The sequence below is a fragment of the Lathyrus oleraceus genome, chromosome 1 (assembly GCF_024323335.1).
Source record: "Lathyrus oleraceus cultivar Zhongwan6 chromosome 1, CAAS_Psat_ZW6_1.0, whole genome shotgun sequence".
NCBI lineage: Eukaryota > Viridiplantae > Streptophyta > Magnoliopsida > Fabales > Fabaceae > Lathyrus > Lathyrus oleraceus.
The window spans coordinates 399277282-399349370 of NC_066579.1; the positions used below are offsets into that span (position 1 = coordinate 399277282).

Sequence of the window (72089 nt, forward strand, 5' to 3'; positions counted from 1 at the left end):
AGATCACAAGGATCATTCCACAAAAAATCTCACATTATTTGGACAAAAATTGAATGAGATATGGATTTTCTAATGTTGAGAAAAAATAAAAAAAAAACAATGAAATGGCAAGGTGAAATCATAAGGCATGGTTGAAATTAATTCTAAAGCAAAAAGTGGAATTGCACTAGGCAGGACTCGAAGGGAGGTCCAAATTTGAAAAAAAAAGGCGCTCAAACACGTTCCAGCATGAATAGTGGCGCGGCTATGGATCAAAACAACATTTTCTGGAAAAATTTTAAACCTTCATACATGTTCTTCATCAAATTTCCAGCATGAACAAATTTCCACCAAATTGGACAAACTTTATATCAATGGAAAGGTCTTTCCAAGCACATCATGAATCCATAATTATTTTGACCTAATTCTTGCTAATTTACAAGATTCGATAGCAAACATGTTTGAGCACAAAACTTCAAATCATCATAACTCTCTCATTTCTCAACCAAATTTAGTGGTTCAAATTGCAGAATTCTCTACTAAATAAGATCTATCCAAAGCATCAAACAATTTCAAGAATCATTGAAGTCGAAATCTGACCTTAATTTGAGGACAGTTGTTAAATCGCGCGTTTCAGGCTTCCAAAAGCAAAAACAGATGTTCTATGATGCTAGTAGAAGTGAATGGATGCAAGGCCTTGGCTCAATAACGCACGATCTTGATGAAATCTCCATTTGCCATTGTTGCACCTCACTTTAACAGTCCTTGATTTTGCTTGAATTCTTCAAGATTTTGCTTCCAAAAGCTTCTTCAATGATTGTAGATGATGAAGCAATGAAGAATTTGGCTAGGTTTGTGAAGAAATTGCAAGAAAAGTGAAGATGAAAAGTTGAGAGAATTGTGCAATTTTGGATCTAGATCTGAAATTCTGTTATGTTTAAGATGAAAACAGTTATGATTTAACTTATATATGTGATGTTAATGATGTTAGTAATCATGTTTAGTGCTAATGTGATGGATTAATGAAAATGCAAGTTTCATGCTAAATGGCAATTAGCCAATCCACCCTCACTTATGCAAAACCAATGTAACAGTGGATTTTTCTGGTTTGAGCAAGTTTCAAATGGCATTTGTGAGCTAGTGCAAAAGGAATCTTGTGAAAACAATGAATATTTCTCAAAAACACCTTTTCCCTCCACTTTTTAAAATTGGTTCACTTGAAAAATGGACTTTTTATGTGATGAGTTTTGATGAAATGTAATGATGGATTATGATAGCTCATGTAAAATGGAGTTTGCTCAAAAAAACCTCACTCAATTTGGCCTTGTGAATCAAAAGTTATGCCACTTTGAAATTCCACTTTTTTGGACAATGGTCAATCCATAACTTGCCAACCACAAATGAGAAATTCATGTTCTTGGACTTTTTGGAAAGGTGAGAGCAAGATCTACAACTTTCATGTTGGACAAAATTTCATTTGAAGCATTTTTGGACATGTAATTTTGAGGAGACAAACTTTCCATTTTTGGCAATTTTCAATTACAAGTCACTTTCTCTTTTTGGAAAGTTTCCATCTGACTTTATTTTCTTCATTCTTGATGTTTGAAATGTCAAATGAAACTTTTTTGGACATGAATGAAGTGTCTCTAACCCTCTCCCACCTCCAAATCCATCAATTCATGCACAGTTGACCACAGTTGACTTTTCTGACTGATAGATGAATTTCAGCTTGACTGATGAACTTGAGCTTCAAACTTCTGATGAAATGGCTCAATGATGAAACCCTAGCTTCCATAAGCTCAATATAATCACATGATGATCCCCATATCCATTGAAAACCTCATCTCCTTGCCAAGCCCTGATTGGCCCAATACAACTGATTAGGGTTGACTAGAGGTCAAAACCCTAATCTCAAAGTATCTGATCAAGCATAAGGAATCTCTTGGTGATGACAAGACCATGATGATGATGATGTACCATTGCAACCAAGATAATGATCAACCCCCTTTAGGAATCAAGAAACCCTCATTTGAATCACACATCCTCAGATGGTTAATGATCCATCCAATAAAACCCTAGCTCGCATCTTAACCTCTTTATCTTCTGATCAAGACTTAGGAGGATGACTTGCTCAATGTAGCCACATGATATGCAAATATGCAGTGCCTAATGACCTAAAAATGATATGCAATATGCTTAGCTAGTCCCAAGAGAGGAGGGCAAATTTTGAGGTGTTACAGCTGCCCCTATTCAATCCACTGTGAACCTGTCGATATGAATAGCCTCGGCTTTCAGATGATCAGGATGAAGAGTGATTGAATACCAAGAACAGACGAACAATTTGCACTCTGATGAGATAATAATTAACAATGCCTGTCAGCATCGGCAAAGAAACAACCTCTGAAAAAACCCGTCTGGTACGGATAAAGTCGGCCTGACCACCGAAACAACAACGTCGACCTGGATACCAAAATAAATGATAACGCAGGGATAACCATGGCCTGAACACCACATCTGCTGGGATTATTATTACTTCTCTTTTTTCTTTTTTTTCCTTGAACCCCGAAAATTTTCTTTTTCGTTTTCTTGAACCCCGAAATTTTCCTTTGCGCAAATGATCCCGGATCACTGCATTTGAACCCCGACATCTTATTTGCCAAAATAATGAACCCCATTCTCCATTTGAACCCCGGTCGCCCGACGATAACTTGTGATCGCCATTGTGAACCCCGTTCTCCAAAAAATGTCGCAACATTTCCCTTTCTCCATTTGAACCCCGTTCTCTGCTTTCTTGTGATAATTCTGCTGGCAACGCCGGAAGTAACACCAAAACGCCACTCCGATGGCGACATATCAGAAGACACTCGACCAGACATTGACTGATGACCGGGAGGAAACTCGACGTTTACTGGACATCGAACAATGATGTTTACTTGACACCAAAGAAAGCTCGACCAGAGATTAACCAATGACTGGGAGGAAACTCGACGTTTACTGGACATCGAACAATGATGTTTACTTGACACCAAAGAAAGCTCGACCAGACATTAACCAATGACTGGGAGGAAACTCGGCGTTTATTGGACATCGAACAATGATGTTTACTTGACACCAAAGAAAGCTCGACCAGACATTAACCAATGACTGGGAGGAAACTCGACGTTTACTAGACATCGAACAATGATGTTTACTGACACCAAAGAAAGCTCGACCAGACATTAACCAATGACTGGGAGGAAACTCGACGTTTACTGGACATCGAACAATGATGTTTACTGACACCAAAGAAAACTCGACCAGACGGGGATCGACACGACACTTACTGGTATCGCAAGGATGACATCCACACTTGTCCAAAACCAGGCAGACGCTTGCCGGGGATTAACTGGGAAATATTATTGCTCCAAAATCACGATGCTGAACTCCTCAGAGTAACACCTTCACCATCCGGCGAAACCAAATCTCAAGCGGTAACCACAGCTTGAATCGCGCTGATCGCGTAACATTTCCCATCTCTGTCCGACGGAAAAGTCTCCTCCAGTATCGCACTACCGGGGAACATTGCTTATCTGACGTCATGATGCTAAACTCCTCAGAGTAACATCTCCCAACTTCTGTCTCGCACGACAGAAATCTCCTCCAGTATCGCACTACTGGGGAATATTGTTGATCCATCACCACGATGTTAAACTCCTCAGAGTAACATCTTCACCATCCGGCGAAACCAAAACCTCAAGCGGTAACCACGGCCTGAGTCGCGCTGATCGCGATCTTCATTCCCATCTCAGTCCGACGGAAAAGTTTCCTCCAGTATCGCACTACTGGGGAAGTACCGTTGATAAAAACACGGTGCCACACTCCTCGGAGCAACACCTTCACCCTCAGGCAACCACCTCTCAAACGATGACCACAGTCTGAGACCAGCTCATGCTTGCAATAATGATGCATGATTGATTTTTTAGCGTAATGCTCCATAATTATGGAAATGCTACGCGATTTATTATGCATTATGCTATGCTTATTTTTCATGATGAATGTATACAAAGTATCCCCCTCAAGGGACTCTTCTGGGGAGCTCGAGACACTCTGCTGAGGAACTCGCCAATACTCCGATCTCCACCCTGCTGGGGAATAGCACTGCTGCTGGGAAAAGGCAACCCTTGTCGGGGAAAAACCTCCTTTGCCCCCGATCTGCTTGGGGAATTGCTGGGGAAAGAACCACCAATACACTCTGTGGGGAAACACCGGTCTTAGACTTGCTGGGGATGCAACACTCCAGACTCTGTTTGGGAAACCGCCGCACACAGATACTTCCGCTGGGGGAGCAGCAACCTCCAGGCCTGGCAACTGGGGAAGCATCAATCTAAAAGCTGTTGGGGATAACCATCATGACCCTGCTAGGGAATCCACAGACCTTGAATCTGTTGGGGAATTAGTCATTCCGACTCTGCTTAGGGAGATGAGGAAAGTCTGGTACCGAACACTCGTCGACTCGTCGACCCATGGCATTCATATCCAACTCCCATGTCAGCTTTCCAATTTTGAGAACTCCCAGACTTGTCTGGACTTTTCTGATTCATCACCTTGTATTCCCGACCGCTTCGTGCTCGACGAAGAGCAAACTCCTGGGACTGATACAGACTTTTCAATTTTCAGACTTTGAAGAGTCTTCTTGATTAATTCCAAGGATCGTCGTGTGTCTCATCGTTGTCTCTTCACCGTTTTTCTATTCATTCGTCCCTGATTGGACTCCATGGGAATTTGTTTTGGCAAAAGCTTCCACATCACAACCTGCAAGTGAGTGAAAATACCTAACAGCACCTGCAAAAGAGATCGTTAGATAAAACTGTGCCCCAGGCGTGTCATGATTTCAACACTTGGGTCACTCAACCTTCCGAATAAGATTTCAGACTTTCAATCTTACAAGCATGCACTGGAAGGGACCTGTATGTCTTAAAATGCAAGATTCTTTATCAAAGATAATTGGATGTTTTTGCAATCAAAGCGGTAATGAAAACAAAAACAAAATTATTTGACTGAATGTGCATTTTATTGATTTGAAAGGTGTGGCTCAAACTGAGCAATACAAAAGAAGCAATTCTTGAAAAGAGGTAATTGCGCACAAAAGGAAAAATCTATCCTAATGGCAATATGAAACCCGTGATCTCATCGAGTTCCAACTCGGTTACACCCCATATGTCCTCAGACTCTCCGCACTTTCTGCCTTCTGAACAAGACGTTTCCGACTGATCCCTACCGGGTATTATCCATGTGCCTTAACCAAAGCGTAAACGATCATGCCAGACGCAGTTGTTCGTTTCAATCCCTCTTTTGCCTGGACCGCCCTTTCGGGTTTTTAGTCCACCAGGATACCCTTTTTTGCCCAAGCCGCCTTTTCAGGTTTTCGACTTGCCGGGTGTACATTTTTTCTTTTTATCCCTAATTTTTGCCCGAACATTTTTCATTCTGTTTTTTGGTTCGCCAGGATGCCCATTTTTGCCTGGACTATTTTATTCTTTTCGTCCAGCGGGTCTCTTTATACGAAGTATTTTTTAACTGCGTCCGCATTCACAGGGGATGGAAAATCTTCACCATCCATGGTCGTTAGCAACAAGGCTCCGCCAGAGCAAACCTTCTTGACCACGAACGAACCTTCATAATTGGGTGTCCATTTGCCCCTACGATCGTTTCGAGGAGGAAGGATCCTTTTCAGCACCATATCACCTACGTGATATACCTGAGGTCGTACCTTTCTGTCAAAAGCACGCTTCATCCGCTGCTGATATAACTGCCCATGACAGATAGCCGCCAGCCTCTTTTCCTCAATCAGGCTCAACTCTTCGTACCGGGTTCTTACCCATTCCGCCTCTGGCAACTTTACGTCTATCAGGACTCTCAAAGAGGGAATCTGAACCTCGACTGGTAGCACCGCTTCCATTCCATATACCAACGAGAAAGGTGTTGCCCCAGTAGATGTGCGCACCGACGTTCGGTACCCAGGATACCAGCTTCCTACTAAATCACCCTTGCTGGTGCATTCAAACGTTATCCGGGCAACAAAAGTAATGTGGGATCCTTTCAGTGTAACCAAAGCAGTACTAACTCCTTCTTCACATTAACCCCGTCAGACATCAGAATCCGTTCAGATTTGGGGTCAGGCCCCTCCTCCAGGATCGGTTACTCTCAATCTTTCGATTAGAGCACCTCGAGATGTCCTCATCAGGGAACTCAAACTTCATCGGTTGATAATCCTCCACGGGTTGCTGGGCGATGTAATCAGATAATACACTCCCCTTGATTGCTTTCTGAGAGGTATATCGAATATCGTATTCAATCAAAATCATTGGCCCTTTCGCAACCCGCCCGGTCATTGCTGGCTCTTTCAGAAATCTACCTGATCAGATCCATCTCGAAATCCACAAAGTGGTATGAACTAGCATATACTGTCTCAGTCGGCGAGCAGCCTATGCCAAAGTACATCAAGTTTTCTCGAACAGTGAATGTATTGTTTCACAGTCGGTAAACTTTTTGCTAAGGTAAATTGCATGCTCTTTTCGACCAAACTCGTCATGCTGACCCACTTTACCTCGTAGACCCCTCGAAGGCTGTCAAGTACAGATTAACAGTCTCTTTCCATAGGGAGGCAACAGAATCGGAGGCTCCTGCAACTTATTCCTTTATTTCTCAATGCCCCTTGGCAATCATTTATTTCACCTGACCGTTTGATTTTTTTTTTCTTGAATGGGTTCCCACGTGGCTGTTAGGTGAGATGTGAACCATGACATGTAGTTCAATCTACCCAGGAGACCACGAACCTCTCTTTCCATTCTCGGTTCAGGCATTTCTTGTTTTGTTTTCTTTCTTTTTTTTTTCTTCTTTTTTTTAAGCAGGATCAACCTCGATTCCTCTCTTACTTACAATAAACCCCCAGCGGCTTACCGGCCCGCACTCTGATAGTGCACTTATTTGAATTCAACCTCAGTTTGAATTGTCTCAACTGGTCCACTCAGCTTGGCCAGATCTGCCAGATGCCCCTCTTCTGTGTGGGACTTTGCTATCATGTCATCAACATAGCATTTGATTCCACGATGAATCATATCATGAAACAAAGTCACTCTGATACGCGGCACTGGCATTCTGCCCCTATAGAGGACAGTCTTCTCTCCATGGTAGCTTGTGCATAATGACATCGGTATCCGACCCTGGCATATTCTGACACGACCAGGCGAAGGTATCCACATGCTCCTTCAACAGGACTACCATTCTGCTCTCGACTCGCCTCTGAAGCGGCTCCAATCTTCATTTCCTTTCTGACCTCGGCAGTATACGGGTTAACAAGCTCAGCTCGCCCTTCGTGCAGCTGAATCACCTTCTCCTCTTGTTTCAACAACCTGGCTAATCTTCCAGCAGATCACAATCTTCTTCGTCTTCTTCTTCGGCATGATAGATCGGATTGTCGAAGTCATACAGAGGTGTAACCAAATTGTTATCAATGAGATCCGGAGAATTATTTTTTTTCGCTGTCGGAACGAGACAAATCAAAAAGGGGGAAAAATGAAAACAAACATTGCCATTTCTATTTGTTTTAAAACTGCAAAAATAAAAGAAAAACAGGGAACACCGCTTTTAATTGAAAAACATCCATTTATTTATGATGCAAAATTTTGCAAATATGAACATGAGGTGACCCTTACAATGAACCATCACGTGTCGGGCAACACGCAAGGCTTTCATGCAGATAAAATCAAAAATAGAAAAATTACTCTTCCAGTAGAATGACAGTGATGATCTTTTTAGGCCTTCCAGTTCTGGACTTCCATCCCTGGTACGCACAGTTTTATCCAACCATCAAACTCGCAGTTACTGTCAGTCTCTTCACCTACCGCACAAGCGTGATCCGAATCTTCAGCAATTGCACCCACCATCGCCTGACCATGCGCCGACATGGGATTAGCATTAACATTCGGAGATGGCGCAAAATTGATGGCCTTGGAGTCTACCAAGTCTTGGACGACATGCTTAAAAGCTCTACAGCCCTCAATGTTATGCCCCGGTGTTCCAGAATGGAATTCACACTGGGCGTTCTCATCATAATTAGGAGGCCTCTGATCTGATCTTAACGGAACCATCGTCCTTGGCTGAACCAACCCCAGATCCATCAACTTTTTGAACAGAACAGCATATGTCACGGGCGGCTTATCGAACGGACGATCAATCCCCTTTCCCCTCACCTGGTACCCGACTCTCTGTGCTCTCTGTTGAGGCGACTGCTGTTGCTGTCGTACTGACTGATTACCAGCAGGGGTAGTTACTGCAGCAGTGTGCTGGTAGTAACGATCCCTACCGTGTCCTCTCTGGGCATACACAACACTCGATTCACCCTCATTCTTCCTTTGGCCATTTCCGAAGGGCTTCTTCGATCCTGATGACGAAGTATTACCACCCTGGATCTTCCCCATTCTCAGCCAACTTTCAATTCTCTCACCAGCCACCACAATATCTGCAAAGTTAGTAACTGGACAACCAACCATCCTCTCAGCGAATGCCCCCTGCAGGGTACCCATGAACAGATCTGACATCTCCCTGTCCACCAATGGAGGTTGAACTCTGGCAGCCAACTCCCTCCATCTTTGAGCATATTCTTTAAACCCCTCGTTATTCTTCTGAGACATACCCTGCAGCTGGGTACGACTAGGAGCCATGTCAGCGTTGAACTGGTAGTGTTTAAAGAAAGCATCACCAAGATCCTGCCAGCTTTTAACATCAGACGACTTAAGTTTGGTGTACCACTCCAAGGATCCTCCGGACAGACTGTCCTGGAAGAAGTACATCCACAGCTTCTGGTCCATGGTGTAAGCTGAGATCTTACGGACGAATGCTTGCAAATGAGTCTCGGGGCAGGAACTTCCATTATATCGATCAAACGTGGGCGCTTTGAATTTCTGTGGGATCACGATCCCCTCAACTAGCCCCATGTTTGACATGTTTACAACACCGGGAGTGGCATAACTCTCCAAAGCCCTGATCTTTTCAGCCAGCAGCTGAATCTCCTTATTCTGTGGTTGGGCACCGTACTGACCAAACGGTTCGTTGTGCATGGAAAACTGATCAGCCTCTCGGTCTTCCTCTCTGTCATCATCAGCCCCGAAGAATGGAGGGAATAGACTGTCTTTCAAGTTATGGCCCATCGGACCAGGTTGACCACCAGTGGCAGCACCAAAACCTCCAGCATTGTTATTCACTACCACAGTTGTTCTTTTTCCACCATCTCTAGAACCACCCAGCCCCTGGTTGGAGACACCATCCAGGTTAACACCACTATTAGCAGCAGAAGCCCGCTAGAGCTTCTCAACTTTGTCAGCCAAGGCTTTCTGACCAACTGCAAAACCTTGCATGATGTTGATCAGCTCGTTCATTTTATCTTTCAGCTCGAGAATATCCGTGTTTGGGAGATCCATCAGTCTGGGAGTATTGCGCCGAGTGAAGTATCTGTGAGGACGGGTTGAGTGCAAAGGTACAATTCTACGAGCACGAGCAATGATTCCTAAAACAATCAAGCACGTTAGAATTGATACCTGCAAAACAGCAAACAGGTTAATATGCATGAATGCAACGTCTATCCATACGAGGAAGATTCTGTCCTTTGATTCTGGCTTCATCGAGACAAATAATATTTTGACATCCTTATTCTGACATTTAAGATGTCTCTCAACCAGATTCTCAATCAATAATACTCCCCATATGGCTAGACATAGGTTCGATGCAGATGAATGCAAAATGAGAATGATGTGGATGCGCGAATGCAATGCACTGTGCCATCCTCCAAGTCATCTGAACATCTGTTGCACTGAGTTACAGCCCCTGAATTGATCACAACCATCTGAAGGAATATGTAACCACAAATCCACCTCAAGGGTTCCGAAATAAACGGAACTGAAAGATACACCATCATCATCATCAGACAAACTCTGAGCAGATAACCACAAGATCTGAATCGGCCCGGGGAATCCTGAAATAAACGGATCCCCACTGATAAATAACACGGACAGCACTCCGGCGTCTCAGAAATAAATGGCCATAAATCCGACTTATAAATAGGACTCTGATCGACGGAACCAAAAGTCACCATCAAAGTCACCATCTGAACATGCATCTGTAAGAATCACCCTCCCCTCACAGGTAAATTCTAATCAGGTCATCCTAAGGCGGATAATAGTCTCGACAATCGGGCAAAGATACTCAATGGGTTTGCCCTTTCGGGTGTGCCATTGTAGCTCTCCTGAGATCGTCTAAACCAAAGATCCGGGAAATGATCGGTCACCAGAGTCAATAGTTCAGATGAAGTCACTCAACCAAAGTGGATACTCCACAAAGGAAAAGCTCCCTCAAAAGAACCTCGTCCGGCTTGTGGTACATCATACTGCCAAACACATGTTGACCTAACATGAAAGAGGCAACATGAGACCACACTAATCCTAGGTGTATACTCGGGCCTGGATTTTAGCCCCACTCAGAACACCCACCCCAAAACAGTGGAACCACCTGCACAGAGGACGGCAACATGATAGTATGATGCATGCAAATATTTATGCAAATATATACACAATCAGAATAATAAATGCAATAAATAAAGCACAAGCAACCTAAACTATCCTAAAACGCTAGGAGAGATTCGCTTAGGGAAGATGGACCAGCACAGGTCAACATCTTATAGTCCCCGGCAGAGTCGCCAGCTGTCGCATCCGCGAAAAACAACCGGCGGGCTGAAACAAAACAACACAGAGCCGCCACCGTGCGTTATTTATCCCAAAAGAGGGAAAGGAAACGCTCGAAGTAAACCTGGAAAAAGCATGGTCTCGCGACCAAAGAGAATGGGATCGGGAGTCGGTTACGCAAGGGGAAGGTATTAGCACCCCTCACGTCCGTCGTACTCGACGGGATCCACGCTCAAAAGATAGAAAAAGGTTGCTAAAACAAACATCACACACACACACACACCAAAGACAACACAGGTGGGAAAAGAGGAGAGGGCTCGATAGGACGTCGCATCCTATGCCTACGTATCTCATCGGGAATGAGAATCAGAGCCACCGTAGTTCGGCTCACGCACGCCGAAACAAAGAACACGCAAAATAGGCAAACATGGAACCTGAACGCCAATAGCTGGACTTACATCAGCTTCCGAACCAAACAAACCCACACTGGAAACCAGATGCCACTTGATGGACTTATACCGGACTCCAAGCACACAACAAGAGGATACAGAATGCCAATGGCTGGGCTTACATCCGTCTCCTACACACACAAGAAGAAACAACCAACAAGTTACTAAGGAGTCGGGAACTTGAGCCTAGCAACTGTCAAGCAAACACACACAAAAAGAAAAAGGGTTTGCCCGGAGAGATCTCGTGCGACCTCCTGCCTACGTACCTCATCTGGTATGAGGATCAGGGCAACGTAGTTCCCCTTAACAGGGGAGATACTCTCTCCTAACCAGAGACTGGGAAATGACCAACTAAAAGGGAGACTGACTCGAGCCTAATAGTTATCATGTATTCCACAATTGTCCTAGGTTGAGTTTTCTATCTACTTGCACAGCAGCAAGCTAATCCTAACCAGGCAAAGCAAAGCCTGCAAGCACAATCAAAACAAAGCAAACATTCACAGTTAGCACACACTATATACAGACAGATGTGGCTCAATCAAGGGTTAGGCTGCAAAAGCAAGCCAACTGTATCAGGGTGAGGTTAGCTCTTAACCTTGACATTGAGAGTCAGGGTGAAGCTGATGAAAGGTGAGTGAGGGGTGTGCCTCCCAACTCTTATCCCTGGCCAGGGAGAGCTTCAGACAAAGAAGTGTGGGTCCAGAAAGTGGGAACCCTTCTACACTTATGACTCTGACTCAACTGTACAACTATACAAGGATCTTGGGTTACTATCCTCAAGGCATCAACATGTAATGTGAGCCAAGGGATGACTCAACAGAAGAGAAGGAGATGGATTGCACATCTCTTGTGTCTGCCAATTGCCTTATTCAAAGGACTTTTCCTGCTTGGGGACAAAGATAAACAAGCACAATCATTGCCTCTTAAGAAGGACTTCAGACAGGTGCCTGGCCAAGTAACAGGCCAGGTCTTCCAGACTACATGGAGAAAAGAAATTCTACCTCAATTGGTTAACACAACCAAGCAACAGCACAAGCAAGTTCAAAATGAACTAGAGCAACTAAGGTACCTGAAATCAATCTAGCATGATCAGTACTCAGCTCAAACAGTTAAACAGACAAGTTAAAAGTTAACTGTACACAAGCAATGCATCAAGCAAAGCACAAGCCAATGCTCAACACAAATGAATTAGACACCACCTATAAAACAAAATTAATGTTAATCAACATCATTCACATGAGCAACTCAAACCAAGTGCATTAATTCCTCCATTCCATTTGCCTTTTGTCCTGAAACACAATCCAAACATGAGAAGCAAAACCCTAGGACAAAGCCTAGGGTCCAAAGGGGAGGAAAAACCCAAAACAGAACATGAAAATTATCAAAAATCAAGTTCAATCAATTAAGAATCCAATCCAATTGGTCTCATATTCATATCATCAACCATTATCATTTCATGAAGCAAATAGTGCAAAACATGTCATTTCAAAGCTCATTGGACCAAACAGAATGCATCAATCCAAACTTCAAACCAAAACAATTCAATAAATCTCCAAAAAAATTCACAGCTAAACAGCATTCATTACATGTCAATCACACCAAATTTCAGGTCAATTGGACAATTGGAAGCAAGTCAATTAAATTCATCAAGTTAAAGCATGCTCATGCAAGTCCAAACAAGGCACAATTTCATGTATCAACTTCAAGCAAGCATAAAACAGTGTAGGAACATGATAAATGCACCAAACCAAAACCATGATACACTGAAAGATGTCTAGAATCACTCCACAAAATTTCATGTCCATCCAATACATATCAAGAATTTCACAAATCAATTAAAATCATGACTCACAAAAGGTCCACATTTGGTCAAACAGAAAGGAAATTCTCAATAAAATTGGAAACACATCCGAAAATTCTACAAAAATTCACATGTGAACCTAACATCCAGAAGTATCAACATGAAACATTTAAGCTCATTCCAAGTTCATATGGCATGGTAACAAAATTCATGAAGTTGGACATGAAATGGTGTGACACAAATTGTCACACCTCTAATGATCAGGTCATATCTCATAATCCAGGAATGAAAAAATCACAAATTATATACCAAAATGCTCCTCAAGATGTCTAGAATAAGCATGCAAAATTTCAAGAATTTCTAATTAAGAATCATCATTTCATGATCAAAACACCAAGCAATGTGCAACAAATGACACATCCAAACAAACCCTAGGCCATTCCAAATTTTACACGTGCACAATTTTATTAAAAATTATCAAAAAACAGTAGAGATCACAAGGATCATTCCACAAAAAATCTCACATTATTTGGACAAAAATTGAATGAGATATGGATTTTCTAATGTTGAGAAAAAATAAAAAAAAACAATGAAATGGCAAGGTGAAATCATAAGGCATGGTTGAAATTAATTCTAAAGCAAAAAGTGGAATTGCACTAGGCAGGACTCGAAGGGAGGTCCAAATTTGAAAAAAAAAAGGCGCTCAAACACGTTCCAGCATGAATAGTGGCGCGGCTATGGATCAAAACAGCATTTTCTGGAAAAATTTTAAACCTTCATACATGTTCTTCATCAAATTTCCAGCATGAACAAATTTCCACCAAATTGGACAAACTTTATATCAATGGAAAGGTCTTTCCAAGCACATCATGAATCCATAATTATTTTGACCTAATTCTTGCTAATTTAAAAGATTCGATAGCAAACATGTTTGAGCACAAAACTTCAAATCATCATAACTCTCTCATTTCTCAACCAAATTTAATGGTTCAAATTGCAGAATTCTCTACTAAACAAGATCTATCCAAAGCATCAAACAATTTCAAGAATCATTGAAGTCGAAATCTGACCTTAATTTGAGGACAGTTGTTAAATCGCGCGTTTCAGGCTTCCAAAAGCAAAAACAGATGTTCTATGATGCTAGTAGAAGTGAATGGATGCAAGGCCTTGGCTCAATAACGCACGATCTTGATGAAATCTCCATTTTCCATTGTTGCACCTCACTTTAACAGTCCTTGATTTTGCTTGAATTCTTCAAGATTTTGCTTCCAAAAGCTTCTTCAATGATTGTAGATGATGAAGCAATGAAGAATTTGGCTAGGTTTGTGAAGAAATTACAAGAAAAGTGAAGATGAAAAGTTGAGAGAATTGTGCAATTTTGGATCTAGATCTGAAATTCTGTTATGATTAAGATGAAAACAATTATGATTTAACTTATATATGTGATGTTAATGATGTTAGTAATCATGTTTAGTGCTAATGTGATGGATTAATGAAAATGCAAGTTTCATGCTAAATGGCAATTAGCCAATCCATCCTCACTTATGCAAAACCAATGTAACAGTGGAATTTTCTGGTTTGAGCAAGTTTCAAATGGCATTTGTGAGCTAGTGCAAAAGGAATCATGTGAAAACAATGAATATTTCTCAAAAACACCTTTTCCCTCCACTTTTTAAAATTGGTTCACTTGAAAAATGGACTTTTTATGTGATGAGTTTTGATGAAATGTAATGATGGATTATGATAGCTCATGTCAAATGGAGTTTGCTCAAAAAAACCTCACTCAATTTGGCCTTGTGAATCAAAAGTTATGCCACTTTGAAATTCCACTTTTTTGGACAATGATCAATCCATAACTTGCCAACCACAAATGAGAAATTCATGTTCTTGGACTTTTTGGAAAGGTGAGAGCAAGATCTACAACTTTCATGTTGGACAAAATTTCATTTGAAGCATATTTGGACATGTAATTTTGAGGAGACAAACTTTCCATTTTTGGCAATTTTCAATTACAAGTCACTTTCTATTTTTGGAAAGTTTCCACCTGACTTTATTTTCTTCATTCTTGATGTTTGAAATGTCAAATTAAAATTGTTTGGACATGAATGAAGTGTCTCTAACCCTCTCCCACCTCCAAATCCATCAATTCAGGCACAGTTGACCACAGTTGACTTTTCTGACTGATAGATGAATTTCAGCTTGACTGATGAACTTGAGCTTCAAACTTCTGATGAAATGGCTCAATGATGAAACCCTAGCTTTCAGAAGCTCAATATAATCACATGATGATCCCCATATCCATTGAAAACCTCATCTCCTTGCCAAGCCCTGATTGGCCCAATACAACTGATTAGGGTTGACTAGAGGTCAAAACCCTAATCTCAAAGTATCTGATCAAGCATAAGGAATCTCTTGGTGATGACAAGAACATGATGATGATGATGTACCATTGCAACCAAGATAATGATTAACCCCCTTGAGGAATCAAGAAACCCTCATTTGAATCACACATCCTCAGATGGTTAATGATCCATCCAATGAAACCCTAGCTCGCATCTTAACCTCTTTATCTTCTGATCAAGACTTAGGAGGATGACTTGCTCAATGTAGCCACATGATATGCAAATATGCAGTGCCTAATGACCTAAAAAATGATATGCAATATGCTCAGCTAGTCCCAAGAGAGGAGGGCAAATTTTGAGGTGTTACATTGTGCAAGTGAAAAACCTTGTGCCATGTTTTTTCATGGTGAGTGTCTACATGTCGGTTTAGTACCACAGAAGGAAAAAATATGCCTATGGTAAGCATGAACTCCAAGAGACCATATATGATTTTGAATGCCCACATGAATGTCTACTCGTTTGGGCGATATCTGAGAGGGGAAACATTCATGGTCGCCTGAGCATCAGACTTAAAAAGTGATATGGGAATCATCACCCCTAATACATGAATAATAAGGATATGAAAATAGAAGAATTTATCGAAGGTTATAGTTGGAGTGTCCCTGTTAACCCATTCATATTTAGAATAGGGCTCCAAAATCATATTCGCCTTGTCGTCCATTCTTGATAAGTTATTCCATTTGCGGAAGAAATCCGCCTTTTCCTGAGTGGTGAAGGAAGTCTCGTAGCCTTCAACTCTAAGATGTTTTGAGGAGGTAAGCGCCATCAATCTGGAAGTTATTGGGAAAACATAAGGGGGAAATGGGTCACTATCACTACTAAAATCTGAACTACTCTAATAACGGCCAAACATCTATATTTCATATATTTTATGGTCAATCGTGCCATCAAGTTTCCTAGCTTTCCCATTAGAATAATCCCACATCTCAATACGATCTCAAGAAATAGAGACTTTGATGACAGTCTCTTATTGCATAAATTTAGTCGAATAATAAGAGAAAAACAAGTGAAAGATGAGCCAAAATGAAGAAGAATGTCCAAAGAATAAGGAAAAAATAGCTAAGTGTGAAGATTGTGGACTTAGTGAAAATTTGAGCAAAAAATGATGCGACTTCAAAAATAATCGCATGCATCATCGTGCGCGCGATAAGGCCATAAAAGTTGCATCGCACGCACGATGCAAGTCATCACACACGCAATGTTCACTTTTTATGGGTGTTTTTGATGTGTTATGGTCCATTCTGAAGCCAATAAAATGGGATTTTCTACACTTTCACAGGGGTTACGATTTGGAGAGAGCAAAACATGATTTTTAGAGCACAATGATGGTTTTTAGAGCATTTTAAGCCATTTGAGGCCATTACTTCAAGGGAATTCATATGTTATTTTCATCTATCAATTATGGTATTGTTATTTGAATTATGAGTAGCCAATATCCTCTATGTTAGGTTATGTTATGATGAACTTATTTCAATATTGTTGGATTCTATGTTGATTTGACTTTGTATGAACCTTTTGATCTATAATGATATTCAATTGCTTATTGTTCTTAATGCTTTTTATGTGAGATACTCTTTTAATCTTATTATGGTCACATAGGGAATACTGACCATTAGTCTATAGGTTGGACCTAGGGAAATTATTGTACTTACGTTGGTTGAATAGGAGTTATTTCGTGAGGGATCAACTATAACTATTTTGTTAGTTTGTTGTGGAGTTATAGCGATGAGACCATTCATACAAGACATCAAACATTAACAATAGGGACATAGGGGATTCTAAAACATAACCAAACCGCTTTAGTGATTTTATTTACTCAATTATTTACTTTTCCCACTAAAACTCGAAACCTCCCCCCCTACTAGGTTTTATACATTGCACACATTTTGTCTTGCTTGAAGGTATCCCATGTGGATTCGATTTTTTTATTACTACAACATTATCGCTACACTAGTCGAGAAGTCATCAGACTTTAACTACATTATCTCCAAATCCAAATCCCTAATAATCTTCAATTTTGGAAAAAGGAAAGCATAAAGGCGGAAAAAATAATACATGTACTTAGGATGACGAAGGTTGGAAGAAAAACAAAAACGCAGAAGCATAAGGAAAGACTCACACTTAAGAAGCATGTGAAAGCTGAAGGAGGTGTGAATGTGAAAGGGTTTGGAATTCTCCATTTTATAAAACTTAATTACATAGGTCTCGTAAGATATCATTGCTTGGGCATAGGTACACACAAGTAGTTTGGTAGTGGATACATCTACAACTTAAGACACACTTATGCATATGATCTACGCATCACAATAATCACTACTAGAAAAAACACATTTATCCTTGGACGCAAAATGCATTTAACCTCGGCTACAGAGACGAGGTAACAAAGGGTGTCATGAAAAGTGAAAACTTTACCTCTCGGTTTTAAAAAAATCGACGGATATATAAAAAGGTCACGAGTTCAATACCCAAGGAGACCTTTTTGGAATTCTGAAATGGCAAAAACACATGTGCCATCAGTTTTGTAATTTGCCGATGGATATGTCATACTTTCACCTCGGTTATCTCATAAAACCAAGGGGTAAAACAATTTTTTAGTTTATTAAATCTAATGTGGATTGCTCATTTCATTAAACCCTATACTAAACATATAACTTCTAAAATTTGGTTATGAAAATAATTATATGAACAATTAGGTTTTATTTGAAGAACAACTTACATTGATTATGATTTTGAAGCATTCTACAACTCATCATTATTCTCACGCTGTTTTATGGTTAAAATCTCTCCAATGTTTCAAGTTTTTTATTCAACACTTCCTTTTCTACTAATTCAATCTTGAAAACATAAAATTTGATGCTTTGAAAAATGAACAAATATGGAAAAAGTTGAACAAAAAATAGAAGGATTGGAGAGATTTTAACAATAAAATAACATGCAATAAATGATGAGTTGCAGAATGGTAGAAAATCATTAATCAATGTAAGATAAGTTTTAGATACAACATAGTTTTGCATATGATTATTACCAAAATCAATTTACTAGGTTATATGTTCAAATAGGGGTTAGCGAAACAAACAATCGACATTAGATATAATAAACTAAACTAGATGGAACAAGATGAGAGTTGCATAAATAATCACAAAAAACATAATCTTAATATTAATATCAACAACAAAAACAACAAGAAAACAACAATAACATCAAAAACAGCATCAAGAACAACAATGTTAATAAATAACAACAATATCAATAACAACAATGTCAATAAACAACCTCTAGGGTTTAGGGTCTCAACAACAAGAAAAACAACATCGACAAAAACAACATAAATAATAACAACAAAAAACAACAACAAAAACTTTAGGATTTCAGATCTCAACAATAACAATAACAATAACAAAAACAAAACCAACAATAATAACATTAACAACAAAAATAATAACAATATGACAAAAATATTAGTAGTGGTGTTTGACGTACCAGATCTCTGAAGAAGGAGTAAAAGAAAATTATTTGGATCTCAGAAGAAGAAAAGAGAGCCCTAAACACCTAACATCTTCGTATTGAAGATGGTATGTGTTTATGGCTCTCGTTGTTTAGTGCTCTTCATTAGGGTTTTATCTATGTTGTTTATACAAATGAAGCTTCACTCCATTCTCAGACTCTTTACTTAATCTATTAGATTTCATCTAGCTACGATCCACAATCACATAAAGCTTCTAGATAAAAATAGTACACAACCAACAAAAATAAAGCTTCTCAACAACAACAACAACAACAACAACAACAACAACAAAAATAATGGAGAATAACAAGAACAACAGTAATGGACCAAAGCAACCACAAGAACAACAACAATAATAACATACCGAAAAATAATGGTGAGAGAGTTTTCTCGTTCGCTAGGGCTCCTTGGAGAATAAGTGTTCTTTTGTTGGTTGAAGAAGAAGTGTTCTTTCGTTAGGGCTCGAGAAATGGATGAGGTAGACACTGAGGTAATAAAAAAATATAAAGAGAATAACAAAAACAACAACAATGGAGAATAACAAGAACAACAATAATGGACTAAAGCAACAACAAGAACAGCAACAACAATAATAACATACCGAAGAATAATGGTGAATTTTTTGCTTCGCTAGGGCTCCTTGGAGAAAAAGGGCATGTTTGAAACACTTTTTAATTTTAATTCTTAAAAAAAAATCTATTTAAAAAAAATTATTTTTAAGAAGAAAATTAATAAAAAAATTGTTTGATAAACTAGTTTTTAAAAACTGTTTTAAAAATATAAAAATAAAAAAACTTGTGTGATAGTCTAATTTTTCAATACTATTTTAAGAAGAGAATAAAAAATCATATTTTATCATCTACTTTTAAAATATATTTTATTGTCTAAAATATTACAAACTTAAGAAAATTAATTGATATTTGTCCAAATATAAATAATTGGGTTAAAGTAAATTTTCAACTTTACAAATCACATAAACTTGTTTGATGAATATTTTTCTTTATTTTCTCTATTACTATTTTAAATATTTTTTCTCTTAATAAAAATAAGAATTAATTATTTTTAATAATTTTGATAATTTTTAATAGTTTAAAAATTTTAAAAATATATAAAAATATATAAAGTTGTAAGAATGTGATATAAAGTAGGGAGGATAAAACATTGTGTTAAAAAGTTAAATATTAAAAAAAAATTAAAATAAATTATAAGAACATTAAAAAAAGAAAAAAAAACAGTATTAATAAGATTTAGCTATATAATATTTCAAAGTCGAAGAGATAAATTCAATGTTTTAGAAATCACATTGGATCGGTCGATTGAACCGATCGAATCAAAAATCAAAGGGGTCATTGGTATGGTTCAATTGATGGATTGGATAAGCTATTAAAACAATGAGAATTGGCTAAACAAGTCAAAATCGATAAAAATAGAAAAACTGACAAATTTTAAAAATCGACAAATTAATTGCTTGATTTTTTCCACAAAATACGACACCATTTTGATAAAATAAATTTAAAAATAAATTAAAATATAATTAAATTTTAATTGGAACACCTTTCACTCCTTAGATCTAATTTATTCGACAATGTATTATTTTGTTATTCGAGTTTGTTTTATTTAGATTTGAATTATGTACTATTTTATTGTGTACGATGATTATGTTTAAAATTTGAGTTTAAAGAATGAATTTGTTAAATTATGATATTTTAAAACTTTGAAATTTTATAGGTGTCATGATTTTTTTAGAGATGGGATCATTTGGTTCGATCGATTTAATAACTATACATTTTCTTCATACAGATTGATTTATTCAACCGAGTTATCTAGATTAATCTGGTTTAGTCATACAGTTCAACCAATGACACAGTGATTCGATCGATAAATTAGTGATTAAGTACTCTTACTGATTTGATAACTAGTCTGATTTTTAAAATAATGAATAAATTTATATAAAAGTGAAATTTTATTACTTTGAGGATTTGAAATAAAATTAAAAAATTTAATAATAAAAAGAAAGAAAGAAAAAGTAGAAAATGGGTTGCACGCTTAATAGCAAAAAAAGGTTATATGGTGAAAATAATTAAGAAACATTTAAAAAAATTATTTAAAATAAATAAAAATATTTAGAAAGGTTACTTATGCCGAAGAAAAAGAGCATACATGAATTAAAAAAAACATATTTATACCCTTTCAAATACATTTTTCTATCTTATTTTAAAAATGTAAAATAATTAAAATTACATTAATGTCATTAATGAAAAATACAAATTTTCTGTGTTTTCCCCCCAAATTTTATAGTACTAAAAACTAAAAAATAAGAAGCAAAAACACAACTAAGTTATTTCACTTTTTTGCTTTTAAAATCTGCAAAATAGAAAACTATTTTTAAAAACACTTTTGCAAAATATTATATTCAAACAAGTTTTTAAATTTTAAATTTTCAAAAATTAAAAAAGAGTTTTTAAGAAGCATTTTACACAGAGCCTAAGTGTTCTTTCATTGGCCAAAGAAGAAGTGTTCTTTCGCTATGGCTCGAGAAGTGAATGAGGTAGACACTGAGTGAATACAAAATTTAAAGAGTATTTATCGCGATTATACTGAAAACCGAGGTAACATATATGACGTAAAATCTATAAAAAATAAAGACGCATTTTTAGTTCCAAAAAGAATAAAAAGTTAGAGAATATTTATCTCGATTTTAATGAAAACCGAGGTAACATATTCAACGTAAAATCTATAAAAAGTAACGGCGCCTTTTTGGTTTCATATAAAGCATAAAACTGTAGGAGCTGGGAATCGAATCTCAAACCCTAAGCATATATTTATGTCGGTTTTTCATAAAGCCGAGGTAACAAATTGATTTTTTTTTTAAATAAAACAAGACGCTCCCGTTACATACACCCTCAATTTTATATTATTCATGGTGAAAGCTTCGTCATAAAAAAACATTATTTGTTGTAGTGGATTACTCCTTCTCGAGAAAAGTTAGAATGTCTAGGAATTAAATGATGTGCACGCCTCCACAAGCAATGCTTGAGGGACTCGCCCCAAGCAGCGCTTGCGGACTCGAGGCAAGCAACGCTTGAGGAACTCATCCCTAACAAAGCTCAAGAGACTAGTCCCGAGAAATTCTTGAGAGATTCGTTACCATATGCTTCAATAAGACCATTTCCCATTTAAATTAACCAATATACTCTTCCTTGTCCTCGTGCTTAAGGGACTGTAGAGTGGGATGACTTTATGGGCCTATAAAGAAATAACCCATGGAAAAAGCGGGTTAACATAACTGTTGGAGCACCGGAAGAGCATGCTCCCAAGTCGTTCGATTATGCTTGGGTCTCCAAGCCCACACCTAGGCTCATGCTTCACATGTTTTATCATAAGTGGTCTATGAGGTGTTCAGGAGAAACTAAGTTAGGTCATGGTAGTCAAGGAGGAAGTCGTACCTCCAATATTTGTAGAAGAACCGATTTTCCCATTCTCCTACGTACTCGTTGAGAAGTTACGGAAATTTGTTTCTCTCCCTATTACCTGGCCCAAGAAGCCATTAGTAACTGCACCAAACTCATAGCTTAAAGATTCATTAACTAATTTTACAAACCTAACATGTAATTCCTCTTTCAACCATACGCGCAAAAAGATTCCCCTCCATTATTGTATTTCACGAATACAAATACTAATCATATCATTTTAATTTTTTTTTACAAATGATAAATATAATATATATGTTAGATAATGTGCAATGGGCTTTTATTATTATTGGGCTAAGGGTATTATTTACTATTTATACTTTACTAAATAATAAATTGTTAAAAATTCTATTTGATACTTTTTTATTCTAATGGATATCCTAACCGGTTTCTCTTTTCACTATTTCTAATGTTTACATGGTATCACAGAGCGAGGTTAATTCACGTTCGATTACGCCATATATATTTTTTGCTTTCGTTTCTGTTTGCAATTGTTAATTGGCGGTATAAATTTTCATAAGTTTATTTTTTGGTTTTTTGATGTTACTGTGAGTGGCGTACCAATATTGTTACTGTGTGTGATAAAGTGCATTTGTTTCATGTATTGGAAGTGCGTATTATTACTGCGTGTGATAAAATGCCTTTTTCTTATGTAGTGGAAGTGTATTATTATTGTGTCTGATAAAGTGTCTTTGTTTCATGTATTGGAAGCACTTTGTCTAATGCGCATTCAATTGTTTCAACAATGATAAAGTATCTTTGTTGATGTTACTGAAGAAATGAATTGTTATTACAATAAGAATTCTTATTCTCAAATTTGTTTTGGAATTAGTGGTATCAATAATAAGAATTATTATTTGATCATATAATATTTTTCTCCTACAAGTAATTGCAATGGCTAGTGATAAAGATGACTTTCTTCGATCTATTAGTGTTCAATTGAATGAAAAAAATTACTCACACTGAACTTATGTAATGAAAAATTTCTTGAAGGGAAAAAGAATGCGGATTTATGTTGATGGAACCTCACTTAAGCCTATTGATAAAAAAAATGGAAAATATGAGAAGGATTTATAAACATGGGAGGTTAATAATTCAAAGATTCTTACTCGGATTGATAATTCAGTTTCTTATACGATAGGCATGCAACTTACAAAATATGATACCGCTGAGGAATTTTAGGATCATTTGAAATGCTTGTATGTTACATCTAATTTTTCAAAACAATATTAGTTAGAGATTGATATTTGGTCTCTAAAGCAGAACAATATGACTATTCAGGAATTTTATTCGGCCATCTCAAATTTGTGGGATCATTTGGCACTCACTAAATCAGATGAATTGCAAGCTTTTAAAGAATACATTGATCATAAAGAATAACAACGATTGTTTCAATTTTTTATGGATCTTCAAAATGATTTTGAAGGGCTCCGTAGGACTATTTTGCATCACGCTCCTCTTTCTAGTGTTGATTCAGTAGTTAATGAGTTTTTGTCAGAAGCGATAAGACTCAACTCTCACTTTCATTCACATCACGAGAAGGGGAAATCTCTTGCCTTCTCCATCTACCTTTGCTTCTCCTTTTAACAAAGGAAAACCACAAGGAAAAGTTGGTAATAATGCATGTTCTTTTTGCAAGAAAAATGGGCATTGGAAAGCACAATGTCCAAAGTTATTGAAGTCAGGGAGAAATAATTTTAAGACTTCATTGTCCCATGTTGTTGTTGATACTCCTTCTGCAGTTGATCCTCTTTGTTATGGTATTTGTCATGTATATCCATATGAGACAACTTCATATGTATCTGATCTTGCTGAGTAATTTCAAAAGTTTCTTGCCACTTAACCACATGCTATGTTTGACTCATTTGTTAAAGATTTGACCCCCTTTAACTTGTCAGGTATATCTTCTTTCATATGGATTTGTTATTCTGGTGGATCACATCATCTGTCATATGATCATAAGTTTTTTACATCTTTAAATCTTGCATCATCCATGTATTTCTTGAATGTTGATGGTACTCCTATTCCAGTAGCAGGTGTAGGGTATGTCTCCATAACTAACATAGATTTATCTGATGTTTATTATATTCCTAACCTCACTTTGAGTCTTGCTTCTGTTAGTAAATTGTGTGATTCTGGTTATTTAGTTGTGTTTTCTTCCACATCTTGTTATGTGCAGGATTCAAAATCTAGAAGGAAGATTGGGACAGGCCGTAGACAGGGGGGGGGGGGCTATATATTTTTGGATGAGCTGAAAGTTCTAGATACTACAACCTCAACATCCATGGTTGATTTATCATCATTTCGTTTGAACTTGTCTTCTACTAGTTTTTGTCTATGGCATTCTCGACTTGGACATGTCTTAGCCTATAGATTAAAATATTTGGCTTGTACTGGAGCTTTAGGAAAGTTGAAAACTAGTGATATTTTTTAGGGTTAAATACACTTTACCCCCCTGTAATGTTAGCGAGTTTAGGGTTACCCCCCTGGTAAAGTTATTTTTTCAATACCCCCCTTATGTTATGTAGATTCCTTCATAGAACCCCCTAATATCCAGGTGGCATGGAATCTTGGTTTTTTATTTCAGACGTGGCTTTTTAATTTTTTTATTTTCACATGTGAATCTTCATTAGGTCTCCAGCATGGCATAAACTAGAAATTAGGGTTCCAAATCCATCCCTCTCTCTCTTCGTGAAATCCATCCCTATCCCAAATCCATCCCTCTCTCTCTTCGTGAAATCCATCCCTACCCCAAATCCATCCCTCTCTTCATCTTCGTCCGTGTCCCCTTCATCTGGGTTATGGGTGGCAGCAAGGCATCTTCCACGAGTGAAGTTGGAAACGGCTTACCAAGATGTGGATGCAATGAAACCATGAAGTTGTTGGTCTCCAAGTCAATTGAAAACCCCGGTCGCAAATTTTGGAAATGCAGGAATTATATGGTGAGCAATTTTGAAGCATTTTATTATTTTGAGTTTGATTTCGAAATTAATTGTTGGTGGTGTTTGTCTCAAATTGCAGAATGGGTGCGGTTTATTTTTGTGGGATGATTTGGTCAGTGAGTTTGCAGTGAAAGAAACCAATCCGTCCGGATGCCGCCAATGTGAAGTCAACAAGGCTTATTTGATTGAATTTGCTAAAGAGATTGTTGAGGAGATAGATTGCAGAGTCGGAAAGCTTAACAAGTTAGAAAAACTAAAGAAAAAGATTGCAATGGAAAAGAGGAAAAATTTATGGTTAATGTTTGTAATTGGTCTGTCATGGATGTTGATAGCAGCTATGGTTAAGTTAGTCTAATGAGTCTGTCATGTAATTGTTATGTCATTAGTGTTTTTCAGCAATGTAATGTTGAACTTGTAATGTGTTCATCAATGAAATGTAATCTGTTCATCAATCTTAAACTGTCAGTGCAGCATCATTATTTGATTAAACTTTCAGCATTCAATCTACCAATAATGACAGAAAAAAGTTATATCATAATGAAAGAGCAAAATTGCAAAATCATCAGAAAACTACAGAACAATTTTATAGTCAGTAATTCTAAAGAAAATATGACATAGTAAACATATAAATAAATTGAAATATATTAATGTAGTCTATCTCTTAAACTTTTTCAGTGCAGAATTCAAGGTGAATGTAATTAAATACTTTGGCTTTTTCTTTAGGTCCTGCAGAATTCATGGTTTTGTTGTAAGATTAGTGCACAGACTAGCCATGGCTCTCTGCAGAATTCATGGTTTATGAAAAACAAGAAAAAAATGTGACAGACTAGCCATTGTGTTTTATAGACAATACACACCAATAATGTTAAACTGATACATTAGAATTGATCATCACAGTAAGTGCATATGTTTGTTACAAAAGGATTACAAAATACATGTCTTCAAAGATCAGTTGGCATTACAAAAGAGTTTTCCAAAAGGATTACAAAATACATAGCAGAAACATAATAATCAGTCCCTCATTTTGAAGTGGGTATGTCTTCATTTTCTGGTAGGGTAATTGGTTTGTCACTAGATATTCCTTCACCTGTTATGGGTCTTTTAAACCAACTCAACTTGATCCTCTCACTTTGCCTTCTTTTGATGATAGGTTTTTTTTCAACCCTTTTTCTGGATTGTTTTGTGATTGAGGCAGCCACACTAGATCCTGTTTGACTCATAATAGTTGGAACAGGCATATCAGTTGGAGGCTGTGGATCAGTTGGAACAGGCACATTTGTTGGAACAGTCATATCAGTTGCAGTTGGGGCAGGCATATCAGATGCAGTTGGCATATCATTTGCAGTTGGCATATCAGTTGCAGTTGGCACATGTCCTTTTTTAGGTTTTCTCTACAATGTAAGACACAATGTATGGTTGTCATCACAATGCATATCACAATGAAGAATGTAAGACAGAATGTAGAATGTAAGACAAAATGTATATCACAATGAATTACCTTTCTTTTAAGTGCATTGGGATCCTGAGTGGTAGCCTTACAAGTCATAGCATTGTGACCAAAATTATCACATTTGGTGCACTTATATGCAACACCAGATCTTCTCTTCCTTGCACCATCCTCTCCACTTTCTCTTATCCTAATCTTCTTAGGTCTACTAGGACCATTTTTATATGCAGGTGGTAGAGGTGGTTCCATCTCAACTTCTGGCCACATATCTTGACCATTGATTGGACTTACTGAAAATCCATAACATAGTGCAAACTTTTCTCTTGTGTAACAAGCATCAACAAATTCATCAGGGTTTTGCTTTCTATAACTCAGAGCAGCTACAGCATGCCTACATGGAATTCCTACTAATTCCCAAAAATTACAACTACATGACCTTTTAGCAATGTCAACAATAAATTCATGTGTGTTGTAACTATGTGTAACCTGAAAAGTCTCAGCAATTGACCATGTTGGCAACCAATGACCACTATTGAACACCTCATTATCTAACCTTCTCCTAGGTATTGGCATCACCTTATGTGGCCAATTTTCTAGTTTACTTGCAGAGGTGGATAACCTATTCATCAGATATTTTCTTATCCACTCACACATTGTGAGTATAGGTTTGACCCTAGCAGCTAGAATGGTAGCATTAAAAGACTCTGAGATATTATTCATCAATGTATCACATTTAGGGTAAAAAGAAAAGGCATGCTTACACCAGCTTTTGGTAGGAACAACCATCAACCAAGTCCAAGCATTGGGATCTGCATTCTTCAATTCATTCATCTTTTGGACCCATGCCTGATAGTATGTGGCTTTAGCAGCTCCCATCATTAAATCTCTAATAAGGGCTCCTCCACCAAACCTTTTCTTGAAATTAGCATACAAGTGCCTAAGACATAATCTATGCCCAATAGTATCAGACAATTCTTCAAATACAGCCACAAGTCCCTGATACAAAATAGAAATTTTTTCAACATTTAGAGAATAGAATAATTTGCAACAGAAAGATAGAGTTAAATACATACCTTCTGTTGATCAGAGATAAATACATATCTTCTATCCTGACCAATGTCCTCCATTAGTAGTTATATAAACCATCTCCAACTCTCCTTTGTTTCATTTTCAACCACACCAAATGCCAAAGGGAAGTATTGATCATTAGCATCCCTGCCTACAGCAATAAGTAACTGTCCACCATACTTGGTCTTTAAGTGACATCCATCAACCCCCACAAATGGTCTGCATCCATGAATAAAGCCTTTCTTACAGCCATCAAAACAGAAATAAAATGACCCAAACCTTGGTTGTATGGATGGACTAGGTCTTTCTACATTTATCTTCACAGTGTTGCCATGGTTTACCCTTCTTAGTTCTTCTGCATACCTCCATATGGAAGCATACTGATTGTCAGCATCACCTTCAATTATCTTCTTGGCAATTAGCTTAGCCCTCCATGCTTTTGCAACAGTAATACCCACAGAATATGTTTGCCTCATATCTTGGATGATGTCTCTTATCCTGACTGTATCAGAAGTTTGCATCCTCTTTACCACATGCTTGGCCACCCACTTTGAGCTAGCAGACTTGTTGTTCAAAACCCTAGCACATGTGTGCTTATGTACAAGTGTTTTTATAGCAAAAGTCTCCTTGTGGCCCACCTTAGAGCATAAGACTAAAAACCCACATTTATGCTTACACACCACCCTTACCCTATCTCCCTCATTTTTCACAAAAGAAATTTCCCTCCCATTAAGCACTGACCACTCACGGATAGCTGCCCTAAAGTCATCAAGTGTGTTGAATTCCATACCCCACTTGAATATAAAGTCTTTGTTTAGATGCTCTTTCCTAAACCTAGCATACTTGGGCCTTTCTTCATCACAAGAATCATCTGGGTCAGAACTATTCAACTCATCACTATAGTATACATCATCTGAATCCATACTCTTATTGGGCTCCTCCATACTGTTATTGGGCTCCTCCCTAATAGGCTTAGTAACATCTATTCCTTCAAAACCATCAAAGTAAGCAGTAGCTCTTTCATCTTCACTGTCATCTAACCCCTCTACCTTCTCCTCATCTAACCCATCAATTCCATTATCAGGGGGGTGGTCATCATCATTCACACATTTAGGTTCCCTATCAGCAGGGTCCATGTTCCCAGTACTATGTTCAACATACAAATCTCCTTTCACATTCATTGCACTAAAGTATAGAGCAAAATCATCAACAGCATCATCATCTTTCCTAATCAGAAAAAAACCATCTTGAATTTCTAAAACTTTTGTCCATACCCTAACACAATCAGCCTTATACCCTAACCTACTCAACAACTTCTCAATGTTATCCATGTTCCAATTTGAAACATGTATCCCATTAACTGTCGTATCCGTACCCCCTCTGTATATAATTTCTTCTTCAAAAACCCTGTAAAATTCACCCCCATGGTGGAGTGTAACACTAAAGTGTTGTGAATCCTGTCAATATATTATACCCACATGTCAAAGATTGTTGATTTCAAAATTTTACCCTACGACATTGATGAACTTCAAATTTTTACTAACCTCGGACTTTGGACACTTCACTGAGCTCGTCTTCACTGAGCTGGATCGCTTCTTCGTATTCGCTGAGGTTGTCTTCATCTTCGTCTTCACTGCGGTCGTCTTTCTCGTTTGCTTCGTTCCCTGCATTCTTCTTCTTCGTCTTCGTCTTCCCCTGGAAATTTCGTCTTCGTCTTCCCTGCTATGTTCAGAACCCTAATTTTCTAAGGGGGTATTTGAAATTAAAAAGTGTAAAATGACACATAATCACTTTAACAAAATTAAAAATATGCCAGGTGTAGGACCTCTTATTAGATTCCATGCCACCTGGATATTAGGGGGTTCTATGAAGGAATCTACATAACATAAGGGGGGGTTTACAAAAAATATTTTTACAGGGGGGTAATCCTAAACTCGCTAACATTACAGGGGGGAAAAGTGTATTTAACCCTATTTTTTATTGTTAAGGTTGTAAACTTACTAAAAAAATTTGTTTGCCATTTAATAAAAGTATTTCGGTTTCAATTGCACCTTTTGATCTAATTCATTTTGATGTGTGGGGTCCATAACCGACTCTTACCAAAAGGTGGATCAAGATATTATGTCTATTTTATTGATGATTATACTCGTTATTTTTGGGTTTATCTTATGAAAAATCGTTTTGAATTTTTTGATATCTATCATATTTTTTGGGCTATGATTAAAACTCAACATAATGTTGTTATAAAGTATTTTCCTTGTGATTTAGGTGGTGAATATACCTCTACTAAATTCTATAAGTTACTTGCTAGTGAAGGTACTATTCATCAAAGTTCTTGTGCTGATACTCCTCAATAAAATGGTGTTACTGAAAGAAAGCATCGTCATATTGTTGAAATTAGTCGTTCTCTTTTGTTGTCTACTTTAATTCCAATTGAATTTTGGGGTGAAGCAATTCGTATTGTTGTCCATATCATTAATAGAATTCCATCATCAATCACCTCAGGTTTGTCTCCTTTTGAAACTTTATATGGTTATAGTCCTGATTATTCTTACTTAAAAGTCTTTGGTTCTACTTGTTATGTTCTTCTTCCACAAGTAGAACGTAACAAACTGTCTCCTCGTTTTGCAATATGTATTTTTCTTGGTTATGGGTATTGTCAAAAGGGTTATCGTTGTTATTATCCTACTAAAAATAAAACGTATGTTTCTCGTCATGTTGTCTTTCTTGAACACATCACATTTTACTCCATTTCTTCTTATTTGATTACTCATACTTGGTCTGAGCTTATTCATATTGATAATTTTTCCTTTGATGATGAAATTTCTAATGGTTGTAGTGTTGAGAGTTGCATGGTAGATACTATTGCTACTCCACATGCATATCTCTCTCTTGTCCTCACAACTTCCCAACAACCTCTTGCAATTGTTAATCATACTCCACATACAACAACAAAAGGACCATCACCGCCTCCTCCTCCTCCTCGCTATCCTTCCCGTGATTGTAAGTCAACTAAATTGACCGATTATGCTTATTTCACTTATTCTACTTTGCTTCTTTTCTAACCTCTACTCATAGTTTGTCTGAGCCATCTTCCTATAAAGAATTTATACTTGGTCCTCTTTGGCAGCAAGTTATGGCAAAAGAACTTGTTGCTTTGCACAAGACATATACTTGGGACTTAGTACCTCTTCCACCAGGAAAACGTATTATTGGGTCTCGTTGGGTATACAAAATCAAAACCAAATATGATGAGTCAGTTAAGCGATATAAAGCTCGTTTTGTTTCTAAGGGGTTTTCTCAATAATATGGTATGAATTATGAAGAAACTTTTGCTCCTGTTGCCAAGATGACCACTATTTGCACCCTTATTATTGTTGCATCCATTCGTCATTGGCATATTTCTCAAATAAATGTAAAAAATGAATTTTTAATGGTGATCTTCTTGAGGAAGTTTATATGATTCATCCTCAAGATGTTTCTCATAATAAAGGGGAAATGTGTAAGTTAAAGAAAGTCATATATAGTTTCAAACAAGCTCTACGAGCTTGGTTTGAGAAGTTTTATATTGTGATTACATCTCTTAGATTCCACCCTAGTGATGATGAGTCTGCTTTATTTGTGTGTTCCATTTCTCATGGTCGTATTACACGCTCCTTGTATGTTGATGATATGATTATTACAGGTGATGATGTTGATGGGATTAATAAGTCGAAGTTACAGTTATCTAAGCAGTTTGAGATGAAGGATTTATGCACTCTTCATTATTTTTTATGGATTGAAGTTGCCTACTCTCTTAAAGGTTATCTTCTTTCTCAATCCAATTACATTGCTAACATTCTTGAGAAAGCTCGTTTATCTGATACTCGAGCAACATATGATCCTCTTGAGCTAAGTGTGAAATATGATTCTTCTGATGGAGTTATTCTACCAAATCCCACCTTGTATCGTACTTTGGTTGGAAGTTTGGTGTACCTTATTACTACTTGACCTGATATTGCTTATGCAATTCATGTTGTGAGTTAGTTTGTTGTTTCTTCTACTACAACACATTGGATAGTTGTCCTTCATATTCTTCGTTATCTCCGAGGAACACAGTTTCAAAGTCTCTTGTTCTCGTCGACCTCTTTCTTAGCATTATGGTTTACTCTGATGTTGATTAGGCTGGTGATCTTATTGATTGTAAGTCTACTACAGGGTTTTGTATTTTTCTTGGAGACTCTCTCATCACTTGAAAGAGTAAAAAGCATGCTATTATCTCTCGGTCTTCTACAGAAGCAGAGTATTTTGCAGTGGCTTCAATCACCGCTGAAATAGTTTGGTTGCATTGGTTACTCTCTGATACTTGTGTCTCTCTTTCTGAACCGACTCTTTGTATTGTGATAATAAGAATGTCATTCAAATTGCTCATAACTCAGTCTTTCATGAACTTACAAAACACATCGAGATTGATTGTCATCTCACTCATCATCACTTTCAGCATGACACCCTTACTTTCTTTCGCTTCATAGAATGTTGATTTGTTCATAAACACTCATTACATCGAACATTATCGTTTCTTGATTGACAAACTCTCAATGCTTCATGCATCATAAATTTAAAAAAAAATGTTAGATAATGCACAATAGACTTTTATTATAATTGGGCTAAGAGTATTATTGTCTATTTATATTTTATGGTAAATATTATACTATTTGATAGAGTATTTTTTTTTATTCTAATGAAAATCCTATTTGTTTTCTCTTTTTACTATTTCTAATGTTTACAATATAAATATAATTATTTTATTAATCTTATCATATCTGTATTTCTTATAAATTACAGCATATACACGTGTAAATAATAAATAAAATTAAACAAATTAAGTAATTTGAATTAATATTTTAAAATATATAAAAAGAAATATATTTTGATTTTTTCTTTCAAAAGTCAAATCATTAGTTGGAAAATCTGACAAATACTGTTTAGACAGAATTTTATACTGTATATAAAAAGTATCCAAAAAGCTAATGTATCTGGTCTGAGTTTATAACCTGATACATCGATATCTTCGTAACAATTCATGATTGTGTTTTACTTAGGAAAAATGACAACCACTCAATTTCTTTATCATTGAATAATGATGAGTGCTGATCAATTAAACTCTCATCTTATGGAACTAGAACTCGACGATGATGGCAGAATCAAAAGAACAGGAAATGTAACAACAGCTACGACACATATAATAACAGTAGTAGTTGGAGCAGGAGTTTTAGCACTATCATGGGCCATGGCTCAACTAGGATGGATCCTTGGTATAACAAGTATGTTCATCTTTTCATCCATTTCTGTTTTTACCTACGGTCTTATGGCTGATTGCTATAGGTTTCCAGATCCAATCAATGGAAAAAGAAACTATACTTATATGCAAGCTGTGAAGGTTTACTTAGGTGGAAATATGCATATGGTTTGTGGATCGATTTTGTATGCTAAACTTGCTGGAATTACAGTTGGTTATACCATAACTTCGTCTATAAGTTTGGCAGCGGTAGAGAAAATTGTTTGTGTTCATAGAAAAGGACATGAAGTTGATTGTAGTAGCTCTTTAAATCCCTACACTGTTGGTTTTGGGATATTGCAGATGTTCTTGTCTCAAATTCCTAACTTTCATGAATTGACTTGGCTTTCGACGATTGCTGCTATTACGTCATTTGGTTATGTGTTCATCGCGATTGCTCTGTGTCTTTCGCGATTAATCTCAGGTATTTTCTTAATACTTCTATAGTAAGGATTACATGATTTTTCAAATGATTTGAGTTCGTAGTTGTGTCTAATTAAGTGAGCATTTTCGGATAACAATAGGAAAATGGGCACCAACCAGCATAACCGGAATTAAAGTGGGGCCGGAACTATCTCTTGAAGATAAAGTGATGAGGATGTGCAGTTCAATGGGAAACATAGCACTTGCTTGCACTTATGCTACGGTTATTTACGATATAATGGTAAAAAAAACATTTTTCTCATTGAGTTGTGAATTCTCTAGCATTGAGATTCTCTAGCATTGACGCATTCTATGTGATCTTGATCAAACGATAAATTGATTATTTCTTACACGAATTTGATTATTGCATATCATTTTTGTTTAGGACACCTTAAAATCACATCCACCCGAAAATCAACAAATGAAAAGGGTTAATGTGATAGGAGTAACGGCAATGACAATGATATTCCTCCTATGTAGCTGTCTTGGCTATGCCGCATTTGGCGACCACACACCGGGAAACATTTTTGTTGCATTTTATGAACCATATTGGTTGGTTGCACTTGGAGACATATTCGTCGTAATCCATGTGGTTGGAGCATATCAAGTGTTGGGACAACCATTCTTTCGTTTTATTGAAATGAGTGCTAGCACTAAATGGCCCAAATCAAGTTTCATAAACAAAGAACATCCAATTAGTTTAGGCAATGCAACAATTGATTTGAACTTGTTTAGGCTAATTTGGAGAACAATATTTGTGATTTTTGCGACCACTGTTGCCATGGCAATGCCTTTTTTCAATCAATTTCTTTCTCTACTTGGAGCAGTTGGGTTTGGACCTTTAGTTGTGATCTTTCCTATACAAATGCACATTGCGCAAAATCATATAAGAAAACTGTCACTCAAGTGGTGTTTGCTGCAATGTTTGAACTGCATATTTTTGCTTGTTTCATTGGCAGCTACTGTTGCTTCAGTTCATGAAATTAGTCAAAATCTGCACAAATACAAGATTTTTGCTTACAAACAATAGTATCTTTTTTGTTAGTGTAATGAAGCCTAAATTGGTGGGCCTTCCATTAATATATTGTAATACTAAGATGGGATATTCAAATTTTATTGTACTTATAAAATAATCTTTAGTATCATTTTAATTAATACTCGCGGATTGCGGATTATTATAAGCTGAAACTCTCAATTGAACTAGCTAATGCTGATTAATGTAGAATGCAAGATATATAATTTGCCACTAAATTCTATAACTGTGAAGGACAGTAGATGAATTACAGAATGAATTACACGAAGCTAAGTTTTTTCCAATTGGAACTCAGACCACCAGATACTAGGGCAACCTGAAGACAATATTAGAATTATAACTAACATTTCCTTGTTTTCATACATACTTGAATTACACGCCCCCTCCAGCTTTTCTTTTCTATTTATTTAGTTTTATTTATTTATTTATTATTTTCATTGGTGGCCCACCAATGGTGGGGAGTGATAAATGCAGATTGAGATCGAAGTGGATTGGTTGGAATAATTATGAGTGTGATTAATTGAATTCAATGGTCATACTAACACTTAGTAATGATCGGGGTTTTAAAAATTAATTCATTTTCACAATTATTCTTTAAATTTAAAAATGATTAAAATGAGTTTTAAAATATTTAAATAAAAAAATTCAAAATTTTTTAATAAAGCAAATAAATATTAAATTATTATTTATTTGTCTCTAATTTTTTTTTATATTTTCGGAAAAAAAAATTAAAATGTAAAAATTGGGCGCAAAAATGCGCAAAAAAATAAAAAGAACACACTGAAATAATCTACGTGGAATTAAGTCTCGTAAAATAGATAGTTGTAGATCAAATCTCACAGTAAAAATTACTCAGTTGAAAAGGCTCGGACATATCAGAGTGTGACCGCTCAAATGCACGGAAAAATAAATCGACCAAACCAAGTTAAACTACGCGTAACGCAGATCAATAAAACGGACAATTGCATGCCAAACGAAATTATGTGTAGTTAAGAAATCGATTCAACCAATCTATTTGTAAAACCGGAATTTTATTTTAAGCAAAACGAAATAAAGTGGGATGCATGAAAGTTTAAAATGTCCAGACAAAATTGGGGTATGACAGATGACATCCACATAAGTGACACCCTTGTCCCCAAAAATGGCAATGTCAGTCAAATATAACATGTATGCTCGCATAGCATACGCTTTATGCAACCCCACCTGATCGTCATCACTTTTAGCCAGCTTTGCTCTAAGGAGCTCATTTGTATATACCTTTTTCAGGAATTCAAACCTAGCATGAGCCCATATGGTTTTTTCCATCTCCCTCATGGAAGCCTCTAGGTCAAGTCCAAGATAGTCTACCATCAACTTAAGTGTCTCATCTTTGCTAATCCTCCCATGATCTAGAAGTTTCTCCCCAATCGAAAGATGCAGCAAACACGACACATTATCGAGTGTGATAGATATCTCACAAAGTGTTATATGAAATGATGACGTCTCAGTGTGCCATCTCTCCACGAATGCATTAAGCATACCTTGGTTAACCGTAACACAATTGGTCTTGCACAAGTCCTTCATCCCAAATAGAGACAAAGCAGCCTGAAACCACTTGTCAGTTGGCTGAGGCAAGCCAGTAATCTTCCACGCATGGTTAATAATTTTTAGCGGATCACGGTCCTGCAGAAAAATAAATGTATGTCAAAAACTTATAATATAATAATAAATGTAATTTAAAAAGAATGAATCCGACTAATTTTACCTCTTTGTTCCAGATATGTTTGGCAGTATGGTTCGAATAAAGAGACAACAATGACAACTCTATAGGGCCTCCTCTAAATACTTGAGGTGGCATTAGTTCATCAGCCTCAGCAACCTGAGATGACCCTGACTCGTCAGCCTCAATAACCCGAGGTGGCATTGGCACATCAATATGAGGTCCCTCTGGTGCCTCAGGTACCTCTGGTGACTCGGGAACCATTGACGCCTAAATAGGTGAAACATGTTGCCTACGGGAAGATGGATGCATTGATGCGTCAGTAGGTGAGACATGTCTCCTACGGGAAGAAGAATGTGAAGATATATGAGCCCCAAAAGTCGATGCCTCCGCATGAATCGGACCAAAGGGAACAAGAGCCTCCAAAACCTTAATCTTTTCCCTCCAGACAGATGCATGTTGTGCAATCCTCTTGTGTCTCAATTTGTCGTCTTTATCAGCCATGATGCATGTAAGTAAGCCAGACAAGTGTCACACAATTACTACAAACAATCCTACAAGCAAGAAAAAAAAACAGACAGATAAATTACGAAGATGCATATCCGATTCCTGGGAATCCAAGCTTTGAAAAATTCTGGAGATACATCTCCCAAATTTCCTACAACATTCAACTTCGTCAATATCGATAATGCAGACCACCAAACCCCCAAAAATAATGCATTGGTCGTTATTTTAACCATCAAACATGTTTTCAGTATGTATAAATTATCAATCATACAAAAGCTATGTATTTCTTAACCTAATAATCAATTTCTACTAAATTATACAAAAACTTAAAAAAGTTTACAAAAATAAAAAATTTACAAATTGAGAGTTTACTTCAGTGTTGAATGATCTCTTTGATGTACTTGATGTTCATGGAAGAAGCTTTGAACTTGATTGATTTATTTTGAGAGAATGTGAGTTGAGAGAGTTTGAAAAATATTTAGAGTGGTTTTTTAGAAGCGAGGAAGGAGAAGGGTTCTGGCACGTTTTAGAACAAATACCGTTTGGAGATGCATCTCTGTAATATTGACGAAGATGTATCTCCATAGTTTTTTCAACGTTAAGTCAAAATTCTATTGACTCAAGGTGCATCCGGAGATGCGTCTCTGGAAATTTGGGGCATTTTTGCATGGTGCTCTAGTAATACGTAGGGTGAATAAAGAAATCCTCTAAAATATGATGACATGTGATGCATGGGCAGATGAAATCAAATGTTTGATCCTTTAGCCTAGTTCTACCAGATCCTCACCTATTATGTGAAGGTGTTTTCTAGTTGGATTTTCCTATAATTAGGATTCTCTTCTTTTGGGCCTTTGGCCGACCTAAAACACTTGCACCCATGGCCTTAGCTCGTTGACTTGGTCATAATGGTGGGCTTATGGTCCACATAAGTGGAAAAGATTATTGATTGGGAGCAGATGGCCTTAATAAACACTTCGCAACACCGCTTTTACATGTGGCCCTAGGTCCCTACAATAGGGTGTGGCAATGTTGTTTAGGGTACTAAATCAAAATCATGTATCGTTGCGATATTGAGGTTGATCTCATTGTTAATTTCATTTACTGAACTTCCCTCCATTATGAGCAGCAATATTACTTTCCTCGTTTCTCTATGTAGATGAGTTTTTTCCCATAAGTTAAATTTTCGCTTCCCAATCCAAACTGTCTTTCCTTCATCATTTTCTGTCATTCTTCCCTAAGCTCCTGTCATACTTTGCCTTTAATTTTCCAAAGTAATTTTTTTAAATATTTTTTTGATTATTATTGTTGTTCTCATTCTTTCTTTTATCTATGGTCAAAATAGGAAATCCACATGCAAATTTTATGGATGTGTCTAGCGGAAACGATATAAGTGATGTCTCGTCGCGCATTAGAGTGGTCGGCCCTGAGGTGTTGAATGTTATCCCTTTAGCACCTCTGCACCCCCACCACCACCATCACCCACCCACCCCACCCCACCCCACCCCCACGAATTTCATAATGATTAGTGATAACTCTGACCTTATTAGGGGTTATGTCAATGGTGGAAGTGAGACTACGAGTCTTCGGGATGTTAAGAATATATGAGGGACTGCAGAGGAAGGAGTTGGAATGAACTTGGTTAATCCTGATGTTAATGTGGTTGGTTGTGGATTTACTTTCCCTGAATTGTATGTGGTAGATCTGAAGATTGTTAAGGAGTATCAGGGAGATCTGAGAGCTCGCTCTTTTATCAAATCCATTGGGAGCCTGAATGGTTGGAAACCGAGTGATGGCGATGTTAGGTAGTACCTTGAATCTCAGACACGCTCTAGAACTCATAATTGTGGTTTCCTTTTGTTGATAATGAGGAGGAAATGGTTCAAAGGGGACATCATGGCCTTCATCTTCATGCATACTAAAGAATTGGAATTTATTGGAGCAGGACCTCATATATATGAATGTGAACTAATTCAAATGGTTTTTAGATTAAGAGGTAGACTTTTAAAGGTAAAATGTGCATTTTTTCCCCATAATAACATACTTTATAAAATGTCAAGTGGTCATTAGGTGATACTTTGACCTTGCAACTCTTCAATACTATATATAAGATTTTGTTGTTTAGGTGTCAAAGCCTTCAATGTCAACTCTCTTTGATAGAAACATAAGCACATGCGTCCTTAGTTGATTGAGGACTCAAACATGATAAGTGCCTTCACTGTCACCTTAACTTTCATAAAGCAATAATCAACATCAAACTTAACAATTTTGACACACTTAATTGGTTTTTAGTAATATCATGTACATATAATGATACATCATGAAAGATAAGTGATTTTGATTTTGAGGAATTTATTGCAACATTTTTAAAATCCTCACCATTACCAACCATTAAGGAATTTGTTTCTTCCAACAAGGAAACTTCTTCTTAAAATGATCGAGTTGTAGTCATTGTTGATTGTATTTTTAAGTGTCGGGTTTTTGTTATCGTCTCCACAGGGATTGTGAGATATCGCCGCAGTTCGACAGTTGTTTCAATTCTTAACTCGTAGTAACAAGGGGGTTTTGGTTTTAGTCACGGTATCTTGCATAAAAGTGTAATAAAATGCGGTAAAAGTTTTGGTTTTTCTATTTGAGAAATATTGCCAAAGTTAGGGTTCGACGATCACTTTGCATGTATAGGTTCGATCAACAAAACTTATAAACTCCTTTAGATGATAAACTATTTCACAAAGTCCTCCCAATGTGTTTATCTCTAACACACATTGTGAGTTTTCCCATTTTGATCCATTGTTTATCTCTAACACAATCTATCAAAATGACAACTTTTTGGTTCAACCTTATGGTGAACAAAATCATTCATTACTATCTCTAGCTAACAAACAAGATTGGATGAAAACCTAGGTAAAAAGTTGGTAAACATCTCTCGATCATAAACCAACACAAAGAGTTTTCAATAAAACAAAGTTTTCACCATATATTCATCATTAAAGAGTTTACAAATGAAGATCATCTCATATACTCACAAAGCTTATGACCATCTACATCTAACCTTGACAAAATGAAGAACTTAGCTACTTATTTTCATGGTAGCTTGGTCAACAAGTTTCGGAAGAAGGTTGATCAACATCCGAGTCGAATAATCGAGATTGGATGGGAATCCACCTTCTTTTTGTGAAAGATTGTTAAGAGATGAAGAGAAATGATTTCTAGGTCACAAAGTATCTCTAGAGCAATGCTGGGAAAATATCTCAAAAGTACAAAAGTATGGAAGTGTAAGGTATGGCTCCAAAAAGTAGCCCCTGCTACTTATAGTGCTGCTACTGAGCTGTCATGCTCGCTAGGCGAGCAGAATGGCTCGCCTAGCGAGCCCCAAAATGAGGCACCTAAGGCACCTGCGCCAAAGAAATATCCTTTGCCAGATTGGCATGTTCGCTAGGCGAACAAAACCTTCGCTAGGCGAACAAAACCTTCGTTAGGCGAAGCCCACAATTCACCCTTCGCTCCAGCGAGCTTATGAGGTTTTGCTACTGGAATTGCTCGCTGGGAGCTCGCTAATGGCTCGCCTAGCGAGCGAGTGCTGGTTGCGCTTTTGACCAAGTCTGGACGTGTTCGCTACACCCTTCGTTGGCTGCTCGCCTAGCGAGTTTGTTGATGTTTGCTACTGTAAAATACTAGAGCTCTTCGCTGGGTGCTCGCTGGGTGCTCGCCTAGCGAGCTCTTCGCCACAGCCCTCGCCTAACGAGCAAGCTGATGAATGCATCCTTTTTTTTTGTCCCTTTGCCAACTTTCTTGTGCCTTCATTTTCTATTATTTCATGCCTAATTCCTGCACAATAACACACAAATCAAAGGTACTAAGATCGTTTATCATTGTATTGCAATTCATCTAAAACAAAGGTGGTTTCGAACACTTTAGCAAGGAAATGGAGTGAAAGATGCCCATATTTGATAGCTCAAATAAGCACTTTTGGGTATCTAACAACTCTCCCCAACTAGATTTTTGCTTGTCCTCAAGCAAAGTATGCCTCTTGAAGGACAAGAGGATTTGCTTTAAGAAAAAGGTTTCTCCGAAATCGGATAAAACGGCTCAAACACAAGCGAATCAGCAGATACAAATTTCCAACGGTTAGAATAGCATAATACACAAGAACTAAAACTTAATAGCAATGCGAAATATGTATCTATCCACAATAATATTATCTTGAATGAATCACCTTATCTCTCCTCTTCGAATAAGGATTGAAGAAATTACGCGTTTGCAACCGCGGGAATAATCTCACTCTCCAACAAACAATGAAGAAATCCATTCAATTCATACAATGTCTAACAATTATAAATGGTAATGTGGAAGCACGAAGATCACTAAAGACTTTTCGGTTGAAGCTTGGTTAGGTTCACAAACAAGGGTCATTTCTAAGGCCATTGAAAACGAAATTGCCGATGCAAAAGAGACATTCACTGTACATTATTCACACATCTCAACTTCGTTCCATTTGTTTCTCATTTGAAACCTTCACAACTCTTATTTCACAACTCAATTTTTGTTTTTTCACTATTTTTCTTCCAAGCAAGCATTCATTTTCATTTTCTCTATTTTGTCTTTTCTTTCACATCATATTTACAAAACAGATGTTTCTTTTTTCTATATTTTATATATATTTTTTTTTTTATGCTTGCTTGGTTTTTCAAGAGTTATGGCACTTACCGATTCTCATTTTCGTTCTCCCCAACTTATTTCTTACTCACCCTAAGTGAATGCTCTTGACTTTTTACCGCAAAAGAACAATTATCAAAATTTTCCGGGTTTCAAGAAAAAAAAGATTTTTGAAATCTCGCTTTATTTCAAGCTGAGATTCAACTGTTTAAGCTCAAAGGGGTTAACGAATACTCTCTCTGCTCACAGGTAAGTTCTATTTGGAACTGGTTATGCTCGATAGAAAACAAGTGCCTTGATCATTTCTAATTTCTTCCACATATTCACAATAATAAAAGACAAAACATGAATCAAATGAATCAACAAAGCTTATTAGAATCCAGCATTTAAGTGTACAATGGAGGTTTCCTCACAATTTGTGGTTTTAAGTCCTAGATGAAACATCCATTCAATTATGTTGCAAAAAGACAATATTCAATTACAAAAAAGAGTAAAGTTCTTAATGCATTCTAAAATTCTAGTCGGAGGTAACCATGTACCTTATCATTATTCACTTGTTTATTTTTATCATTGCCATCCAAGCTCGGATGCACCTTCATTGGATACTTCTTTGAGGAGCAACCAATCTAGAAGGTTTGACACTCAACCAACCAAAAATTTATTAAAACAAAAGAAATTTAAAACATAAATAATAACATTACTTCAAAATTTAAAATTGTGCATGGGGGACAAAACACCCCAAAAGTACATAACCAAAATCAAAATACACAAATCTGAAAATACAATAGAAATAAAACATAATATGAAAAATAAAATAAACTTAGCCCTCCAAGGACTCATAACCCTCATCACTACCGGCTTCAGAACCGGTAGCCTCATCATCATCATCATCATCATCTTCAGCAGCACCAGAAGAAGCACCAGCACCAGCTACACCAGCACCCGCCCCCTCTCCAAACACAGGTCTGTCCACAGGCCAGCTAGCGTGCTGCAGAAACTGCTCACGTGTCATCATAGAATTCTCACCGGAGGGGTCGCGCATCTGCAACTGTAACAGCTGCATAGAATCGTGCATATCGAGCATGGCGCGCTGAGTTGCCGCCATCCAATCCCAGTTGTAGTTGCAGACAGCTTGCTGGAAAGGATCGGATCCTAGAGTAAAAGTATCAGGACCATCAGAAGCCCCGGTAACCTCAGCAGCTGAACTACTTCTTAAATTCTTCGGTTTGCAGTACTTGGCCACGTATCGGTCATCAATGGCCGGCGGGATCCTTACTTGACCCTTGGAGGGTAGCCTCACCCTCGCTTGTTGGCACAAAGCCATGATTAGACACGGGAAAGCAAGGGGACAATTCACTCGTGCCCCCGACTTTAGCCCGCTTTCAATCACGGACTTCAACTCCAAAGCAATAATCCTCGCCACATCAATCTGGATATTCGTGAGGATGCAGTGAACCAAGTGTGCCACTGGGATCGGCACGGTAGAAGTGTGAGACTTGGGTTTGATGTTTGTAAGAACCAACAAAAGGATCAGTTGAGCCAAGGGAATCATGTCCTCCCTATGGTATCTCATCGGAACCCCAGATGGGTTCAGCTCAACTGATTTCCCTTCCAAAAGCAGGGCAGCAGAAATTGAATCGGTATCCCGGTGAAGCCTTAAATCTTGGTGGTAAGTGTCTCTCTCATTGGCTCCCAGATGGAGCGGTTCACCCAGGACACGGTTAATTGCATCCCGATCGAACGCAACAGGACGACCGAACACTCTAGACGTCCATGTGAATGGCTCGTCGTCGTTCGGCAGTGCGTTCGCGTAGAACTCACGCACTGTTGTGATGTCATAATGCTCCAAGGAAGATATCAACCGGTCCCACTTTTTGCTGTTAATCAAACCGGTGAATGTTCGGTACGTGCCTTCAGGGTTGATTATAAATCTCTTTTCCGGCAAAATCTTTCGCTTTTCCAAAGCAACATATCTTGCTGCTTGCTTTGGCCCGACAAATTTGTCGGTGTCGAATTGTATGGGCACGGGACGGGAAGTGTTCCCGCCCTTTCTCTTTTTCGAAGCGCCAGACCTGGATTCCATCTGCAAAGACCTAGAGAGGAAACAACACAAACACAAAACAAATTAGAAAGCAAAACAGAATTCTAACTACTGTCATGGTCGCTGCTGCTTCGCCTAGCGAGAACCTAGCGAAGCTTCGCTACAGGTTCGCCTAGCGAAGTGGCAGCGAATGCTCGCCACTGATTCGCCTAGCGAGTTGCTAGCGAATCTTATGGGTTTTTGGGTTCTGCAATGTTTACACTGAAATTTCAGAAAAACCCAAGGTCTCATGGTATCTATTTCAGAACAAAAGGATTTATCATGAAAGGCATCGTTCTAAGGTACATGCAAATCTACACCCACATGCAAAACCTAATGCACTCATTCCCCCAAATTCACCCTAAATGACATATACTTCAGAAATTCACAATGTGAAAGCATAAAGTAATGAGAAGGAGCAAACCTGGTTTGAGATCTGTAGAAGTTAGAATGCACAATGATGGTTGCAATGTAACAGGTGTGGTTGTGAGTGAGATGCAAAGTGAGAGAGTGTGTGTGAGTTCTGGAGTTCAGAGTTATAAAAAGAAAAATGGTACTTGGGCCCAAAAGAGTGGCCTGCTGAGAATTAAATGATTCTGCCACGCAGCGCTCGCTGCTGCTTCGCCTAGCGAGCATGACAGCATTTGCTTTTTCAAAATAGCATTCCCGGTACATTCAACAAGGTTTATCAATTGGAATCCCAATACGACATCACAGAAAAACTGTAAATACTTACAATGTTGGGGTGCCTCCCAACAAGCGCTTGTTTAACGTCGGATAAGCTCGACGGTTCGATGCTCACAGAGGAGCATCCAAAGAAATAGCACAGCTCTCGCGATCCACATGACCTCCGAGATAAACCTTCAAGCGTTGGCCATTAACGGTCCAACTCTCCTTCTTTTCCATGTCCTCAATGACAATAGCTCCGTACTCCTTAACTTCTTTGACCCGAAATGGCCCGGACCATTTTGATTTCAACTTTCCGGGGAATAACTTCAACCTGGAATTGAACAATAGGACCAACTGTCCGGGCACAAATTCTTTCTTTCGAAGCTTTTTGTCATGATATTTTTTTACCTTCTCTTTGTACAACCAACTTGAGTGATATGCGGCATTGCGCATCTCTTCCGACTCGAGCAGTTGCACCTTCCTTTTCTCACCGGCCAAATCATTTTCAAAATTTAAAAATTTCAGAGCCCACAAGGCTTTGTGCTCCAATTCGACCGGCAAATGGCAAGTTTTACCAAACACCAATTGAAAAGGAGTGAGCCCAATTGGAGCTTTAAAGGCGGTACGGTATGCCCATAACGCTTCATCCAATTTTTGTGACCACTCTTTTTTCGAATTTGACACAGTTTTTTCGAGAATTCTCTTAATCTCACGATTAGATACCTCGGCTTGACCATTAGCCTGTGGGTGATACGGAGTTGCCACTCTGTGTGATACACCGTAATGTTTTAAAATGCTTTCCAACGGTGCATTACAAAAGTGTGACCCTCCGTCACTTATCAACACTCGGGGGGTTCCGAAACGGGAAAATATGTTTTTCTTCAAAAAATTTATTACCGTTTTCGCATCCGCCCGAGGTGAGGCAATCGCCTCAACCCACTTAGAAACGTAATCAACTGCGACAAGCATATACTCGTTACCATAAGATGGTGGGAATGGTCCTACAAAATCGATGCCCCAATAATCAAATACTTCGACCTCTTGGATGTTTTGGAGAGGCATCTCGTCTCTCTTACCAATCCCACCGCTTCTCTGGCAACTATCACAACTTTGCGCATGGGTATGTGCGTCTTTGAAAATAGTGGGCCAATAAAATCCTGACTGAAGGATTTTAGTGGCCGTTCTCACCCCATTATAGTGTCCGCCGTAAGGCGAGTTGTGACAATGCCAAAGGATGCTATGCGCTTCATCGCCAGTAACACATCTCCTTAAAATGTTATCACTACCCAACTTAAACAAGTACGGGTCATCCCATACGTAATACTTGGCATCCAAAAGAAACTTCCTTTTTTGGTTCGAAGTTAGGTCGGGAGGCACAAAACCACTAGCCTTGTGGTTTGCAAAGTCTGCAAACCACGGCCTAACTTGAATTTTGAAAAGTTTTTCATCAGGAAACTCTTCCCGGATTTCCTTCTCTGAAGCGGTAACCTCCACATTAACTAAGCGAGATAAATGATCCGCCACCAAATTTTCCGATCCTTTCTTGTCTTTGATTTCAACATCAAATTCTTGCAACAAGAGGATCCAACGGATGAGCCTTTGCTTTGAATCCGGTTTGGTGAGCAAATATTTAATTGCCGAGTGGTCGGTATACACTACGACTTTAGACCCTATAAGATAAGACCTAAACTTTTCAAGCGCATACACTATCGCAAGTAATTCTTTTTCAGTGGTGGCATAGTTAATTTGGGCCTCATTAAGAACTTTACTTGCATAATGTATCGCATGAAATTTTTTCTCTTTTCTTTGGCCTAATACCGCTCCGATTGCATAGTCGCTCGCATCACACATTAGCTCAAAATTTAAATTCCAATTTGGAGCGACTATAATTGGAGCGGTAACCAATTTTTCTTTCAAAGTCTCAAAAGCTTGCAAACATTCATCGGTTAAGAGAAATACCTGGTCCTTAGCTAGCAAATTACTCAAAGGCTTAGCTACCTTTGAGAAGTCTTTGATAAAGCGCCGATAGAACCCGGCGTGCCCCAAAAAGCTTCGGATTCCCTTCACATTCCCCGGAGGAGGTAACTTTTCAATCACTTCAACCTTAGCACGATCAACTTCAAGCCCTCTTGAAGAGACTTTATGGCCAAGCACTATCCCCTCGGTCACCATGAAGTGGCATTTCTCCCAATTAAGCACAAGATTGGTCTTCACACATCTTTCAAGCACCGTTTTCAAGTTTGCCAAGCATAAACTAAAGGAACCACCAAATACCGAGAAGTCATCCATGAAGACTTCCATTGTTTTCTCAATAAGGTCGGCAAAAATGGCTTGCACACATCTTTGGAAAGTCGTCGGTGCATTGCACAATCCAAAGGGCATTTTTTGGTATGCGAAAATTCCAAACGGACATGTGAAAGCCGTCTTTTCATGATCGGCCGGGTCAACCGCAATTTGGTTATACCCGGAATAGCCATCCAAGAAACAATAGTATTGTTGCCCCGAGAGTCTTTCGAGCATTTGATCCATGAACGGGAGTGGAAAATGATCTTTTCGAGTTGCGGTATTCAACCGCCTATAATCAATACACATTCGCCACCCCGTTGCAACTTTAGTAGGGATCAACTCATCCTTGTCATTTCGGATCACGGTAATTCCACCTTTCTTCGGAACCACATGCACAGGACTAACCCATGGACTATCCGAAATCGGGTAAATCATTCCCGCATCCAACAACTTAATAACTTCCTTTCTAACAACCTCCTTCATAGTAGGATTTAAGCGGCGTTGTGGTTGAGCTACCTGTCGCATCCGCGAAAAAACAACCGGCGGGACTCAAATAAAAACACAACACAGAGCCGCCACTGCGCGTTATTTATCTCAAGATAGGGAAAGGAAACGCTCAGAGAAACCTGGAAAGGAAATGGTCTTGCGACCAAAGAGAAAGGGTAAGGGAGTCGGTTACGCAAGGGGAAGGTATTAGCACCCCTCACGTCCGTCGTACTCGACGGGATCCACGTTCTAAAATAAAGAAAAGGTTGCTAAACATCACACACACACACAGGGAACGCAGGTGGGGTTAAGAGAAGGGAGCTCGATAGGACATCGCATCCTATGCCTACATATCTCGTCTGGAACGAGAATCAGAGCCACTGTAGTTCGGCTTACGCACGCCAAACAACACTAAACGCACAAACAGATGGCAAACATGGAGCCTGACAACCACTCGATGGAATTACGTCAGCATCCGAACCAAAACACGCACAAAACGGCAAACGTGGAGCCCGACAGCCAATCACTGGGCTTACGTCGGCATCCGAACCAAACACGCAATCAGATAACAGGTAAACACACACAAAAAGGAAAAAGGTTGCCCGGAGTGGTCTCGCACGACCACCTGCCTACATACCTCGTCTGGAACAAGGATCAGGGCGATGTAGTTCCCCTCAAGGGAAAGAAAACCTAGCCAGAAACCGAGGGAAGACACACTACCAGGGAGCTGGACTCGAGCCTAGTATTGTCATGCATCGTTACCCTACGTTCAGGTTTCTACCTACTTGCACAAGCAAGCTAATCCTATCCAGGAAAGAAGCAAGCATACAAGCATACAAATCATACAAGCATTTCAAACAACCATGTCAACCAAATATTCACAAAGCACACACTATAACCAATCAAGTGGGCTCAAACAATGGGTTTGACTGCCGAAGCAAGTCATCTGTACAGGCTGTGTTTGCTCTTAACCTTGCCATTACGAGGCTAAGGTGAAGCAGATGAAAAGGTGAAGTGAGGATGAGACCTCACAGCTCTTATCCCTGACCAGGGAGAGCTTTTAGACAAAGGAGCGTGGGTCCAGAATGGAGGGACTCTTCTACGCTCAAAGACTCTGACTCGATTGTGCAACAGCACAAGATCTTGGGTTTGTGTCCCAATGCATCAACACACAGCCGTGTGAGCAGAGGGACGACTCACAGAATAGTGGGGGATAGATTGCATATCCCTTGGCTTCCACCAATTGCCTCTTAGAGGTCTTTCACCTGCTTGGCACAAATGTAAACAATCACAAGCATCGCCTCTTAAGGAGGACTTCAGACAGTTTGCCCGACCAAATAACAGGCCGGGTCTCCAGACTACATGAAGAATAGAAGTCCTACCTCAAGTGGTTTAAAAACCAAGCAGCAGCAAGCGAGTTCTTAAAGAACTGTAAGCAACTAAATGTACCTGAAAACAATCAAGTATCATCAGTACTCAGACAGACAAACAGTAAACAGCAAATGTTAATCAGTCAGACTATACAGACAACACAAGCACATAAATGCAAGCTACAAGCTCAAGCTCAAGCTTCACAACCTACAAAACAAAGTTATGTTAGTTCTCCACATCAAACAAACTCAATTTTATTGACTTGAATCATTCTCCTTAAGCTTTGTGCATTTCATCCTGAAAAGTCAAACCAAATGTGAGAAACTGGACCACTAGGCCAAGCCTAGGGTCCAAAAGTGGCAAAAATGTCTAAACAGCAAGCAATCTCCAACCAAACTCAAATTAACACAAATAGAAAGCCAAGGCAATTGATCCCATGTTTATATCATTCACCATATTCATTTTATGCACAAAGCAAACCAAACTAGGTCAAACATAACACCAAACATCCAAACAGAACTATTGCATTCAATTCCACATCAAAACAATTCCAAAAATCCTCAAATAATTTACACCTAAACAGGACATATTCAAGGTACAGCATGTCAATTTTCAGCTCAATTGGACAAAAGGAACTATGTCAATGAAAATCAAGAAAAACAGACACAAATATATGAGCCAAACCATAACATCAACACATGCATTCACTTCAAAAATTCATAAATCAATGAAATCAATTAAGAAATGAATGGGACCAAAACAGGGATGTCCTACAATGTGTCTACAACCAGCATACCAAATTTCATCATCATCCAATACCATATGAGCATTTCACAAAGATATTCCAAACATATGTCACATGGACTTGCACATTTGACCAACAGAGATGAAAAATACCAATCAAATTGAAAATGCCACATAAAAATCCAGAAAAATTCTCATGGCATCTCAACATATCCATGATCATACATGCAAAATTTCAAGTCATTCTAACATCTCTAGGTCATGAAAATAAATCCAGAAAGTTGACCTAACTAGGTGTGACACAAATTGTCACACCTAGATTCAAAAATTCATAACTCAATCACCAGGTATCCAAAATTCACAAAATTTACATGTAAATCACCATCAGCATGTCTACAATCACCACAAAAAATTTCAAGAATTTCTTTTAAAGCATGAGTATTTCACAATGGAAATGGCAAAATGTGTCAAAAATGCATACAAGTCAAACATCCCTAAGTCAAACTAAATTTCCACCAAGCACAATTTCTAAAAATATGCTCATAAAATTCTACAGGGAAAATGGAAGCTACCAAAAAAAACCACATATTTTTCTGATCATTAAAACATTTTTTATGGATTTTTTTAATGTTTTTGTGATTTATGAAATAATTATTCAAAGTGTTATAATTAATTAATTGGATTAATGGCAATCTCGTAAATATTGGAACAGTGGCGCGGTAAACAGCCTATTCAAAAATTCAAAACGAAAAACGGATCAAACACATGTATTTTCCAGAAATTGCATCATCTTCATCCAGAAATGTCAAGAACGCATGAACTTCCAAACTCAACCAAAATCTACAATCAAATAGGCGTTGGAAAGGTCTCCTAACGTGGAATCCAAATATGTCCATGGCTTAACCTAATTGTCTCTAAATCTCACGGATCGAAGGAGTTAGGGTTTGGCAACATAACTTTGAATCAAGATTACTTCCTCTACACTAATCCATTTCACAAACCAAAAGCATCACGATGATCTATGATAAACACTCTACCAAACGCACATAAACATTGGCCAAATCGTGACATTCGAAAAATTGAGTACCTGGACCTGGCAGTGTTACAATCGATGTTCTTCGCGCGATTTAATCCCAAATAGATGGAGAACATTGATAAGGAAGGTGCCTGGAGTGCTCAAATTCGATTGGAGTAGCTTCTAGCAGAAGGAATCTTGATTCACCATTGATGGATCACACTTGGACAGTTGCAAATGGAGATGAATTGGAGGTTGATCTTCACAAACAGATGAAGTAGATGATGAATGAAGCTCGAATCCAAAAACACTTTGCCAAATGATCAAGAATTGAGAAAGTTTGATGGAATTTCGTGTGATGTGTTCTTGAGAGAATTTGAAGAATTTGGAGAATTTGGATCTTGATTTTGTGAAATTGTCATTCTGTTGGAGTTAGTTATGATTAGGCTTATATATTCCAGCTTAATCCATGCCTTAATCACTCTAATTAATCAAAATGGAAATGATTAGCAAAATTGTCATTTTCAAGCCAAGGGCAAAATAGTAACTTCACATGCCAGCCAATGCCAGCTCATTGACAACTCACACAAACCCTAAACACCTGTCATGAGCTGTTGCCACTTGTTTCATGTTCATTGGACATGTATTTCTCATTTTCCACATGTGATGGCTATGTCATACATTTTCAAGTCCATTTCAAAAGCCAATTTGCAAACCATGAAGCCTTGGCATGTTATGACCATTCCAACAATTTTCAAATGTCAATTGTGAGGTGTTGCAAAAATCCCCATTCAAAAATTCCCATTATTTCTCAAGTTGGACAATTTTGCCCCTGGACTTTTAACTATACAGTTGAAATTTGACTTTTTGCATTGACCATTTTTGATAAAATCCAATTATGCACCATGAAAATACATGTCAAATGGAGTTTGTGCATAAAAAGATCATCCAATTTGGACACTCCATGTGGAAGTTATGCCCTCCTGATTATGGGTCATTTTTGAAATTCACTGGACCATAACTTGCCAACCATACATGGGATTTTCAAGTTCTTGGACTTTTTGGAAAGGTTAGAACAAGATATACAACTTTCATGTTGAACAATTTTTCATTTGAAGCTTCCTTGGACATGTAATTTTGAGGTCAAAAACTTTCCATTTTTGGAAACTTCCATTACAAGTCACTTTCTATTTTTGGCAATTTTTGTCCTGACTTGACTTTCTCCATTCTTGAGCTTTGGCATGTCAAATAACACTTGTTTCAACATGAATAAAGTGTATCCAACTCATTTCCACCTCCAAATCCATCAAATCATGCACAGTTGACCACAGTTGACTTTTTCAACTGATAGATGAATTTGGCAATGCATAGATCAAACTGAGCTCCAATTCTCTGATGAAATGGCTCAAGGGTGAAACCCTAGCCTCAATAATCTCAATAAAACCATAGAATGATCTCCATATACATCATAGACCCCATCTCTTTGCTATGCCCTGATTGGCCCAATGCAACTGATTAGGGTTGACCAGTGGTCAAAACCCTAATCTCAAGGAATCCTGATCCAACACTTGATTCTGCTGATGATAACAAACCATGATGATGATGATGTATCACTTCAATCAAGATGAAGACCAATATCCTTTGAGAATCATGAAACCCTAATTCATAGCCCAATCCTCAGATGGCCAATGATCAATCAATAAAACCCTAGCTTGCACTTTGACTTCCTCATCTTCTGAACCAGACTTGGGAGGATGGCTTGCACAATGTAACCACATGATATGCAATATGTAATGCCTAATGACCTAAAAAAATGTATGTAATATGTTAATGCTAGTCCCAAGAGAGGAGGGCAAATTTTGAGGTGTTACAGCTGCCCCTATTCAATCCACTGTGAACCTGTCGATATGAATAGCCTCGGCTTTCAGATGATCAGGATGAAGAGTGATTGAATACCAAGAACAGACGAATAATTTGCACTCTGATGGGATATAATTAACAACGCCTGTCAGAATCGGCGAAGAACACAATCTTGAAACAGAAATCCGTCTGGTACGGAGAAAGCTCGGCTTGAACCCCAAAACAGAAACGCCGATCTGGATACCAAAATAAATGGTAACACAGGGATAACCCATGGCCTGAACACCACTCATCCGCTCGGGATTATTATTCTTCTTCTTTTTTTTCTTTTCCTGGACCCCGAAATTTTCTTTTGCGCAAACGATCCTCGGATCTTTGCATTTGAACCCCAAAAATTCTTCTCTGCGCAAACGATCCTCGGATCTCTGCATTTGAACCCCGAAATTTTCTGATCTTTTTCCATTTTCTTGAACCCCGAAATTTTCTCTGCGCAAACGATCCTCGGATCTCTGCATTTGAACCCCAGTCTCCTGTTTGCCAAAATAATGAACCCCATTCTCCGATTTGAACCCCAGTCGCCTGACGATACCTCGCGATCGCCATTGTGAACCCCGTTCTCCAGAAAATGCCGCAACATCTCCCTTTCTCCATTTGAACCCCGTTCTCCAGAAAATGCCTCAACATCTTCTTTTCTCCGTTTGAACCCCGATCTCCAATCTCTCGTGATAATTCCGCTGGCAACGTCGGAAATAACACCAAACACCACTCCGAGGGCGACATGTCAGAGGGTATACCTTCACAAAAGGAAGGTAGCATGTGTATCTCTTCCTCAGAAGACACCTATAACGACCTCCATCAGCCTCAGCCAGAGTCTAAGGTGACACATGAACAGAAGATAATCCTAAGGACCTCATCCCGGATACATTCTTCAACTCCAATCTTCATTTGAACCCCAGAAAATGCCTCAACATATACTCTTCTCTGATTGAACCCCGATCTCCAGAAAATGTCGCAACACTTCCCTTTCTTCATTTGAACCCCATCTCCAGAAAATGCCTCAACATCTCATTTTCTCCATTTGAACCCCGGAATCGCGCTGATCGCGTAACGTCTTCTGATATTATTTTCATCTCTGTCCGACGGAAACAATTCCTCCAATATCGCACTACTGGGGAACATTGCTGATCTGACGTCATGATGCTAAACTCCTCAGAGTAACATCTCCAACCAAGCCCTGACTGATGACCGGGAAGAAACTCGACATTTACTGGACATCGAATCAATGATGTTGACAGACACCAAACAATGATGTTTACAGGCATCAAACAATGATGTTGACGGGACATCGAACAAGGATGTTGACAGGACATCGAACAATGATGTTTACAGGCATCACGCAATGATGTTTACAGGCATCAAACAAGGATGTCGACAAGACACCGAACAAGGATGTTGACAGGACATCAAACAATGATCGACCAGACACTTACTGATGACCGGTAAATAACTCGACGTTTACTGGGCATCGAATAATGATGCTTACTGACACCAAAGAAAACTCGACCAGACACTTAACAATGACTGGGAAATACTGCTGCTCCAAAATCCCGCTGCTGAACTCCTCGGAGTATCGTCTTCACTGTCCGGCAAAACCAATCCTCAAGCGGTAACCACGGCTTGAATCGCGCTGATCGCGTAACGTCCTCTGATTTTATTTCCATCTCTGTCCGACGGAAACATTTCCCTCCAGTATCGTACTACTGGGGAATATCCTTGATTAAAACCATGAGGCTAAACTCCTCGGAGTAACACCTCTACTTCTGGTAAAACCACCTCTCAAACGGTAACCACGGCTTGAGACTAACTGATGCTTGCAATGATGCATGATTGATTTTTTCTGCGTAATGCTCCATAATTATGGAAATGCTACGCGCTTTATTATTTTTCTATGCAATATGCTATGCTATTTTTTCATGATGAATGCATAAAAGGGTATCCCCCTCAAGGGACTCTGCTAAGGAGCACGAGACACTCTGCCGAGGAACTCGTCAATACTCCAATCTCCACCCTGCTGGGGAATAAACACTGCTGCTGGGAATAAGGCAACCCTTGCTGAGGAAACCTCCTTTGCACCCAATCCGCTCGGGAATCTGCTGGGGATAAGCACCACCAACGCTCTGTGGGGATACAACAGTTTTCGATTTGCTGGGAAATCAATCCCGACTCTGCTTCGGGAAACCCTCACAGATACTCAACGACTTCTCTGGGGAAATGCTCATAGACAGCTCTGCTGAGAAACAGCAACCTCCAGACCTGGCGACTGGGGAAAACACCAATTTGACACCTGCTGGGGATAACCATCCTGACCCTGCTAGGGAAACGAATGCCACTCCGCTGGGGATTACCCATGCAATCCATAGGTAGAATCGACTCAGTTGGGGATGCAGATATCGGCCTGCTACGGAAACTTGTCCAATCCACTGGTAGGATGAACACTGCTGGAGATATATTTCATTGAAACCCGCTCCACTCGGGGAATAGCAACCTTCAGGCCTGACTGCTGAGGAAACACCGTTTTAAACCCGCCGGGGATAAACATCACAGCTCGGCTAAGGGATCCACAGACCTTGATCTGCTAGGGAGTTGGTCCTCTACTTCTGCTTGGGGACCTAGCTGGGGAAATGAGAAAAGTTGGTACAGAACACCCGCCGACTCGTCGAACCATGGTATCCACCTCCCAATCTCGTATCAGCTTTCCACTTTTGAGAACTCCCAGACTCGTCTGGACCTTTTCTGCTCCATCATCTTGTATTCCCAATCGCTCCGCGCTCGACGGAAACGTACTCCTGGGATGTATACAGAAATTTCAACCTTTCGACTTTGAAGAGTCTTCTTGGTTAATTTCAAGGGTCGTCGCACGTCTCAACGTCTTCATCCTTCTTTCATACATTCGTCCCTGAGCGAACTTTCTGGGGATTTGTTTTGACAACAGCTTCCACATCACAACCTGCAAGTGAGTGAAAATATCCGACAGTACCTGCAAAACAGATCGTCAGATAAAACTGTGCCCCAGGCGTGTCAAGATTTCAACACTTGGGTCACTCAACCTTCCAAATAAGATTTCAAGCTTTCCATCTTATAAACATGCATTGGAAGGAACATGTATGTGTTAAAATGCAAGATTCTTTATCAAAAATATCTGGATGTTTTTGCAATCAAAGCAGTAATGAAAAACAAAAACAAAATTATTTGACTGAATATGCATTTTATTGATTGGAAAAGTGTGGCTCAAATGAGCAATACAAAAGGAAGCAATTCCTGAAAAGAGGTAACTGCACAAAAGGAAAAATCTATCCTAATGGCAATGTGAAACCCGTGATCTCATCGAGTTCCAACTCGGTTACACCCCACATGTCCTTAGACTCTCCAGGCTTTCTGCCTTCTGAACAAGACAATTCCAACTGATCCCTACCGGGTATTATCCATGATGCTTTAACCAAAGCGCAAACGATCATGCTGGACGCAGTTGTTCGTTTCAATCCCTCTTTTGCCTGGACCGCCCTTCCGGGTTTTCAGTCCACCGGGATACCCATTTTTGCCCAAGTCGCCTTTTCAGGTTTTCGACTTGTCGGGTGTACATTTTTTTCATTTTATCCCTAATTTTCGCCCGAACCATTTCTTTTGTTTTTCGGTTCGCCGGGATGCCCATTTTTGCCTGGACTATTTTATTCTTTTCGTCCAGCGGGTCAATTTACACGAAGTATTTTTTAACTGTGTCCGCATTCACAGGGGATGGAAAATCTTCGCCATCCATGGTCGTTAACAACAAGGCTCCGCCAGAGAAAACCTTCTTGACCACGAATGGACCTTCATAATTCGGCGTCCATTTGCCCCTTCGATCGTTTTGAGGAGGAAGGATCCTTTTCAGCACCATATCACCCACGTGATATACCCGAGGTCGCACCTTCTTGTCAAAAGCACGCTTCATCCGCTGTTGGTATAACTGCCCATGACAGATGGCTGCCAGCCTCTTTTTTTCAATCAGGCTCAACTCTTCATACCGGGTCCTTATCCATTCAGCCTCTTGCAATCTCACGTCCATCAGGACTCTCAAAGAGGGAATCTGAACCTCAACAGGTAATACCGCTTCCATCCCATATACCAATGAGAAAGGAGTTGCCCCAGTAGATGTACGCACCGACGTTCGATACCCAGGATGCCAACTTCGTACTCAGCTACCCTCATTGGTGCATTCAACTGTTATCCGGGCCACAAAAGAAATGTGGGATCTTTTTGGCGTAACCAAAGCACTAACTCGTCCACATTAACCCCATCAGAATCCGTTCGGATTTAGGGTCAGGCCCCTCCTCCGAGATCGGTTACTCTCAATCCTTCGATTAGAGCACCTCGAGATGTCCTCATCAGGGAATTCAAACTTCATCAGTTGATAATCCTCAATGGGTTGCGGAGCGATGTAATCAGACAATACACCCCTTGATTGCTTTCTGAGCGGTATATCGAATATCGTATTCAATCAAAATCATTGGCCCTTTCGCAACCCATCCGGTCATTGCTGGCTCTTTCAGAAATCTACCTGATCAAATCCATCTCGAAATCCACAAAGTGGTATGAATCAGCATATACTGTCTCAGTCGGCGAGCAGCCTATGCCAAAGTACATCAAGTTTTCCCGAGCAGTGAATGTATTGTTTCACAGTCGGTAAACTTTTTGCTAAGGTAAATTGCATGCTCTTTTCGACAAGACCCATCATGCTGACCCACTTCACCTCGTAGACCCCTCGAAGGCTTGTCAAGTACAAATTAACAATTGTTCCTTCCACAGGAGACATCGGAATCAGAGGCTCCTGCAACTTTTCTTTTATCTTTCAATGCCCCTTGGCAATCATTATTTCGCCTGACCGTTTAAATTTTTTTCAATGGCTTGAATATAGGTTCGCACGTGGCTGTTAGATGAGATGTGAACCATGACAGGTAGTTCAATCTTTCTAAGAAACCACGAACCTCTCTTTTTCTTTCTCGGTTCAGGCGTTTCTCTTTTTTTTTTTTTTTTTTTTTTTTTGCAGGATGAACCTCGATTCCTCCCTTACAATGAACCCCAGCACTTACCGGATCGCACTCTGATAATGCACTTACTTGAATTCAACCTCAGTTTGAATTGTCTCAACTGGTCCAACAGCTTGGCCAGATTCGCCAGATGCCCCTCTTCCGTTTGGGACTTTGCTATCATGTCATAGCATAACAATTGATTTCATGATGAATCATATCATGAAACAAAGTCACCATGGCTCTCTGATACAGGCACTGGCGTTCTGCTTCTCTAGAGGACAGTCTTCTCTCCATGGCAGCTTGTGCACAACGACATCGGTATCCGACCCTGGCATATCCTGACATGACCAGGTGAAGGTATCCACATGTCCCTTCGACAGGACTACCGTTCTGCTCTCGATTCGCCTCTGAAGCGACTCTAATTTTCCTATTTCCTTCCTGACCTCGGCGGTGCTCGGAATGACAACCTCAATCCGCTCCTCATGCGGCTGAACCACCTTCTCCTTTTGTTTTGACAACCTGGCTAATCTTCCAGCAGATCACAATCTTCTTCGCCTTCTTCTTCAGCCTGATTGCTCGGATTGTCGAAGTCATATGAGGTGTAACCAAATTGTTGTCAACGAGATCCGGAGAATTACTTTTCGAAGTCGGAACGAGACAAATCAAAAGGAAGAGAAAAATGAAAATAAACATTGCCATTTTTATTTGTTTTTAAACTGCAAAAATAAATGAAAAACAGGGAACACCGCTTTTTGACTGAAAAACATCCATTTATTAATGATGCAGAAAATGCAAATTTAAACATGAGGTGGCCCTTACAATGAACCAGTACATGTCGGGCAACACGCAAGGCTTTCATGCAAATAAGAACTGAAAACAAGAAATATTACTCTTTCAGTAGAGTGACAGTGCTGATCTGTTAGGCCTTCCAGCTTCCTGGTACGCACGATTTTATCCACAATTCCAGCTCGCGGTCGCTATCAATCTCTTCACCCACTGTATAGGCGTGATCTGAATCTAGCATTTCGGCACTGACAAAGGTGAACGACGGACGACGTCCTCTGTTCTGCTCAGACGAGTCTTGACCTGGATGATAACCAATCCCAAACATATCCGCCTTTACCACGATGCCTATGATCTGTCCCCAGCCTGGGATCCCTCCATTTCTCACCACTTCCAATGCCTGCTTGTAAGAAGAAATGGACGGCTTTTTCTCTTTCTCAACCCCAATGGCATTTTCCACCCTGACGGTTTCAGCTGCCAGACTGGGTGCTTTACATCTTACATCGTCCATTTCTACTTTCATCTTTCTCTGGACCGATTCCCCAATTACTACACACCCCTTTGTAGCGATGGCCGCACAACAATCATCAACACGAGGGAAAGCTCCATTTTTCGTCGGGCGTTTTGGGACCACAGACATGGGCATTCTTAACTGATCCTTCTCAGTCACCTCTATCCCTTTCTTGTCCTTCGACATCATCTCCACTTTTACAGAACCATGCCTTGTCACGGGGTTAGCACTATCATCGGTCGTCGGTGCAAAATTGATTGCCTTAGAGTCCACCAAGTCCTGGACCACATGCTTAAAAGCTTTGCAATCCTCAACATGATGTCCGGGTGCCCCAGCATGGAACTCGCACCTGACATTCTCATCGTAACTGGCAGGCCTCTGATCAGGTTTCAACAGAGCCAACATCCTCGGCTGCACCAACCCAAGATCCATCAGCTTTTTGAACAGAACAGCGTATGTCACGGGCGGCTTATTGAAATGACGATCTGTCGTCCTCCTTCTCACCTGGCCCACTGCTCTGTGTGTCCTCTGTTGAGGTGGTGGTTGCCGCTGTTGTGCAGATTGATTACTAGTAGGGATTGTTACCGTATCAGCATATGGGTGATAACGATCCTTACCGCGTTCTCTTTTTGCCTGCACACCACCTGATTCAACTTCCTTCTCAAGGTGACCATTGCCAAAGAGCTTCTTTGCTACAGAGCCAGAGGGATTTGTCACTTCGGACGACGGAGCCTTTCCCTGAACTTTCTCCTTGATCATCCAGCCCTCAATCCTTTCCAATCTCTCGGCCATGGCTTTCTGCCCCAAGGCAAGCCCTTGCACAACACTGAACAAATCCCTCACCATCTCTTTCAGTTCGAGGATGTCGGCGTTGGGAGAATCCATCAGTCTGGATTTGTTGCCCCCAGCAGGATATCTGAGCAAACGAGCTATGCGCACCAGTTGACACCTACAAAACAGCAAATGGGTTAATATGCATGAATGCAACATCTATCCATATGAGGAAGATTCCGTCTTTTGATCCTGGTTTCATCGAGACAGATAATATTTTGACATCCACATTCTGAAATTCAAGATGTCTCTCAACCAGATTCTCAATCAATAATATTCCCCATATGGCTAGACATAGGCTCGATGCAGATGAATGCAAAATGAGAATGATGCCGATGAATGAATGCACTGGGCCATCCTCCAAGTCATCTGATCATCTGTTGCTCTGAATCACAGCCCTGATTTCTGAACCGATCACAACCATCTGAGGGAACATGTAACCACAAATCCACCTTAAGGGTTCCGAAATAAACGGAACTGAAAGATACATCACCATCATCACCAGTCTCTGAGCAGACACTCACAACCATCTGAATCGGCCCGGGGAATCCTGAAATAAACAGATCCCCACTGATAAATATCACGGACAGCACTCCGGCGTCACCGCAATAAATGACCATAAATCCGACTTATAAATAGGACTCTGATCAACTGAACCATTAGTCACCATCTGAGTCACCATCTGAACATGCATCTGAAAGAAACACCCTCCCCTCACAGGTAAATTCTAACCAGGTCACCCTAAGGCGGATAATAGTCTCGACAATCGGGCAGAGATACTCAATGGGTTTGCCCTTTCGGGTGTGCCATTGTAGCTCTCCTGAGATCGTCTAAACCAAAGATCCGGGAAATGATCGGTCACCAGAGTCAACGGCTCAAAAGAGATAACCCAACCAAAGTGGAAAACCCCACTGGAAGAGCACTTCTCAGATGAACCTCGTCCGGCTTGTGGTATGTCACATCGCAACATCATGCCCAACCGACATGTGAGCGACACGAGACCACGCTAATCCTAGGTGTATACTCGGGCCTGGGTTTTAGCCCCACTCAGAACACCCACCCCAAAACAGAGGAACCACCTGCACAGAGGACGGCAACATGATAGTATGATGCATGCAAATACTTATGCAAATATATACACTGGTTAGAATAATAAATGCAATAAATCAAGCAAAGCAAGCAACCTAAACTATCCTAAAACGCTAGGAAGGACTCGCTCAGGGACGATGGACCAGCACAGGTCTACATCCGATGTCCCCAGCAGAGTCGCCAGCTGTCGCATCCGCGAAAAAACAACCGGCGGGACTCAAATAAAAACACAACACAGAGCCGCCACTGCGCGTTATTTATCCCAAGATAGGGAAAGGAAACGCTCAGAGAAACCTGGAAAGGAAATGGTCTTGCGACCAAAGAGAAAGGGTAATGGAGTCGATTACGCAAGGGGAAGGTATTAGCACCCCTCACGTCCGTCGTACTCGACGGGATCCACGTTCTAAAATAAAGAAAAGGTTGCTAAACATCACACACACACAGGGAACGCAGGTGGGGTTAAGAGAAGGGAGCTCGATAGGACATCGCATCCTATGCCTACATATCTCGTCTGGAACGAGAATCAGAGCCACTGTAGTTCGGCTTACGCACGCCAAACAACACTAAACGCACAAACAGATGGCAAACATGGAGCCTGACAACCACTCGATGGAATTACGTCAGCATCCGAACCAAAACACGCACAAAACGGCAAACGTGGAGCCCGACAGCCAATCATTGGGCTTACGTCGGCATCCGAACCAAACACGCAATCAGATAACAGGTAAACACACACAAAAAGGAAAAAGGTTGCCCGGAGTGGTCTCGCACGACCACCTGCCTACATACCTCGTCTGGAACAAGGATCAGGGCGATGTAGTTCCCCTCAAGGGAAAGAAAACCTAGCCAGAAACCGAGGGAAGACACACTACCAGGGAGCTGGACTCGAGCCTAGTATTGTCATGCATCGTTACTCTACGTTCAGGTTTCTACCTACTTGCACAAGCAAGCTAATCCTATCCAGGAAAGAAGCAAGCATACAAGCATACAAATCATACAAGCATTTCAAACAACCATGTCAACCAAATATTCACAAAGCACACACTATAACCAATCAAGTGGGCTCAAACAATGGGTTTGACTGCCGAAGCAAGTCATCTGTACAGGCTGTGTTTGCTCTTAACCTTGCCATTACGAGGCTAAGGTGAAGCAGATGAAAAGGTGAAGTGAGGATGAGACCTCACAGCTCTTATCCCTGACCAGGGAGAGCTTTTAGACAAAGGAGCGTGGGTCCAGAATGGAGGGACTCTTCTACGCTCAAAGACTCTGACTCGATTGTGCAACAGCACAAGATCTTGGGTTTGTGTCCCAATGCATCAACACACAGCCGTGTGAGCAGAGGGACGACTCACAGAATAGTGGGGGATAGATTGCATATCCCTTGGCTTCCACCAATTGCCTCTTAGAGGTCTTTCACCTGCTTGGCACAAATGTAAACAATCACAAGCATCGCCTCTTAAGGAGGACTTCAGACAGTTTGCCCGACCAAATAACAGGCCGGGTCTCCAGACTACATGAAGAATAGAAGTCCTACCTCAAGTGGTTTAAAAACCAAGCAGCAGCAAGCGAGTTCTTAAAGAACTGTAAGCAACTAAATGTACCTGAAAACAATCAAGTATCATCAGTACTCAGACAGACAAACAGTAAACAGCAAATGTTAATCAGTCAGACTATACAGACAACACAAGCACATAAATGCAAGCTACAAGCTCAAGCTCAAGCTTCACAACCTACAAAACAAAGTTATGTTAGTTCTCCACATCAAACAAACTCAATTTTATTGACTTGAATCATTCTCCTTAAGCTTTGTGCATTTCATCCTGAAAAGTCAAACCAAATGTGAGAAACTGGACCACTAGGCCAAGCCTAGGGTCCAAAAGTGGCAAAAATGTCTAAACAGCAAGCAATCTCCAACCAAACTCAAATTAACACAAATAGAAAGCCAAGGCAATTGATCCCATGTTTATATCATTCACCATATTCATTTTATGCACAAAGCAAACCAAACTAGGTCAAACATAACACCAAACATCCAAACAGAACTATTGCATTCAATTCCACATCAAAACAATTCCAAAAATCCTCAAATAATTTACACCTAAACAGGACATATTCAAGGTACAGCATGTCAATTTTCAGCTCAATTGGACAAAAGGAACTATGTCAATGAAAATCAAGAAAAACAGACACAAATATATGAGCCAAACCATAACATCAACACATGCATTCACTTCAAAAATTCATAAATCAATGAAATCAATTAAGAAATGAATGGGACCAAAACAGGGATGTCCTACAATGTGTCTACAACCAGCATACCAAATTTCATCATCATCCAATACCATATGAGCATTTCACAAAGATATTCCAAACATATGTCACATGGACTTGCACATTTGACCAACAGAGATGAAAAATACCAATCAAATTGAAAATGCCACATAAAAATCCAGAAAAATTCTCATGGCATCTCAACATATCCATGATCATACATGCAAAATTTCAAGTCATTCTAACATCTCTAGGTCATGAAAATAAATCCAGAAAGTTGACCTAACTAGGTGTGACACAAATTGTCACACCTAGATTCAAAAATTCATAACTCAATCACCAGGTATCCAAAATTCACAAAATTTACATGTAAATCACCATCAGCATGTCTACAATCACCACAAAAAATTTCAAGAATTTCTTTTAAAGCATGAGTATTTCACAATGGAAATGGCAAAATGTGTCAAAAATGCATACAAGTCAAACATCCCTAAGTCAAACTAAATTTCCACCAAGCACAATTTCTAAAAATATGCTCATAAAATTCTACAGGGAAAATGGAAGCTACCAAAAAAAACCACATATTTTTCTGATCATTAAAACATTTTTTATGGATTTTTTTAATGTTTTTGTGATTTATGAAATAATTATTCAAAGTGTTATAATTAATTAATTGGATTAATGGCAATCTCGTAAATATTGGAACAGTGGCGCGGTAAACAGCCTATTCAAAAATTCAAAACGAAAAACGGATCAAACACATGTATTTTCCAGAAATTGCATCATCTTCATCCAGAAATGTCAAGAACGCATGAACTTCCAAACTCAACCAAAATCTACAATCAAATAGGCGTTGGAAAGGTCTCCTAACGTGGAATCCAAATATGTCCATGGCTTAACCTAATTGTCTCTAAATCTCACGGATCGAAGGAGTTAGGGTTTGGCAACATAACTTTGAATCAAGATTACTTCCTCTACACTAATCCATTTCACAAACCAAAAGCATCACGATGATCTATGATAAACACTCTACCAAACGCACATAAACATTGGCCAAATCGTGACATTCGAAAAATTGAGTACCTGGACCTGGCAGTGTTACAATCGATGTTCTTCGCGCGATTTAATCCCAAATAGATGGAGAACATTGATAAGGAAGGTGCCTGGAGTGCTCAAATTCGATTGGAGTAGCTTCTAGCAGAAGGAATCTTGATTCACCATTGATGGATCACACTTGGACAGTTGCAAATGGAGATGAATTGGAGGTTGATCTTCACAAACAGATGAAGTAGATGATGAATGAAGCTCGAATCCAAAAACACTTTGCCAAATGATCAAGAATTGAGAAAGTTTGATGGAATTTCGTGTGATGTGTTCTTGAGAGAATTTGAAGAATTTGGAGAATTTGGATCTTGATTTTGTGAAATTGTCATTCTGTTGGAGTTAGTTATGATTAGGCTTATATATTCCAGCTTAATCCATGCCTTAATCACTCTAATTAATCAAAATGGAAATGATTAGCAAAATTGTCATTTTCAAGCCAAGGGCAAAATAGTAACTTCACATGCCAGCCAATGCCAGCTCATTGACAGCTCACACAAACCCTAAACACCTGTCATGAGCTGTTGCCACTTGTTTCATGTTCATTGGACATGTATTTCTCATTTTCCACATGTGATGGCTATGTCATACATTTTCAAGTCCATTTCAAAAGCCAATTTGCAAACCATGAAGCCTTGGCATGTTATGACCATTCCAACAATTTTCAAATGTCAATTGTGAGGTGTTGCAAAAATCCCCATTCAAAAATTCCCATTATTTCTCAAGTTGGACAATTTTGCCCCTGGACTTTTAACTATACAGTTGAAATTTGACTTTTTGCATTGACCATTTTTGATAAAATCCAATTATGCACCATGAAAATACATGTCAAATGGAGTTTGTGCATAAAAAGATCATCCAATTTGGACACTCCATGTGGAAGTTATTCCCTCCTGATTATGGGTCATTTTTGAAATTCACTGGACCATAACTTGCCAACCATACATGGGATTTTCAAGTTCTTGGACTTTTTGGAAAGGTTAGAACAAGATATACAACTTTCATGTTGAACAATTTTTCATTTGAAGCTTCCTTGGACATGTAATTTTGAGGTCAAAAACTTTCCATTTTTGGAAACTTCCATTACAAGTCACTTTCTATTTTTGGCAATTTTTGTCCTGACTTGACTTTCTCCATTCTTGAGCTTTGGCATGTCAAATAACACTTGTTTCAACATGAATAAAGTGTATCCAACTCATTTCCACCTCCAAATCCATCAAATCATGCACAGTTGACCACAGTTGACTTTTTCAACTGATAGATGAATTTGGCAATGCATAGATCAAACTGAGCTCCAATTCTCTGATGAAATGGCTCAAGGGTGAAACCCTAGCCTCAATAATCTCAATAAAACCATAGAATGATCTCCATATACATCATAGACCCCATCTCTTTGCTATGCCCTGATTGGCCCAATGCAACTGATTAGGGTTGACCAGTGGTCAAAACCCTAATCTCAAGGAATCCTGATCCAACACTTGATTCTGCTGATGATAACAAACCATGATGATGATGATGTATCACTTCAATCAAGATGAAGACCAATATCCTTTGAGAATCATGAAACCCTAATTCATAGCCCAATCCTCAGATGGCCAATGATCAATCAATAAAACCCTAGCTTGCACTTTGACTTCCTCATCTTCTGAACCAGACTTGGGAGGATGGCTTGCACAATGTAACCACATGATATGCAATATGTAATGCCTAATGACCTAAAAAAATGTATGTAATATGTTAATGCTAGTCCCAAGAGAGGAGGGCAAATTTTGAGGTGTTACACTACCGGCTTAAAATCCTCCCCCATTAAGATCTTGTGCATGCAATAGGAAGGACTAATTCCTTTGAGATCGGAAAGAGTCCAACCCATGGCTTCTTGTATTTTTTTCAGCACATTGATCAAACGGGCTTCTTCATCATTTGACAAAAGGTTGCTTATGATGACCGGCTTTGCTTCGGTCTCATCTAGGAATACATACTTCAAAGTAGAAGGTACCATTTTCAATTCAATAGGAGCTTTTTCGTCATTAACCTCCTTCTTCAAGTCTTCCTCCTCAACTTCCCACGGTTGTAGTTCGTTTACACTATCAAGTTCCCTTAAGCATTCATCAAGAGCTTGCTCTTCTTCAACTGTGAAAACTTCAAATGAGTCATCAAGAGCTAACTCCATAGGAGCTATCTCATGAATATGCTTAGAAACCTCCAAAATTGCCTCTTCGATCACATTGATGCGAAAGCTATCACTTCTATCTTTTGAATGCTTCATTGCTTCGAATAGATCGAAAGTAACTTCTTCATTTTGGACTCTCACCTTCATCAAACCGTCGTCAATGTCTATCATCATGCGCACAGTTTTCATGAACGGTCGGCCCAGAATGAGCGGAGCATCATCATCCTCTTCCATATCAATAACAATAAAGTCGACCGGGAAAAAGAATTTGTCGACTTTAACCAAAACATCTTGGGCTACACCATAAGGATGGGTAGTCGACTTATCGGCCAATTGCAAAGTCATCCGGATGGACTTAATTTCAATGTTGCCAAGCCTCTTTACAATAGACAATGGTATAAGATTAATGCTTGACCCCAAATCAATTAGTCCTTTTCCGACATAGATATCACCAACTTTAACCGGCAAAGTAACTCGTCCCGGATCAACCTCTTTTTTCGGAAGTGTCCTTTGAATGATTGCACTACAGCTCGCATCTAGGACAATGGTCTCCGATTCCGTATACCTCCGCTTTTTTGTAAGTATGTCTTTCATGAATTTGGCATACTTGGGCATTTGCTCCAATGCTTCGGCAAACAGAATGTTGATTTGCAGTTGTTTGAAAATATCCATGAACCAGGCGTAATGTCGTTCATTATCCCTTTTAGATGGAGCATGTGGATAAGGAAGGTTTTGGATTGGAGTAGCGCTCACTACCTCCTTTCCTTTAGCAACTCTAGAACTTCTCTCTCTTTTCTTTGTCACTTTCTCCACCATTACTTCATCACTCTTATTGTTCTCAATTTCCACACTTTCTTCCTTTTCAACTTCACCATTCTTTTTGTTCTTTTCAACTTCTTCCTCACTCCACTCCCCCACTTCACCATCAATATTATCCTCCAATATTTCCTCCTCATTTTTTTTCTTTTCCTCTCTTTGTTCACTCTCATCTCTTTTTTTATTCAAACTAATCAACTCCCTTCCACTTCTCGTCGTGATCGCTTTACAATGCTCTTTAGGATTTGTTTGCGTGTTCGCCGAAAAAGATGGACCGGGTTGTTGTTCCGCTAGTTGCTTAGCAAGTTGTCCAACTTGAGTCTCGAGATTTTTGATTGCCGCATCGTTGCTCTTTTGATTAGCCATTGACATTTGCATAAATTGTGTCAATGTCTCTTCTAACTTTGAAGTTACGACCGGCGGTTGTTGAGGTTGATAAGGATTTTGGGGAGGGTTTTGACGGCTAGAAGAACCACCCTCATAACCTTGGTTATGGTAATAGTTACTCCTAGGTTGGAACCCTTGATTCCCTTGGAAGTGTTGTTGTTGATTTTGAGGATGTGGTTGATAAGGTGGTTGTTGTTGTTGTTGTCTCGGTTGGTAGTCTCGTTGGTTCGCCATGTAGTTTACTTCTTCGAACCCGGGAGGTGGACAAAATCCGGTGTCATGTTCACCTTTGCAAAGCTCACAACAAGCTATTTGTTTAGCTTTTGAAGGTTCTCTCAACTCTTTTATTTGTTGCGTTAAGAGTTCCACTTGTTGTGAAATGAGTTTGTTTTGGGCAAGAATGGCATCGTTCGTCCCAAGTTCAAGCACTCCCGGCTTCTTCAAAGAGTTGCCTCTACTTTGACTTTGGAGATCATTTAGGGCCATTCGATTAATGATATATGTAGCTTCTTCGGCGTTTTTAGACAATAAAGAACCACCCGAGGTAGCATCCAACAAAGTCTTGCAATTTGGTTGAAGTCCATTTTTGAAAATATGGATTTGAGTCAATTCATCAAAACCATGCCCTTTACACTTCCGAAGCATGGATTTGAATCTTTCTCACGCCTCATTTTATGATTCGTTGGTTCCTTGTGAAAACACTGAGATGGCCGTCTTGGATTCCATGAACCGGTTGTGGGAGAAAAATCTTTCGATGAACTTCTCTTCCAACACGTTCCAATCTGTCATGATGGCAGGTGTTTGATCTAAGTACCAAACTTTTGCTTTGCCGAGCAAAGCGTAAGAAAATAATCTTTTGAACAACGGTAGCTCTTGAGCTTGATCAACTCCGGCTGCCAATGCAATCTCGTAAAATTTGGTGAGAAAAGCAAAGGGATCTTCATGGTCCATTCCGGTGAATGGACTTCCATATAGTAAATTAAGAGTTCCCGTCTTCATCTCGGCTTGCCTTCCCGTGTGGTTGGTAAACTGAGCAGTATTCCTTGGACTGTTTACACATGGAGTGGAAATGGGCGGTGGTTGTGGTGGTTCCATGATAGGTATGAACGGTGGTGGATGTGTGGTAGAAGAACTTTCTCCTTGTTCTTGTCGTTGTCTAGCTTGTTGCCTCCTTCGTCTCGTTCTGCTATTCAGCCTCCTTGCGGTTCTTTCGATCTCGGGATCAAAAAGAAGTTCGTCCACAGGAATCTGCCCTCGCATAAAACGAAAGCTGCACACTAAACCAAACAAATTACAAGCACAAGTCAAAAATTCGAGAGCTAAAAATTAAGCAACTATTGCGATGCTCGCAATATCAATTCACAATCCCCGGCAACGGCGCCATTTTGTTGATTGTATTTTTAAGTGTCGGGTTTTTGTTATCGTCTCCACAGGGATTGTGAGATATCGCCGCCGTTCGACAGTTGTTTCAATTCTTAACTCGTAGTAACAAGGGGGTTTTGGTTTTAGTCACGGTATCTTCCATAAAAGTGTAATAAAATGCGGTAAAAGTTTTGGTTTTTCTATTTGAGAAATATTGCCAAAGTTAGGGTTCGACGATCACTTTGCATGTATAGGTTCGATCAACAAAACTTATAAACTCCTTTAGATGATAAACTATTTCACAAAGTCCTCCCAATGTGTTTATCTCTAACACACATTGTGAGTTTTCCCATTTTGATCCATTGTTTATCTCTAACACAATCTATCAAAATGACAACTTTTTGGTTCAACCTTATGGTGAACAAAATCATTCATTACTATCTCTAGCTAACAAACAAGATTGGATGAAAACCTAGGTAAAGAGTTGGTAAACATCTCTCGATCATAAACCAACACAAAGAGTTTTCAATAAAACAAAGTTTTCACCATATATTCATCATTAAAGAGTTTACAAATGAAGATCATCTCATATACTCACAAAGCTTATGACCATCTACATCTAACCTTGACAAAATGAAGAACTTAGCTACTCATTTTCATGGTAGCTTGGTCAACAAGTTTCGGAAGAAGGTTGATCAACATCCGAGTCGAATAATCGAGATTGGATGGGAATCCACCTTCTTTTTGTGAAAGATTGTTAAGAGATGAAGAGAAATGATTTCTAGGTCACAAAGTATCTCTAGAGCAATGCTGGAAAAATATCTCAAAAGTACAAAAGTATGGAAGTGTAAGGTATGGCTCCAAAAAGTAGCCCCTGCTACTTATAGTGTTGCTACTGAGCTGTCATGCTCGCTAGGCGAGCAGAATGGCTCGCCTAGCGAGCCCCACAATGAGGCACCTGAGGCACCTGCGCCCAAAGAAATATCCTTTGCCAGATTGGCATGTTCGCTAGGCGAACAAAACCTTCGCTAGGCGAAGCCCACGCTTCACCCTTCGCTCCAGCGAGCTTAGGAGGTTTTGCTACTTGAATGTTCGCTGGGAGCTCGCTAATGGCTCGCCTAGCGAGTGAGTGCTGGCTGCGCTTTTGACCAAGTCTGGACGTGTTCGCTACACCCTTCGCTGGTTGCTCGCCTAGCGAGTTTGTTGATGTTTGCTACTGTAAAATACTGGAGCTCTTCGCTGGGTGCTCACCTAGCGAGCTCTTCGCCACAGCCCTCGCCTAGCGAGCAAGCTAATGAATGCATCCTTTTTTTTGGTCCCTTTGCCAACTTTCTTGTGCCTTCATTTTCTATTATTTCATGCCTAATTCCTGCACAATAACACACAAATCAAAGGTACCAAGATCGTTTATCATTGTATTGCAATTCATCTAAAACAAAGGTGGTTTTGAACACTTTAGCAAGGAAATGGAGTGAAAGATGCCCATATTTGATAGCTCAAATAAACACTTTTGGGTATCTAACAGTCATCAACGGCTTGAAGGTCAACCTCTTTTTGATCACTCAATTAATTTGGAGGAGAGTGTATTTATAGACACTAGACACTTTAACGTCCAAGTTAGTGATCGTCGAAGATGAGAGGTATAAAACAATAGAGTTACTAGTTTTTTCTCAAACATTTGAGTGAATTGAACATGAGTAAGATTTTCCAAATCTGCAAAAGCATTAAAATGTAACGTAACTTGTTTTGTTGCATGTTTGACATGTTGGCTTTAATGTCCTTCCTTTTCATCTCCTTCCTCCCGGTCCTCTAAAGTTAGAACTTCTCCAATTTGTGGTGTTGAATTTATTGCCTATATTCAAATTTGTTGGTAAAATTTACATATGCGTTTAGGTTGATCACACCTATCACCTTAAAAATTTGGGTGAATATATGGTGTATCTCTCACAAATGTGTATTATTCTTAAAAAAAGTCCCAAAAATAAAAATGTTCTTTGGTATGTGGCCCCTCGTATTTACCCCAATAGAAGTTGTGCTTGCAAAGCAACTCATTGTAAATTAATTTGGTCAGATATCTTCACTACTAAAGGATTGTAGTACGGACCAAGTCCATTAAGTACTTGAATCACGAGGTTAGAGTTGGAAATAGGAGAATTTGCTAACTTCAATTTATTAACTCATATTTAAGGTAAATCACTCGATATTTGATCTTCGTCCCAAATTTGGTTGGAGGTTTGGCAGTGTAACACCCGTCGGATCGGGTGTCATGATGTTGACTATCCACCCTAGGATCCTTTGATCATGAATTATCCATTCTTTAAAATCAAGATTGATTTTTCATGCTTTCATCATTGGAGGTGATGGATTGCTATGAACATTTTTTTCCAAGCATGTATCCATGAAGTTTGCATCCCTTTATCATGGGTAGAACCACTAATCCCCACAAAGAATAGTTGTCTTTATCTAATTTGATATAAAATTGATGATGAAAGATATTGTAATTAAATAGAATCTCATTACACATTTTTCATCGATAAATTGTGTCTAAATATAATTTTTAAACATCTTTTATGGCTCAACTGTGACTAAATTTAGAGTCCCACACAAAACATCTAAAATTTTAAATTGTAAGACAGCCCCGTTCATATAGTTATCAAAATGCAGTTTGACGATAAAAATTTAAAGAAAAGGAAAATATTATTATTAGCATCAACAAAATGAAAGACATTGATTTTAATTAACTAATAAAAGACAAAAAAAAAATCGTATGATTTCTAACCTTCCGTTGTCTTAATGACTATTTAGTTCACATGAAATATTAGCTTCTTAAATTAAAAAATTAATAAAGGAGAAAATTAAGAAAATGCCCAAAAATAAATAAATAGAGTTTTTAAAACTCTAAATACTAAATCTTAGTAAAGTGTAATAAGATTGAGAGATTTGTAACGAATGCATTGATAAAAAAAAAATTAAAATAAAATACTAATTTAAGTTTCAAAAAGTATTAATTTAAATTTTTGAATATGTGGGCTCCTGAGAAAAACTGTCATGACTTCATCAAAACCATTTGAGACACACAAGTAATTGGTTGTCCTATGTATATTCTAACTAGGAAACTTTAAATTCTCAAGTAGTCCAGTCTAAGGGATTGGAACAAAACAGCGTTTGGCAACATCCACAAACATGGTCAAAAATGCAAATGATAATTTTCAGAAAATTCAAACTCAAATCAGCACTAATGGCATCACTAATAATTTGAGCGGATAAGAACAAATGGCATGTAAAGGGAGACAGGAACACTGCTTTCTATCATAGAATGGGAAAGATTAAAAAAATTATAGAAATTTGATTTATTATTCGAGACATGGAGATAACATCATAATAGACCTAACTGATTTAGCTAATCATGTTCTGCAGTATTTTACTAATAGTTTTTGATTTGCAGGAAACTGTCAAATTTCTGATGATTTTATAGAGGTTATTCTCAGTATGCACTACGCCAAAAACTGGAATAGACAGCGCATTTTAGAGGGCACTTTAAAACAAAAGCGCTCTCTAAAGTGAAGCGAAAAATAAGGAACAATAGACAGCGCACTTTAGAGGGCGCTTTTGTAACAAAGCGCCATCTAAGGTGAAGCGAAAAAAATAAGGAGGAGATAGAGGGACAACAATACATGACGCTTTTTAGAAAGCGCCCTCTAAAGTTACCCTCAGAGGGCGCTTTTAATAAAGCGCTGTTATAAGTCCATGTGCATTTCCAGCTTATAAAGCGCTTCTAGAA

General features: G+C 39.0%; 4 protein-coding genes across 8 annotated transcripts; 1 reads left to right on the plus strand and 3 right to left on the minus strand.

Moving 5' to 3' along the window:
- Window positions 1–26232: 26232 nt before the first annotated feature.
- On the minus strand, window positions 26233–27370 carry LOC127074802 (uncharacterized). Its single transcript, XM_051016177.1, has 2 exons — window positions 26762–27370; window positions 26233–26654 (listed from the first exon to the last, which is right to left on the minus strand). Exons 1-2 carry the CDS (start codon window positions 27362–27364, stop codon window positions 26283–26285), a joined length of 975 nt encoding a protein of 324 aa, XP_050872134.1. The 5' UTR covers window positions 27365–27370; the 3' UTR covers window positions 26233–26282.
- Window positions 27371–27843: 473 nt separating this feature from the next.
- LOC127110828 (uncharacterized) lies at window positions 27844–29400 on the minus strand. The gene is made up of 2 exons (XM_051046164.1): window positions 29323–29400; window positions 27844–29235 (listed from the first exon to the last, which is right to left on the minus strand). The coding sequence occupies exons 1-2, from the start codon at window positions 29398–29400 to the stop codon at window positions 27844–27846; spliced, it is 1470 nt and encodes a 489-aa protein (XP_050902121.1).
- A 3376-nt stretch (window positions 29401–32776) lies between these two features.
- LOC127074808 (amino acid permease 8) lies at window positions 32777–34663 on the plus strand. 5 transcript variants are annotated; one of them, XM_051016196.1, is made up of 4 exons: window positions 32777–33081; window positions 33151–33519; window positions 33620–33759; window positions 33904–34663. In XM_051016196.1, the coding sequence occupies exons 1-4, from the start codon at window positions 32898–32900 to the stop codon at window positions 34546–34548; spliced, it is 1338 nt and encodes a 445-aa protein (XP_050872153.1). In that variant the 5' UTR covers window positions 32777–32897; the 3' UTR covers window positions 34549–34663. The 5 variants fall into 5 exon arrangements, with proteins under 5 accessions (XP_050872153.1, XP_050872160.1, XP_050872145.1 ...); XM_051016203.1 differs by having other exon boundaries at window positions 32777–33072; XM_051016212.1 differs by having other exon boundaries at window positions 32901–33081; window positions 33143–33519.
- Window positions 34664–34810: 147 nt separating this feature from the next.
- Window positions 34811–36514, minus strand: LOC127110844 (protein MAIN-LIKE 1-like). Its single transcript, XM_051046165.1, has 3 exons — window positions 36296–36514; window positions 35809–36213; window positions 34811–34867 (listed from the first exon to the last, which is right to left on the minus strand). Exons 1-3 carry the CDS (start codon window positions 36512–36514, stop codon window positions 34811–34813), a joined length of 681 nt encoding a protein of 226 aa, XP_050902122.1.
- Window positions 36515–72089: the final 35575 nt, after the last annotated feature.

What these genes read in the sequence shown, in the direction of transcription:
- LOC127074802 (XM_051016177.1), bottom strand. Translation starts at nt 27,364, where the DNA reads ATGTGTGAGTGGATAAGAAAATATCTGATGAATAGGTTATCCACCTCT. An exon ending in CCAATGCACTTAAAAGAAAG is followed by an intron (nt 26,655 to 26,761) that starts GTAATTCATTGT and finishes CTTACATTGTAG; the next exon opens with AGAAAACCTAAAAAAGGACA.
- LOC127110828 (XM_051046164.1), bottom strand. Translation starts at nt 29,400, where the DNA reads ATGAAGACAACCTCAGCGAATACGAAGAAGCGATCCAGCTCAGTGAAG. An exon ending in TGAAGTGTCCAAAGTCCGAG is followed by an intron (nt 29,236 to 29,322) that starts GTTAGTAAAAAT and finishes ATATATTGACAG; the next exon opens with GATTCACAACACTTTAGTGT.
- LOC127074808 (XM_051016188.1), top strand. Translation starts at nt 32,898, where the DNA reads ATGATGAGTGCTGATCAATTAAACTCTCATCTTATGGAACTAGAACTC. An exon ending in TCTTTCGCGATTAATCTCAG is followed by an intron (nt 33,520 to 33,619) that starts GTATTTTCTTAA and finishes GGATAACAATAG; the next exon opens with GAAAATGGGCACCAACCAGC. An exon ending in CGGTTATTTACGATATAATG is followed by an intron (nt 33,760 to 33,903) that starts GTAAAAAAAACA and finishes ATTTTTGTTTAG; the next exon opens with GACACCTTAAAATCACATCC.
- LOC127110844 (XM_051046165.1), bottom strand. Translation starts at nt 36,514, where the DNA reads ATGGTTCCCGAGTCACCAGAGGTACCTGAGGCACCAGAGGGACCTCAT. An exon ending in AACATATCTGGAACAAAGAG is followed by an intron (nt 36,214 to 36,295) that starts GTAAAATTAGTC and finishes ATTTTTCTGCAG; the next exon opens with GACCGTGATCCGCTAAAAAT. An exon ending in GGTTTGAATTCCTGAAAAAG is followed by an intron (nt 34,868 to 35,808) that starts GTATATACAAAT and finishes TATTGTCTTCAG; the next exon opens with GTTGCCCTAGTATCTGGTGG.